The sequence below is a fragment of the Phacochoerus africanus genome, chromosome 15 (assembly GCF_016906955.1).
Source record: "Phacochoerus africanus isolate WHEZ1 chromosome 15, ROS_Pafr_v1, whole genome shotgun sequence".
Taxonomy (NCBI): domain Eukaryota; kingdom Metazoa; phylum Chordata; class Mammalia; order Artiodactyla; family Suidae; genus Phacochoerus; species Phacochoerus africanus.
Window position 1 is genome coordinate 5,725,625 of NC_062558.1, and position 71,822 is coordinate 5,797,446.

The 71,822-nt window shown below is 48.4% G+C and overlaps 2 protein-coding genes across 2 annotated transcripts; both read left to right on the top strand.

Moving 5' to 3' along the window:
• The first annotated feature begins 35,758 nt into the window (after positions 1 to 35,758).
• On the top strand, positions 35,759 to 37,990 carry LOC125116254 (basic salivary proline-rich protein 1-like). Its single transcript, XM_047761294.1, has 4 exons — positions 35,759 to 36,033; positions 36,502 to 36,700; positions 36,950 to 37,364; positions 37,873 to 37,990. Exons 1-4 carry the CDS (start codon positions 35,884 to 35,886, stop codon positions 37,988 to 37,990), a joined length of 882 nt encoding a protein of 293 aa, XP_047617250.1. The 5' UTR covers positions 35,759 to 35,883.
• A 17,743-nt stretch (positions 37,991 to 55,733) lies between these two features.
• LOC125116257 (basic salivary proline-rich protein 1-like) lies at positions 55,734 to 57,965 on the top strand. Its single transcript, XM_047761296.1, has 4 exons — positions 55,734 to 56,008; positions 56,477 to 56,675; positions 56,925 to 57,339; positions 57,848 to 57,965. Exons 1-4 carry the CDS (start codon positions 55,859 to 55,861, stop codon positions 57,963 to 57,965), a joined length of 882 nt encoding a protein of 293 aa, XP_047617252.1. The 5' UTR covers positions 55,734 to 55,858.
• The last annotated feature ends 13,857 nt before the right edge of the window (positions 57,966 to 71,822 follow it).

A 71,822-nucleotide genomic window follows, 5' to 3' on the forward strand; every position in this document is an offset into this window, starting at 1 on the left:
GTGGGGGCTGGGCACCGAGACCTGGGCTCTGGAGGTTAGTCCCCAGGAACGGGCTGGGGTGGGCAGTGCGGAGACTGCCTGCGGGGGGTCTAGGAACCAGTCTGTCATGTTTGATGGGGCAGAAACTGCCTGGGAGACTAGGAAGCAGAGCATTGCGGGGGAGGGAGCAATACACTAAGGGCTGGGAAGTGGAAAGCCACATCAGAGGGGACCTGGGAGAAGAGCTGGATCTGCAGAAGGGACAAGGCGCCAGTGTTGGGGAGGGGCGAGAAGAAGGGGTGGGCCCCCATAGAATACTCCCCATGCCACGGCGAGCCTCTCTGGCCTGCCAGCCATCAGAAAGCTGTGCTTCCCACTGCATCCCCCCTCCCCTCCCCCTCACGCACATGCCGGACCTGGGGCTGCCTGCCATCCCGGAGGGCTGGCCTCAACAATTGCCAGAAGCCTACCACCACAGGGGCTTTCCCTGCCCTGGTCTGCTTGCCCTCTGGAGGGGCTACACCCCCGCGGGGCAACACCAAACACCAACAGCCCCTTGGAAAAGTCCTGCAGCCTAGAAAAGATAGAACAAACTCGGCCGGGCCATGAAAAATCTGCCTACATTCTCAGGCAGTCCTTCCAAGTCGGGCTGCCCTGGGGAAGAGCCTCTTGGGTTCTCAGCGGCCCAGCTGGCCGCTCCAGCCCTCAGGGGGTGCTGCGCTCCCGCGGAAGAGCTGCCCAGCACCGCCAGCCCCCTGCAAGAGCCCCACAGCCCAAAAACACCAGAGCAAGCTCTGCCAGGCCGAGGGAAATCTGCTTCCGTCGCAGTGCGGACCTCCCAGTCCTGTCTGCCCTCGGGAAGTCCTCCGTTGCTTCAGAGAGACCCTGTCAGCACCGCCCAGCCTCTGGAAAAGCCACGCTGCCTCAGAGAAGACTGACCAACCACACCAGCCCTCAGGAAACATTCCACGACAGTGCCAAGGCAAGCACTGCCTGGCCACGGAGAGTACAAATCCACCAGGAAAAAGAAAACAACAAGCAAGATGAAGAAGCTGAGAAACCACCCCCACTTAAACCAACAGGAAAACTCACCTGAAGCAGTCAACAATGAAACAGATCTCTGCAGTCTGACAGACCTGGACTTCAAAAGAGAAACAGTGAAAACCCTGAAGGAATTAAGAGAAGCTATGAACAGGAATGCAGACACCATCAGAAAGGAACTAGAAAATATAAGGAGGAGCCGAGAAAAACTAGAAAATTCATTTGCAGAGATACAGACTGAACTAAGGGCAGTAGAGACCAGAATGAATAATGCAGAAGAACAAATCAGTGATGTGGAAGATAGAATAATGGAAATCACCCAATCCGGTCAGCAGACAGAAAACCAAATGAAAAAACAGGACAGCAATATCAGAGACCTATGGGATACTATAAAGCGGGCCAATCTACACATAATAGGAGTTCCAGAAGGAGTAGAAAAAGATAAGGGCATGGAAACTATATTTGAAGAAATTATCACTGGAACCTTGCCAAATCTAAAGGATATTGAGTGCAAGATACAGGAAGCACAGAGGGCCCCAAACACGTTGAACCCAAATAGACCCACACCGAGACACATTATAATAGAAATGGCAAAAGTTAGTGATAAAGAGAGGATCCTAAAGGCAGCAAGAGAAAAGCAGAATGTTACCTATAAGGGAACCCCCATAAGGTTATCAGCTGATTTCTCTACAGCAACTCTACAGGCCAGGAGGGAATGGCAAGAGATATGTAAAGTGCTAAAAGGAAAAAATATGCAACCTAGAATACTCTATCCAGCAAGAATATCATTTAAAATAGAAGAGGAAATACAAATTTTTTTTCCCAACAAACAAAAGCTAAAAGAATACAGCCATACCAAACCCAGGCTAAAAGAAACATCGAAAGGGCTTCTCTAAACCAAAAAGAAAGGAAGGAAAGAAAGGGAGGAAAAAGAAAAAAAAAGAGGAAGAACTAGGATTGAGGAAACCACAATCAGAGAGCAGTCACTCAAATAAGCCAGCATACAGATTTAATCATGAACATGTTTCAAACAAAATACAATTAAAAGAAAAAAAAAGAGTCATCAAAATCATAAAAAGTGGGCAAGGGAGGTAAGGAAATAAATAGACCCTTTTTTGTTTGTTTGTTTCTCCTCTAATTTTAGTATAGTAATGAAGTGTTTGAACCTACAGGACCATCAGGCTAATACACAATTATAGGAAGGGGTTAGTATACTTAAAGAACAGCGCAACCACAAGCCAAAACCAAACACTGCATTTGCCAAAAATGAAAGAAAAAAAACAAACCACTCAAGCAGAAAATAACCGGAGACTATCCAACCAACAAAAGGGAGGAAGAATGGAGAACCATAGAATCAACTGGAACACGAGGTTTAAAATGGCAATAAATACTCATCTATCAACGATCACCTTAAATGTCAATGGACTGAATGCCCTGATCAAAAGACACAGAGTGGCTGAGCGGCTAAAAAGGCAGAAACCTTCAATATGCTGCCCACAAGCAACTCCCCTTAGGACAAAGGATACATATAGATTGAAAGTGAAGGGGTGGGAAAAATATTTCATGCCAATAGACATGACAGGAAAGGAGGAGTTGCAATACTCATACCAGACAAAATAGACTTTAAAACAAAAGACATAAAGAGAGACAAAGAAGGACACTATTTAATGATTAAGGGATCCATCCAAGGAGAGGATGTTACTATCGTCAGCATATATGCCCCAAATACAGGAGCACCCAGAGACATACAACAAATACTAACAGACATAAAGGGAGAAATTGATGGGGACACAATCATAGGAGGAGACTTTAGCACCCCCACTCACACCAAGGGACAGATCCTCTAGACAGAAAACCAATAAAGCAGCAGAGATCCCAAAGGAAACAATAGAAAAGTTAGACTTAACTGATATCTTCAGGACTCTACATCCAAAAACATCAGCATACACATTCTTCTCAAGCACACATGGAACATTCTCAAGAATCGACCACATATTGGGACACAAAGCTAACCTCAGCAAATTTAGGAGCATAGAAATTATCTCAAGTATCTTCTCTGACCACAATGCCATGAAACTAGAAATCAACCACGGGAAAAGAAATGAGAAAAAAACCTACTCCATGGAGACTAAACAACATGCTGCTAAAAAACCAATGGGCCAATGAGGAAATCAAGAAGGACATTAAAAAAATACCTTGAAACAAACGACAATGAAGACGCAACCTCTCAAAATCTAGGGGATGCTGCGAAAGCAGTGCTCAGAGGGAAATTTATAGCGATACAGGCTTTTCTCAAAGAAGAAGAAAGGTCCCAATTGACAACTTAACCCTCCACCTAAACGAATTAGAAAAAGAAGAACAAAAAAGACCCAAAGTCAGCAGAAGGAAGGAAATTGTAAAGATCAAAGAAGAAATCAACAAAATAGAGACTCAAAAAACAATAGAGAAAATTAATAAAACCAAGAGCTGGTTCTTTGAAAAGGTAAGCAAAATTGACAAACCCCTGGCCAGACTCAATAAGAGGAGGAGAGAAAGAACTCAAATAAACAAAATTATAAATGAAAAAGGAGAAATCGCAACGGATATTGCAGAAATACAAAAAACCATAAGAGAATACCATGAACAACTATATGCCAACAAGTTTGACAATCTGGAAGAAATGGACAGTTCCCTAGAATCTTACAGCCTGCCAAAACTGAATCAAGAAGAAACAGACCAACTGAACAGACCGATCACTGGAAATGAAATTGAAGAGGTCATAAAAACACTCCCTACAAATAAAAGCCCAGGACCAGACGGCTTCACAGGCGAATTCTATCAAACATATAAAGTGGAACTGGTGCCCATCCTCCTCAAACTCTTTCGAAAGGTGGACGGAGGAGGAATACTCCCAAAGACATTCTGTGATGCCACCATCACCCTCATTCCAAAACCAGACAAAGATAACACCAAAAGAGAAAACTATCAGCCAATATCTTTGATGAATATAGAGGCAAAAATTCTCAACAAAAGCTTAGCCAACCGAATCCAACAACACATCAAAAGAATCATACACCATGACCACGTAGGCTTCATCCCAGGTTCACAAGGATGGTTCACATATGCAAATCGGTCAAACGTCATACACCACGTTCACAGAAGAAAAGTCAAAAATCATATGATCGCCTCAATAGATGCAGAAAAAGCATCTGACAAAGTCCAACATCCATTCATGATCAAGACCCTCGCCAAAGTGGGTATAGAGGGAACATTCCTGAACATAATCAAAGCCACTTATGACACAGCCACAGCAAATATAATACTCAATGGAGAAAAACCAAAAGCCCTCTCACTCAAATCTGGAACAAGACAGAGATGCCCACTCTCACCACTGCTCTTCAACATAGTTTTGGAAGTCCTAGCCACAGCAATTGGACAAACAAAAAGAAATCAAAGGCATCCATATAGGAAGAGAAGAGAGAAGACTGTCCTGCATGCAGACGACCTGATACTATACATAGAAAACCCTAAGGACTCCACCCAAAAACTACTTGAACTGATTAATAAATTCAGCAAAGTAGCAGGATGTAAGATTAACATTCAGAAGTCAGTCGCATTTCGGCATACCAGCAATGACATACTAGAAGAGGAATACGAAAATACAATACCTTTTAAAACTGCACCTCCAAAGATCAAATACCTTGGAATACACCTGACCAAGGGGCTAAAGGACTTATATGCTGGAACTATAAAACTTTAATCAAAGAAATCAAAGAAGATGCAATATTGTAAAAGTGGCCATACTACCCAAAGCAAGCTACAGATTCAATGCAATCCCTATCAAATGACCCAGGACATTTTTCACAGAACTAGAACAAACCATCCAAACATTTATATGGAACCACAAAAGGCCCAGAATCGCCAAAGCAATCCTGAGAAACAAAAACCAAGCAGGAGGCATCACTCTCCCAGACTTCAAGAAATACTACAAAGCCACAGTCATCAAAACAGTGTGGTACTGGTATCAAAACAGACAGACAGACCAATGGAACAGAATAGAGAACCCAGAAATAAACCCTGCCACCTATGGTCAATTAATCTTTGACAAGGGAGGCAAGAACATCAAATGGGAAAAAGAAAGTCCATTCAGCAAGCATTGCTGGGAAACCTGGACAGCTGCATGCAAAGCCATGAAGTTAGAACACACCCTCACACCCTGCACCAAAACAAACTCAAAGTGGCTGAAAGACTTCAATAGAAGGCAAGACACCATCAAACTCCTAGAAGAGAACACAGGCAAAACACTCTCTGACATCAACATCATGAATGTTTTCTCAGGTCAGTCTCCCAAAGCAATAGAAATGAGAACAAAAATAAACCCATGGGACCTCATCCAACTGAAAAGCTTTTGCACAGCAAAGGAAACCCAAAAGAAAACAAAAAGACAACTTACAGAATGGGAGAAATCAGTCCCAAACGATGCAACAGACAAGGGCTTAATCTCCAGAATATATAAGCAACTTCTACAACTCAACAGCAAAAAAGCCAATCAACCAATGGAAAAATGGGCAAAAGACTCTTCTCCAAGGAAGATATACAGATGGCCAGCAAACACATGAAAAAAGGCTCAACATCGCTGACTATAAGAGAAATGCAAAGCAAAACTACCACGAGATACCACCTCACACCAGTCAGAGTGGCCATCATTAAGAAGTCCACAAATAACAACTGCTGGAGGGGGCGTGGAGAAAAGGGAACCCTCCTGCACTGCTGGTGGGAATGTAAACTGGTACAGCCGCTACGGAGAACAGTTTGAAGATACCTTAGAAATCTATACATAGAACTTCCACATGACCCCGCTGTCCCACTCTTGGGCATACACCCGGACAAAACTCTACTTAAAAGAGACACATGCACCCGCATGTTCATTGCAGCACTATTCACAATAGCCAGGGCAAGGAAACAACCCAAATGTCCATCAACAGATGATTGGATTCGGAAGATGGTGTATATATATATATATACACAATGGAATACTACTCAGCCATAAAAAAGAATGACATAATGCCACTTGCAGCAACATGGAGGGAACTAGAGACTCTCCTACTGAGGGAAATGTGCCAGAAAGACAAAGACAAATACCATAAGATATCACTTATAACTGGAATCTAATATCCAGCACAGATGAACATCTCCACAGAAGAGAAAATCATGGACTTGGAGAATAGACTTGTGGCTGCCCGATGGGAGAAGGAGGGAGTGGGAGGGAGCAGGAGCTTGGGGTTATCACATACCACTTAGAATAGATTTATAAGGAGATCCTGCTGAGTAGCATTGAGAACTATGTCTAGATACTCATATTGCAACAGAACAAAGGGTGGGAAAAAAAATGCACACATGTAAGAGGAAATTGATCCCCATGCTGTAGAGCGGGGGGAAAAAAAGGCCCACCAAAGCAAACGGTGACATTCCTCAGATCGAGGGGCCCCATCGACGTCCCGGCTCTTTGTGTCAGGGCTGAGAGACTTGCTCTCTCAACCTGTTTCTTCTGCAGCTGTCTTGCACCTGCCCTCATGCGGACAGGAGAGCTTGCTTCAACCATCTCCCCAGTGAGCAAACTGGCAGCAGAAGTTCAAGAATTCTGTGGACTCGAACGCACATACACCTGTGGGCACGGACTTGCTTAGAGTGTTTCACATAACACTTGAAAGGTGGAAACAGGAGTTCCCATCGTGGTGCAGTGGAAACCAACCCCACTAGGACCCATGAGGTTGTGGGCTCGATCCCTGGCCTTGTTCAGTGGGTTAAGGATCTGGCATTGCCGTGAGCTGTGGTGGAGGTTGAAGAGGAGGTTTCGATCCTACATGGCTGTGGCTGGGGCTGGGGCTGGGGCTGTGGCCGGCAGCTGTAGATCCAACTGGACCCCTAGCCTGGGAACCACCATATGCCCCGGGTGCGGCCCTCCAAAGCAAAACAGAAAAAGAAAGAACGAAAGAAAGTAAGAAAAGAAACAAAGCAGTGAGAGAAATAGAACAAAGATCAGGAGAGCCTGTTGGGGCTCGGCAGAAATCAACCCACCTGGTATCTATGAGGATGCCAGTTGCATCCCTGGCCTCCCTCACTGGCTAAATGATTCGAATCGGAGCTGTAGCCACCGGCCTACGCCAGAGCCACAGCAACGCGGGATCTCAGCCATGTCTGCAACCTACACCACAGCTCATGGCAATGCCGGATCATTAACCCACTGAGCAAGGGCAGGGACCAAACCCGCAACCTCATGGTTCCTAGTCGGATTCATTAACCACTGTGCCACGACGGGAACTCCTAGCCTGGGAACTTCTATATGCCTTGCACTGTGGCCCTAAAAAGACAGACAGCAAGACAGAAAGTCACACCAAATGAAGAAGCAAGCAAGCAAGCAAGCAAGCAAGCAAGCAAGCAAGCAAGACAGCCAAAACCAAACGGGAGGAGAGAGAGAGACGGCCCAGATCTCTGCCTCCCCAAACCCTGGGCCTGAAAGCGGGGCCATGCTAGCTGGTTCTGTGTGCCTCCTCCCCTGCAGGGGCTGTGGGATGGTGGCACGGCTGAGGGACAGCAAGGCTTTCCGGACCCTGATACAGGCTCTGTCCTCCAGCCAGGACCCAGGGCTCCCCCTTGCCGGTCCAGCTCATCCACGGCTGACAGGATGGACCCTTCCGGGCCTGTGACACTCACGGCTCCGGGAGGAGGACCTCAGTGGACGAGCGGGTGCTGAGCCGAGTGTGGAGGGTCGGGCAGGGGCAACGAAGGCATGGAGAAGGGCTCGACGAGATCCCGCAGGAGCCAGGGTCCCATGGAGGCCGAGGGGGCCGGGGCAACGTGGCAGGACCGCCCGCGGGGAGCAGCCCTGGAAGAGGCCTGCTGAGGTGGGTGGCGAGGGTGCTGGCAGGGCTGGAAGGGCAGAAGGAGACCCTTGGGGGCGCGTGCTGCCAGGGGTTGGCCAGGCTCCTCTGGCCTGCCCCACATCTGGGTTTGGGCCCCGAAGAGGTCTGCCATCATCCCGAGGACCCGGTGAGCTGGTGCGGGGCACGAATGGGAACCCAAGGCTGGACCTGGCTTCTGTCCCCAGAGTGGCTAGCTCCTGTCATTGAACAAAAGCAAAGAGGGTAAGAGTCTCTCCGAAGGGAAGGATGAATTCGATGTGATTGGACTGGATGCTTGTGTTTTGAGGGCTGCATGCTTGGCACATGGAGGGTCCCCGGCAAGGGGTGGAATCAGAGCTCCTAATGCTCTAAACCTTCCTCTTAGAATGGCTTTTGCTGCATCCCATAGGTTTTGGAGTGTCGTATCTTCGTTGTCATGTGCTTCTAGGTATTTTTTAATTTCCTCTTTGATTTCTTCAGGGAGCCATTGGTTGTTTAGTAGCATGTTGTTTGGTCTCCATGTGCTTCTGTGTTTTGCAGACTTTTTGTTATCGCTGATTTCCCATCTGACAGTGTTGTGGTCAGAAAAGATGCTTGATATGATTTGGATGTTCTTAAAGGTACCGAGGTTGGATTTGTAGCCCAGGATGTGATCAATCTTAGAGAATGTTCCATGTGCCCTTGAGAAGAATGTGTATTCTGTTGCTTTTGGATGGGAAGTTCTACAATTACCTATGAAGTCCATCTGGTTTAATGCTTCATTCAGGGCCTGTGTTTCCTTATGGATTTTCTGTCCGGTGCATCTGTCCATTGCTGCAGGTGGGGTGTTAAAGTCCCTCCCCACGATCGTGTTATTGTTGATTTGTCCTTGTAAGGTCGTTAGCAGTTGCCTTGTGCATCGGGGTGAACCTATGTGGGGTGTGTCGATATTTTAAATTGTTATGTCTTCTTCTTGAATTGATCCTTCGATCATTATGGAATGGCCTTCTTTCTCCCTGAAGCTATTCTTCATTTTAAAGTCCATTTTGTCTGACATGAGTATTGCTACTCCAGCTTTCTTTTGATCCCCGTTTGCGTGAAATATTTTCTTCCATCCTCTCCCTTTCAATTTGTATGTGTCCCTCGAAGTGAGTTGGGCCGCTTGAAGACAGCATATTTATGGGTCTTGTTTTTCCATCCATTCAGCCAGTCTATGTCTTTTGGTTGGCACGTGTAGTCCATGAATATTTAAAGTATTATTGATATGTATGTTCTTATTGCCATTTTATTAATTGTTTGGATTTGTTTCTGTGGCTCTTTCTTCTTCCCTTCTTCTCTTGTTCTCTCCTCTTCTGGTTTGATGACTATCTTGAGTGTTGTATTTGAGTTGGTTTTTCTTGGTTGTGTCTCAGTTGTAGATGTTTGGTTTGCAGGTATTCTCAAGGTTTGATATGAGAGTCTATATGTACATGGGATTGTTTTCAGTTGTTGTTCTCTTCATTGCAAGTTCACCTCCAGCGTCCTGCATTTGCACCCACCTCTTCTCCTGAGTTCTGATTTTGGTGGTATAATTGCGCATGGATGATTTCGTATCTTTGCTGTATACATACCTTGACCGGTGAGCCTTGTCCTTTGTGGTAGGTTTGTTTCCTGTGGCTGCCTTTTCTTTTCAGCCCAGAGAAGTTCCTTTAGTATTTGTTGTGAGGCCGGTTTAGTGTTGCTGAATTCTCTCTGCTTTTGCTTATCTGTGAAGGTTTTGCTTTCTCCTTCAAATCTGAATGAGAGCCTTGCTGGGTAGAGTCATCTTGGTTGGAGGGTTTTCCTTTCCTCACGTTAAGTCTATCATGCCCCTCCCTCTGGCCTGCAGAGTTTCTGCTGAAAAACCTGCCGGTAACCTTATCGGGGTTCCCTTGTGTGTGACTTGGTTCTTTTCCCTAGCTGCTTTCAAGATTTCCTCCTTGTCTTTAATTTTGGTCAGTTTGATCCATATGTGCCTCGGTGTATTCCTCCTTGGGTTTGTTTTATATGGTACTTGTTGTGCTTGCTGGATTTGAGTGAGTGGTTCCTTTCCCATGTGAGGGACGTTTTTGGCTATTATCTCTTGCAATATGTTTTCTGTCCCCTTCTCTCCCTCTTGTCCTTCTGGCACCCCTCTAATATGGATGTGGGTGCGTTTAACGTTGTCCCAGAGTCCTCTGAGACTCTCTTCATTTGTTGTCAATCTTTCTTCTCTTCTGCTCCACATCCGTAATTTCCACTAATCTGTCCTCCACCTCGCTTATTCGTTCTTCTGCCTCCTGTATACTCTGCTGTTGGCTGCCTCCTGTGAATTTTTTACTTCAGTGATTGCATTTTGCATCTCTTCTTGGTTAAGTTTGATATCTTGTATCTCTTTGCTCAGTGTTTCCTGTAAGTTATCCATCTCTGCCTCCAGTTTATTTCCAATGTCTTGCATCATCTTCAGCATCAACAGTCTAGTGTCTTTTTCCTGGAGGCTGAGCATCTCCTCATCACTTGGCTGGATTTCTGGGGTTGTTCCTTTCTTCCTCATCTGAGTTATAGTTCTCGGTCTTTTCAATTTTTATAGGTTGTTGGTGTGGTGACCTTTTTACCGATGACGCGGCTATAGCCTCTCTTACTTCTGGTGTCTGCCCCCCTCGTGGCTGAAGTGGGTATGGGGGCTTGCTGCAGGCTTGCTGATGGGAGGGGCTGATGCCTGCCCACTGGTAGGTGGAGGGGATTCTAATCCCTCTGGTGGGTGGGGCCTAGTCTCTGGAAGGGATGAGAGGCGGCTGTGTGCCTGAGGGGTCTTTAGGGAGCCTGTTTACCGAGGGGCGGGGCTGTGATGCCACCTGGATTGTTCTTTGCCCTGGGGCTTCTCAGGCTGACTGATGGCTGGGGCCAGATACTCCCCAAATGGCCACCTCCAGAGAAAGGCAGCTGCTGAATATTCCTGAGAGCTTTGCCTTCCATGTCCTTCCCTCACAACAAGGCACATTCACCCCTGTTTTCCCAGGATGTCCTCCAAGAACTGCAGTCAGGTTTGACCCAGATGCTTATAGAGACCTCACTCTGCCTTGCGACTCAGTGCACATGAAAGTCCGTGTGTGCCTATTACGAATGGGGTCTCCATTTCCCCCAGTCCTGTGGAGCTCCTGCACACAGGCCCCACTGGCCTTCAATGCCAGATACAACTGGGGCTCTCTCTTCCAGTGCTGGATCCCTGCACGGGAGGGCTTGAGGTGGGGCTCAGATCTCTCACTCCTGTCGGTGAGGCTCTCTCTGTGAACCAGTTATTTCTCAGCCTGTGGAGCTTCCCACCCGGGAGGTATGGGGTTGTTTATATCGTGAAATCGCCCCTCTTAGCTCTTTGTGTGGCCTCCTCTTTTTCTTCTGGAGTAGGGTATCTTTTGAAGGTTTCCGGTCCCTTTGAGTGGAGATTGCGCAGCCTTTAGTTGTGGATGTTGTTGTTTTTAAGAGAGAAGTAGAACTCCAGTCCTATTCTGCCATCTTAATCCAGAATCGGAAAGTTCACTCCTATGAGGAGTTCCCCTTGGGGCTCAGTGGTAAGGAACCTGCCTCGTATCCCTAAGGACACAGGTGTGATGGCTGGCCTCTCTCCGTGGGCGAAGGATCAGGCATTGCCGTGAGCTGTGGTGTAGGTCGCAGACGAGGCTCGGATCCTGCATTGCTGTGGCTGGGGTGGAGGTCAGCAGCTGCAGCTTTGACGACACCCCAGCCTGGGAAGAACTCATATGCCACAGGTGTGGCCCTAAAACAGAAATACAAATAAAGAAAGCTAATGCTTAGGAACTCCATCATGGAGAAACAATGCCTGCGTGTTTCTTTTGCCTTTTGATTTTTCAGGGCCAGCCCCTCGGGATATGGAGAGACCTATGCTAGAAGTCCTAATGTTGGTTGACATAGTTTTGGAAGTCCTAGCTAGCCAGGGCCCTCAGCGAAGAACAACACACAAAAGGAATCCACATTAGAAAGGAAGAAGACAAGCCATCCCTATCTGAAGGTGAGGTGATCCTATAACTAGAGACTCCTTAAGATGCTCCAAGAAAATAGGTAGAGCTCATCGATGAATTTTGTAAGGCCACAGGATACAATAGCATTACACAGAAATAGACGGCATTTCTATACACTAACATTTAAAATCAGAAAGAGAAATTAGGGAAGAATTCCATTTACCATTACATCACAAAGAATAAAATACTGAGGAATACACCTACTAGAGAGACAAGAGACCCATGCTCTGAAAACTCAAAGCTGCTGATGCAAGCAATCAAGGATGACACATATAGATGGAGAGACTCGCCATGCTCTTGGACTGGAAGATTCCACATGATCATAACTGCTATCCCACCCAAGCCCATCCGCAGACTCAAGGCAATCCCTATCCACGGACCAAGGACATTTTTCACAGAACCTGAACAGAATATTGTAAAGTTTGTTCGGTAGCACAAAAGCCCCAGAGGAGCCAAAGACATCCTGAAAAGAGAAAGGGAGCTGCAACAGTCAGGCTCCCTGAACTCAGACTCTACCACAAAGCAGCAATCCTCAAAACCCCACGCTGCTTCCACAAAGACAGACATATACATCAGTGGAACCGGATGGAAAGCCCAGAAGTAAACCCCCCTCGCACCTACAGCCAACTCATCTGTGACAGAGGAGGCCAGACTACGCAATGGACAAAAGACCGCCTGTTCAAGAAGGGGGTGCCGGGAAGACGGGACAGCCACATGGAAAAGAATGAAATGAGAGCACTCCCTAACACCAGACACAAAAACAAGATCCAAATGCATGAAAGACCTAGAGAGATGACCAGATGCTATAAAACGCTTAGAGGAAAACATAGGCCAAACACTCCCCGACGTTAACGACAGCAACCGCTTCTCAGATCCACCTCTTAGAGCACTGACGATAAAAACAACAATACACCAAGGGGACTGAAGGAGCCTCAAAAGTTTCTGCACAGCAACGGAAACCCCAAACAAAACAAAAAGACTTCCCCCGGAATGGGAGAAAATCTTTGCAAATGAATCGACCCACAAGGGATTCACCTCCAAAATTGATCAACACCGCCCACCACTCCGTACCAGAGCAACACGACAACCCCTTCAAAAAATGGGAAGAAGATCTCAACAGCCAGTTTTCCAAAGCAGCATGAGGGGGCAAAAAAAACAAAACAAAACAAAACAAAACAGATGAAAAGATGTTCAACATCACTCACTGTTAGAGAAACGTGAATCAAAACCACCGTGAGGTATCACCTTACACCAGCCAGAATGGCCATCCGCAAACAGTCTACAAACAACGAGTGTTGGAGAGGGTGTGGAGAAAAAGGAACCCTAGGACACTGTTGGGGGGAATGTAAATGGGTGCAACCGCTGCGGAAAACAGGATGCTGATTCCTCAGAAAACGAAACAGAGAACCACCACCCTTTGATCCCACAATCCCACTCCTGGGCCTCTATCCAGAGAAAACCATGACTCGCAAAGACACAGGTACGCCAGTGTTCATCGCAGCACTCTTTGCAATAGCCAAGACATGGAAACCACCGAAGTGTCCATCGACAGAGGAGTGATCAAGGAGACGTGGTACATATACAGCATGGAACATTCCTCAGCCATTAAAAGGAAAGAAATAAGGGCATTGGTAGCAACCTGGATGGACCTGGAAATCATCGTGTTACGTGACGTCATCAGACAATGAGGCCCCAACAGCAAATGCTTTCAGTGACATGTGGACTCTAAAAAAGGGCAGAATGAACTTCTTTGCAGAACAGATCCTGACTCACAGACTTTGCAAAACTTACGGTTTCCAAATGAGAGAGTTTGGGTGCTGCGGGGATGCACTGAGCGTTTGGGATGGATGAGCTCCACAATTGGTTGTGATGATTGTTGGACACCTAGAAATGTAATAAAATTCACTAAGTGTTTGTTTACAAAGACGAAGCAGGCAGCCCCTTTCAACCCCACAGAACCGAGGCCCTGCCTTAGGGGACCCTTGAAGATGATCAGGATTTGGGAGCTGACCAGAGGCACACAATTCCCACTTGTCCCCTGGTGATCTTATTTCAGCCACCCAACACCCCAGTCCATGAAGGTGATGGCTGTTGTTAAGCCTATCTTTTTTCGGTTTCTTCTTAGGGCTGCACCTGTGACATATGGAAGTTCCCAGGCCAGGGGTCCAATCGGAGCTACAGCAGCTGGCCTACACTTCAGCAGCAGAATCACCAGATTCAAGGCAAGCTCTGTGACCTACACCACAGCTCATGGCAATGGCAGATCCTTAACCCACTGAGCGCGGCCAGTGCTCAATCCCCGACCCCCACTGAAACACCACCAGGGCTCAATCGTGCATCCTCACGCACCCTAGTCCCATTTGATTCTGCCCCACCAACAGGGCCCATGACACCAGTCCATATTTAGAGTATCATTCATGTACATACAAAACATATATGTATATATACACACGTACACATGGATATATTTATGTGTGTGTGTGTGTGTGTGTGTGTGTGTGTATTGTGTTCTCAGCTGCATCTGGGGCATAGGGAAGTTCCCGCCAGGGATGGAATCTGAGCTGAACCTGTGACCTACGCCACCATTGCTGAAATGCCAGATCCTGTCCCCACCGCACAGGGCTAGAGAGCCAATGGGTGCCTCCACAGACACGACTGGATCATGACCCCACTGAGCCCCAGTGGGAACTCCAGCCAATGTTTTTGGAAAGAAGCTCTTCCTATTAGGAAGGAGAATATGTGCATATGTCGAGGTGGAAAGTTCATTGCTGTGAGGGGTTCCCGTTGGGGCTCAGTGGTAAGGGACCCTGCCTAGTAGCCATGAGGACACAGGTGTGTGATGGCTGGCCTCACTCCGTGGGTGAAGGAGCCGGCATTGCCGTGAGCTGTGGTGTAGGTCGCAGAGGAGGCTCGGATCCTGCATTGCGATGGCGGGGGGGAGGAAGGGGAGGCCAGCAGCTGCAGCTCCGATGCCATCCAGGCCTGGGTACTTCCCCTATGCCACAGGGGTGGCCTTCACATGCAAACAGAATTAAAGAAAGCTGATGCTTAGGAATCCGTCATGGAGAACAATGCAACTTTGTGTGTGTGCGTGGGTCTTGTGTTGTTTGTCTTTTCAGGGCTTCCCCCTCGGCAGTGCAGAGTCCTGTGCTAGAGGTCCTATTGCTGGCTGACATAGTTTTGCAAGTCCTACCTAGCCAGGGCCCTCAGAGAAGAACAAGACACAAAAGGAATCCACATCGGAAAGGAAGAAGTCAAGCGACCCCCTCAATGCACATGACGTGATCCTATCCCCGCAGACCCCTCAAGACGCTCCCAGAAAACGGGTTAGAGCGCCTCAGTGAATGGGGCCAAGTCGCAGGAGGCACATGAAGGCACAGAAATCGACTTGCCTTTCTCTACCCTGGGAACGAGAGCTCGGAGAGAGACATCGGGGAAACGATCCCATTTGCCGTCACCTCCAAAGAAGAGACGACTGAGGAAGAGACCTCCCTGGAGAGACGCAAGGACGTCCTGGGAACCCTCCAAGACGCTGATGCAAGCAATCCAAGAGGACGCAAACAGATGGCAAGACACACCTTGCCCTTGCATTGCAAGAGCCTATAGTAGCCCAAGGACCATGCTCCCCGAGGCAGTCCACAGAGTCACCGCCATCCCTGTCAAATGCCCAAGACCGTTGTTCACAGCACGAGACCATGGGGTTGGTGGGGGGAGGGGAGCTGGAGCAGCCCAGAGGGACCCTGGGGGAGACATGGGGAAGGAGGAAGGCCAGTTGGGGGGACCCCAGGAAGTGACCTCACTTCCCTGGCGACAGAGGCCAACGGAACTTGGAACCTGGGGAGCCGGGCACCTACGGAGTAGGCGAGGAGGAGGAGGGATGGAGGAGGGACGGGATCCCGGAGGCCGAGGCCGAGGCCGCAGGCGTCGTCGCGGCAGAGATGGCCTCTGCCAAGCCTGCAGAACCTGGATGAGAACGCGAGGCGGCCTATGGGCCGTTGCCCGCAGGGACCCAGAGGGTAACACCGGGAGAGGGAGCTCCAGCCAAGGGCAGGGACCTCTCGGATCCCACACGGGAGCCCCAAGTCCCCTCCTGGATGACTTTGTGCAGAGGCGCGTGGTGAGGGGTGGGCCCGCCTCAAGCAAGAGCCGGCTGGAGGGCGGGAGGCCTGCTGGGCAGGGCCTGTCACACCCCAGGACACAGCTGGCTGGGGAGAAGCAGGGGGCTGAGGGGGGTAGGTGTGGAGTCAGGGAGAGCCCTGCGTGCCAGCGGTACCCCAGCCCTCCAGGGGGCTCTCGTTCCTCCGGGTCAGGGGGGAGCCACTGGTGTGTGGGGGGTTGTGGTGTCTGAGCAGGCAAGGCCTCCCCTGATCTGGGAGCCGAAGGGCAAGGGGGCAGCAGAAGCAGCGAGAAGCTAACAGCCCCACAGGGCTCTGACGCCTCGGGGCCGGGCCCTCTGATGCTCACTGTCATTGCAGAGTCCCCCACTGAGACCCGCCAGGAACGGGGTGAGGAAGGCAGAAGGCCACCCGAGGAACCTCCACACAGACTGCTCCCCGGGGTCCTCTGCCGGGCTGGTGGGGAGCGCAGGAGCGCCAGCTGTGGCCATGAAGACACCGTCCACCCGAGCCTGACAACCCTGGAAGGCCTGGCCCCCCCTGAGGCCCAGCCTGAAGGTGAGAAGAGGGGGCCGGGGCTCTGGGCGCGGTGGGGGGAGCTGAGGTGGGGGCCGCACAGCGGGGAGTCCCCAGAGGATGCTGTTGGGCCAGGAGCCAAGACAAAGGCACACGCCCCGCCTGGAGGACAGCAGAGCCAGAAGGGGCTGGCCGGGACCGGTCGGGAAGGCTCTGGGAGGACTGCTCTCCTTGGAAGAGCACATGGCAAGGCGGGCAGGCACCAAACTCTTCCTCTCTCACACCTCCAGCAGGAGACCCGGAGCCAGAGGCCAAGACGCCAGCCGAGCGGAAAGACCCTGGAGCAGCCCCCAGAGGAGGCCAAGACCACAGGAGGACTCAGCACCCGGGCAGGGAGGACCTGTAGCTCTTTCAGAGGGACACTCACGTCCTCGTGGGGACTCGCCCCCCGGGGAGGATGAACCCTCTGCTCCTCTCCCAAGAGGCCCAGCTCCTCTTGAGGAGTCCCCACCCGGGCAGGGTGGAACCAAGGCGCCTCCTGCAGCAGGACCAGGCCCCCAGGAAGACTCAACTCATGGGCAGGATCAACCTGCTGCTCCTCCTGAAGGAAGACCAGAGCCTCATGAGGTCTCACCTCCCGGGCCGGATGAAAATCCTGCTCCTCCTCCAGGAGGACGAGGCCCTCAGGAGGACGCACTAGGTGGGTGGGATGAAATGCTGCTCCTCCTCCTGGAGGACAAGGCTCTCAGGTGGACTCACCAGCCAGGCAGAATGAAAATCCTGCTCCTCCTCCCGGAGGACGAGCCTCTCATGAGCACTCACTAGCTGGGCGGGATGCAAATCCTGCTCCTCCTCCTGGAGGACAAGGCTCTCAGGTGGACTCACCAGCCAGGCAGAATGAAAATCCTGTTCCTCCTCCTGGAGGACGAGGCTCTCAGAAGGACTCATCAGCCGGGAAGGATGAAAATCTGGTTAATCCTCCTGGAGGACAAGGCTCTCATGATGTCTCACCAGCCAGGCAGGATGAACATTCTGCTCCTCCTGCAGGAGGACAAGGCTCTCATGAGGACTCAGGAGCCGGGCAGGATGAAAATCCAGCTCCTCCTACAGGAGGACGAGGCTCTCATGAGGACTCACCAGACGGACCCGATGAAAATCCTGCTCCTCCTCCTGGAGGACAAGGATCTCAGGTGGACCCACCCGTCCGGCAGGATGAAAATCCTGCTTCCTCCTCCTGGATTACGAGGCTCTCATGACGACTCAGGAGCCGTGCAGGATGAAAAACCTGCTCCTCCTCCTGGAGGACAAGGCTCTCAGGAAGACTCACTAGCTGAGCCGGATGAAAAACCTGCTCCTCCTCCTGGAGGACCAGGTTCTCAGGAGGACTTACGAGCCGGGAAGGATGAAAATCCTGTTCCTCCTCCTGGAGGACGAGGCTCTCAGGATGTCTCACCAGCCGGGCAGGTTGAACATCCTGCTCCTCCTACAGGAGGACGAGGCTCTCAGGAGAACTCTCCAGCCGGGCAGGAGGAAAATCCGGCTTCCTCCAACAGGAGGACGACGCTCTCCTGCAGACACACCAGCCCCAGCAGGATGAATATCCTGCTCCTCCTCCAGGAGGACGAGGCTCTCATGAGGACTCCCCAGCCAGGCAGGATGAAAATCCTGGTGCTCCTACTGGAGGACGAGGCTCTCATGAGGACTCCCCAGCCGGGCAGGATGAAAATCCTGCTCCTCCTCCTGGAGGACGAGGCTCTCAGATGGACTCATCAGCTGGGAGAAATGAAAATCTGGATAATCCTCCTGGAGGACGAGGCTCTCTGGAGGACTCACTAGCTGGGCAGGATGAACATCCTGGTCCTCCTCCTGGAGGACAAGGCTCTCCTGAGGACTCAGCAGCCGTGCAGGATGCAAATCCTGCTCCTCCTCCCGGAGGACGAGGCTCTCAGGAGGACTCACGTGGCGGGCAGGTTGAAAATCCTGCTCCTCCTCCAGGAGGACGAGGCCCTCAGGAGGAACTCACGAGCTGGGCAGGATGAAAATCCTGCTGGTCCTCCAGAAGTCTCCCGTCCACTCGAACACTCACCAGCCCTGCAGGGGGCACTGGCGCTGCTCTGGCCGAATTCCCGGACACTGATGTGCCTTTCCCTGTGCTAGATGGCAACGTTTGCCCCGGCCTCTGCTGGGGACAAAGGGCCCGAGGCGCATTCAGCAGCCCTTCTGGGAGTGCCTGCCCTGACTGCGTCCCGCACCCCCTCCACCAGGTCCTGGCCTGGCTCTTTCAAGAACCCTCGGCCCATTTCCAAAACCACCTTCCCCAAGGTCCCCTCCGCCCCTGCCAGTGCCCTTCCCCATCAGCTTCCCCCAAACCCCTTCCCTTGCTCCCCCTCCTGAACATGCACTCTTCCTTCCCCTCTCCTGATTGCTCTTGGAGATGTGGTCCAATTTCTCTTTCTGATTCATGTCATGTATGGTATAGTTCACTTTGTGTTTTGAGCCTAGAGTTTTTAGGAACGTTGAAACAAATAAAAATTTAAAAAAAGGAAGTAGTTATTGATAGGGAAGTAATAAAAAAGCACAAATTAATAATAAAGCTAATTATTCTCAATCAATCATTGAGAAGACAGAAGTGATTTTTGTGTGTGTGTGTCTTTTGTCCTTTGTCTTCTGTCTTTTTGAGGGCTTCCCCCATCGCATATGGAGGTTCCCAGGCGTAGGGGGGTGGATCGGGGCCAGAGCTGCCGGCCCTCTAGCACAGCCAGAGCAACAGGGGATCCAAGCCGTGTCTGGGACCCACACCCACAGATCACGGCCACGCCGGATCCTTTCCCCTCGGAGTGAGGCCAGGGGATCGAACCCGCTTCCTCAGGGATACACGTCAGGTGCGAGAACCGCTGAGCCACGACGGGAACTCCGCGAGCCAGGAACCGTTGGAGGGACCGTCCAAAGTCAGCTGAATTGACGGCTCGGGTGGGGAGGTTGTGCACTTGTGGGCAGTAGCTGCCCTTGCACCAAGCGCAGGGGTCGCATTCATTCTTGGATGTGGTTGCACCCTGTCCAGAACATCCTGATTCACAGAGCTGAGGAATCACCAACGATTGCGATGGCTTGAAAATGCTCACCAGAGGACGGTGGCAAGAGGGCGGAGGACTAGTGCGACACGCTCGCCCTCTCCCACAAACCCAACCAAAAAACCACTTCTACAAGTTAAACGACTCGCACAGAACAGCAATCCATCGCTCACAGAAGAACCTTAACTCCAATAACGGCAAGAATCTCGTGACATAACTGGGTTTGAACAAGAGAAAAGAGGAGAGTGAGAGAAGGGGAATCCCAAACTGGGCCGGGCACTCCTGAAAGGGAACTGTGGAAGAGAAAGGGATCCCACACCCTAGAAAGTCACCTACTCAGTGGAAAGATCAACCGAATCGGAGGACTCTCCAGATGCAGAGAAGAGTGCAGCAGTAAGTCAGAGTTCTGAAAAGCAGAGCGAGAACTGAACACATCATCTGAACTACTGGACAGACACCCAAAACTGAGATGCTTGGGTGGGGGCTGGGCACCGAGACCTGGGCTCTGGAGGTTAGTCCCCAGGAACGGGCTGGGGTGGGCAGTGCGGAGACTGCCTGGGGGGGGTCTAGGAACCAGTCTGTCATGTTTGATGGGGCAGAAACTGCCTGGGAGACTAGGAAGCAGAGCATTGCGGGGGAGGGAGCAATACACTAAGGGCTGGGAAGTGGAAAGCCACATCAGAGGGGACCTGGGAGAAGAGCTGGATCTGCAGAAGGGACAAGGCGCCAGTGTTGGGGAGGGGCGAGAAGAAGGGGTGGGCCCCCATAGAATACTCCCCATGCCACGGCGACCTCTCTGGCCTGCCAGCCATCAGAAAGCTGTGCTTCCCACTGCATCCCCCCTCCCCTCCCCCTCACGCACATGCCGGACCTGGGGCTGCCTGCCATCCCGGAGGGCTGGCCTCAACAATTGCCAGAAGCCTACCACCACAGGGGCTTTCCCTGCCCTGGTCTGCTTGCCCTCTGGAGGGGCTACACCCCCGCGGGGCAACACCAAACACCAACAGCCCCTTGGAAAAGTCCTGCAGCCTAGAAAAGATAGAACAAACTCGGCCGGGCCATGAAAAATCTGCCTACATTCTCAGGCAGTCCTTCCAAGTCGGGCTGCCCTGGGGAAGAGCCTCTTGGGTTCTCAGCGGCCCAGCTGGCCGCTCCAGCCCTCAGGGGGTGCTGCGCTCCCGCGGAAGAGCTGCCCAGCACCGCCAGCCCCCTGCAAGAGCCCCACAGCCCAAAAACACCAGAGCAAGCTCTGCCAGGCCGAGGGAAATCTGCTTCCGTCGCAGTGCGGACCTCCCAGTCCTGTCTGCCCTCGGGAAGTCCTCCGTTGCTTCAGAGAGACCCTGTCAGCACCGCCCAGCCTCTGGAAAAGCCACGCTGCCTCAGAGAAGACTGACCAACCACACCAGCCCTCAGGAAACATTCCACGACAGTGCCAAGGCAAGCACTGCCTGGCCACGGAGAGTACAAATCCACCAGGAAAAAGAAAACAACAAGCAAGATGAAGAAGCTGAGAAACCACCCCCACTTAAACCAACAGGAAAACTCACCTGAAGCAGTCAACAATGAAACAGATCTCTGCAGTCTGACAGACCTGGACTTCAAAAGAGAAACAGTGAAAACCCTGAAGGAATTAAGAGAAGCTATGAACAGGAATGCAGACACCATCAGAAAGGAACTAGAAAATATAAGGAGGAGCCGAGAAAAACTAGAAAATTCATTTGCAGAGATACAGACTGAACTAAGGGCAGTAGAGACCAGAATGAATAATGCAGAAGAACAAATCAGTGATGTGGAAGATAGAATAATGGAAATCACCCAATCCGGTCAGCAGACAGAAAACCAAATGAAAAAACAGGACAGCAATATCAGAGACCTATGGGATACTATAAAGCGGGCCAATCTACACATAATAGGAGTTCCAGAAGGAGTAGAAAAAGATAAGGGCATGGAAACTATATTTGAAGAAATTATCACTGGAACCTTGCCAAATCTAAAGGATATTGAGTGCAAGATACAGGAAGCACAGAGGGCCCCAAACACGTTGAACCCAAATAGACCCACACCGAGACACATTATAATAGAAATGGCAAAAGTTAGTGATAAAGAGAGGATCCTAAAGGCAGCAAGAGAAAAGCAGAATGTTACCTATAAGGGAACCCCCATAAGGTTATCAGCTGATTTCTCTACAGCAACTCTACAGGCCAGGAGGGAATGGCAAGAGATATGTAAAGTGCTAAAAGGAAAAAATATGCAACCTAGAATACTCTATCCAGCAAGAATATCATTTAAAATAGAAGAGGAAATACAAATTTTTTTTTCCCAACAAACAAAAGCTAAAAGAATACAGCCATACCAAACCCAGGCTAAAAGAAACATCGAAAGGGCTTCTCTAAACCAAAAAGAAAGGAAGGAAAGAAAGGGAGGAAAAAGAAAAAAAAAGAGGAAGAACTAGGATTGAGGAAACCACAATCAGAGAGCAGTCACTCAAATAAGCCAGCATACAGATTTAATCATGAACATGTTTCAAACAAAATACAATTAAAAAGAAAAAAAAAGAGTCATCAAAATCATAAAAAGTGGGCAAGGGAGGTAAGGAAATAAATAGACCCTTTTTGTTTGTTTGTTTCTCCTCTAATTTTAGTATAGTAATGAAGTGTTTGAACCTACAGGACCATCAGGCTAATACACAATTATAGGAAGGGGTTAGTATACTTAAAGAACAGCGCAACCACAAGCCAAAACCAAACACTGCATTTGCCAAAAATGAAAGAAAAAAAACAAACCACTCAAGCAGAAAATAACCGGAGACTATCCAACCAACAAAAGGGAGGAAGAATGGAGAACCATAGAATCAACTGGAACACGAGGTTTAAAATGGCAATAAATACTCATCTATCAACGATCACCTTAAATGTCAATGGACTGAATGCCCTGATCAAAAGACACAGAGTGGCTGAGCGGCTAAAAAGGCAGAAACCTTCAATATGCTGCCCACAAGCAACTCCCCTTAGGACAAAGGATACATATAGATTGAAAGTGAAGGGGTGGGAAAAATATTTCATGCCAATAGACATGACAGGAAAGGAGGAGTTGCAATACTCATACCAGACAAAATAGACTTTAAAACAAAAGACATAAAGAGAGACAAAGAAGGACACTATTTAATGATTAAGGGATCCATCCAAGGAGAGGATGTTACTATCGTCAGCATATATGCCCCAAATACAGGAGCACCCAGAGACATACAACAAATACTAACAGACATAAAGGGAGAAATTGATGGGGACACAATCATAGGAGGAGACTTTAGCACCCCCACTCACACCAAGGGACAGATCCTCTAGACAGAAAACCAATAAAGCAGCAGAGATCCCAAAGGAAACAATAGAAAAGTTAGACTTAACTGATATCTTCAGGACTCTACATCCAAAAACATCAGCATACACATTCTTCTCAAGCACACATGGAACATTCTCAAGAATCGACCACATATTGGGACACAAAGCTAACCTCAGCAAATTTAGGAGCATAGAAATTATCTCAAGTATCTTCTCTGACCACAATGCCATGAAACTAGAAATCAACCACGGGAAAAGAAATGAGAAAAAAACCTACTCCATGGAGACTAAACAACATGCTGCTAAAAAACCAATGGGCCAATGAGGAAATCAAGAAGGACATTAAAAAAATACCTTGAAACAAACGACAATGAAGACGCAACCTCTCAAAATCTAGGGGATGCTGCGAAAGCAGTGCTCAGAGGGAAATTTATAGCGATACAGGCTTTTCTCAAAGAAGAAGAAAGGTCCCAATTGACAACTTAACCCTCCACCTAAACGAATTAGAAAAAGAAGAACAAAAAAGACCCAAAGTCAGCAGAAGGAAGGAAATTGTAAAGATCAAAGAAGAAATCAACAAAATAGAGACTCAAAAAACAATAGAGAAAATTAATAAAACCAAGAGCTGGTTCTTTGAAAAGGTAAGCAAAATTGACAAACCCCTGGCCAGACTCAATAAGAGGAGGAGAGAAAGAACTCAAATAAACAAAATTATAAATGAAAAAGGAGAAATCGCAACGGATATTGCAGAAATACAAAAAACCATAAGAGAATACCATGAACAACTATATGCCAACAAGTTTGACAATCTGGAAGAAATGGACAGTTCCCTAGAATCTTACAGCCTGCCAAAACTGAATCAAGAAGAAACAGACCAACTGAACAGACCGATCACTGGAAATGAAATTGAAGAGGTCATAAAAACACTCCCTACAAATAAAAGCCCAGGACCAGACGGCTTCACAGGCGAATTCTATCAAACATATAAAGTGGAACTGGTGCCCATCCTCCTCAAACTCTTTCGAAAGGTGGACGGAGGAGGAATACTCCCAAAGACATTCTGTGATGCCACCATCACCCTCATTCCAAAACCAGACAAAGATAACACCAAAAGAGAAAACTATCAGCCAATATCTTTGATGAATATAGAGGCAAAAATTCTCAACAAAAGCTTAGCCAACCGAATCCAACAACACATCAAAAGAATCATACACCATGACCACGTAGGCTTCATCCCAGGTTCACAAGGATGGTTCACATATGCAAATCGGTCAAACGTCATACACCACGTTCACAGAAGAAAAGTCAAAAATCATATGATCGCCTCAATAGATGCAGAAAAAGCATCTGACAAAGTCCAACATCCATTCATGATCAAGACCCTCGCCAAAGTGGGTATAGAGGGAACATTCCTGAACATAATCAAAGCCACTTATGACACAGCCACAGCAAATATAATACTCAATGGAGAAAAACCAAAAGCCCTCTCACTCAAATCTGGAACAAGACAGAGATGCCCACTCTCACCACTGCTCTTCAACATAGTTTTGGAAGTCCTAGCCACAGCAATTGGACAAACAAAAAGAAATCAAAGGCATCCATATAGGAAGAGAAGAGAGAAGACTGTCCTGCATGCAGACGACCTGATACTATACATAGAAAACCCTAAGGACTCCACCCAAAAACTACTTGAACTGATTAATAAATTCAGCAAAGTAGCAGGATGTAAGATTAACATTCAGAAGTCAGTCGCATTTCGGCATACCAGCAATGACATACTAGAAGAGGAATACGAAAATACAATACCTTTTAAAACTGCACCTCCAAAGATCAAATACCTTGGAATACACCTGACCAAGGGGCTAAAGGACTTATATGCTGGAACTATAAACTTTAATCAAAGAAATCAAAGAAGATGCAATATTGTAAAAGTGGCCATACTACCCAAAGCAAGCTACAGATTCAATGCAATCCCTATCAATGACCCAGGACATTTTTCACAGAACTAGAACAAACCATCCAAACATTTATATGGAACCACAAAAGGCCCAGAATCGCCAAAGCAATCCTGAGAAACAAAAACCAAGCAGGAGGCATCACTCTCCCAGACTTCAAGAAATACTACAAAGCCACAGTCATCAAAACAGTGTGGTACTGGTATCAAAACAGACAGACAGACCAATGGAACAGAATAGAGAACCCAGAAATAAACCCTGCCACCTATGGTCAATTAATCTTTGACACGGGAGGCAAGAACATCAAATGGGAAAAAGAAAGTCCATTCAGCAAGCATTGCTGGGAAACCTGGACAGCTGCATGCAAAGCCATGAAGTTAGAACACACCCTCACACCCTGCACCAAAACAAACTCAAAGTGGCTGAAAGACTTCAATAGAAGGCAAGACACCATCAAACTCCTAGAAGAGAACACAGGCAAAACACTCTCTGACATCAACATCATGAATGTTTTCTCAGGTCAGTCTCCCAAAGCAATAGAAATGAGAACAAAAATAAACCCATGGGACCTCATCCAACTGAAAAGCTTTTGCACAGCAAAGGAAACCCAAAAGAAAACAAAAAGACAACTTACAGAATGGGAGAAATCAGTCCCAAACGATGCAACAGACAAGGGCTTAATCTCCAGAATATATAAGCAACTTCTACAACTCAACAGCAAAAAAGCCAATCAACCAATGGAAAAATGGGCAAAAGACTCTTCTCCAAGGAAGATATACAGATGGCCAGCAAACACATGAAAAAAGGCTCAACATCGCTGACTATAAGAGAAATGCAAAGCAAAACTACCACGAGATACCACCTCACACCAGTCAGAGTGGCCATCATTAAGAAGTCCACAAATAACAAGTGCTGGAGGGGGCGTGGAGAAAAGGGAACCCTCCTGCACTGCTGGTGGGAATGTAAACTGGTACAGCCGCTACGGAGAACAGTTTGAAGATACCTTAGAAATCTATACATAGAACTTCCACATGACCCCGCTGTCCCACTCTTGGGCATACACCCGGACAAAACTCTACTTAAAAGAGACACATGCACCCGCATGTTCATTGCAGCACTATTCACAATAGCCAGGGCAAGGAAACAACCCAAATGTCCATCAACAGATGATTGGATTCGGAAGATGGTGTGTATATATATATACACAATGGAATACTACTCAGCCATAAAAAAGAATGACATAATGCCACTTGCAGCAACATGGAGGGAACTAGAGACTCTCCTACTGAGGGAAATGTGCCAGAAAGACAAAGACAAATACCATAAGATATCACTTATAACTGGAATCTAATATCCAGCACAGATGAACATCTCCACAGAAGAGAAAATCATGGACTTGGAGAATAGACTTGTGGCTGCCCGATGGGAGAAGGAGGGAGTGGGAGGGAGCAGGAGCTTGGGGTTATCACATACCACTTAGAATAGATTTATAAGGAGATCCTGCTGAGTAGCATTGAGAACTATGTCTAGATACTCATATTGCAACAGAACAAAGGGTGGGAAAAAAAATGCACACATGTAAGAGGAAATTGATCCCCATGCTGTAAAGCGGGGGGAAAAAAAGGCCCACCAAAGCAAACGGTGACATTCCTCAGATCGAGGGGCCCCATCGACGTCCCGGCTCTTTGTGTCGGGGCTGAGAGACTTGCTCTCTCAACCTGTTTCTTCTGCAGCTGTCTTGTACCTGCCCTCATGCGGACAGGAGAGCTTGCTTCAACCATCTCCCCAGTGAGCAAACTGGCAGCAGAAGTTCAAGAATTCTGTGGACTCGAACGCACATACACCTGTGGGCACGGACTTGCTTAGAGTGTTTCACATAACACTTGAAAGGTGGAAACAGGAGTTCCCATCGTGGTGCAGTGGAAACCAACCCCACTAGGACCCATGAGGTTGTGGGCTCGATCCCTGGCCTTGTTCAGTGGGTTAAGGATCTGGCATTGCCGTGAGCTGTGGTGGAGGTTGAAGAGGAGGTTTCGATCCTACATGGCTGTGGCTGGGGCTGGGGCTGGGGCTGTGGCCGGCAGCTGTAGATCCAACTGGACCCCTAGCCTGGGAACCACCATATGCCCCGGGTGCGGCCCTCCAAAGCAAAACAGAAAAAGAAAGAACGAAAGAAAGTAAGAAAAGAAACAAAGCAGTGAGAGAAATAGAACAAAGATCAGGAGAGCCTGTTGGGGCTCGGCAGAAATCAACCCACCTGGTATCTATGAGGATGCCAGTTGCATCCCTGGCCTCCCTCACTGGCTAAATGATTCGAATCGGAGCTGTAGCCACCGGCCTACGCCAGAGCCACAGCAACGCGGGATCTCAGCCATGTCTGCAACCTACACCACAGCTCATGGCAATGCCGGATCATTAACCCACTGAGCAAGGGCAGGGACCAAACCCGCAACCTCATGGTTCCTAGTCGGATTCATTAACCACTGTGCCACGACGGGAACTCCTAGCCTGGGAACTTCTATATGCCTTGCACTGTGGCCCTAAAAAGACAGACAGCAAGACAGAAAGTCACACCAAATGAAGAAGCAAGCAAGCAAGCAAGCAAGCAAGCAAGCAAGCAAGACAGCCAAAACCAAACGGGAGGAGAGAGAGAGACGGCCCAGATCTCTGCCTCCCCAAACCCTGGGCCTGAAAGCGGGGCCATGCTAGCTGGTTCTGTGTGCCTCCTCCCCTGCAGGGGCTGTGGGATGGTGGCACGGCTGAGGGACAGCAAGGCTTTCCGGACCCTGATACAGGCTCTGTCCTCCAGCCAGGACCCAGGGCTCCCCCTTGCCGGTCCAGCTCATCCACGGCTGACAGGATGGACCCTTCCGGGCCTGTGACACTCACGGCTCCGGGAGGAGGACCTCAGTGGACGAGCGGGTGCTGAGCCGAGTGTGGAGGGTCGGGCAGGGGCAACGAAGGCATGGAGAAGGGCTCGACGAGATCCCGCAGGAGCCAGGGTCCCATGGAGGCCGAGGGGGCCGGGGCAACGTGGCAGGACCGCCCGCGGGGAGCAGCCCTGGAAGAGGCCTGCTGAGGCGGGTGGCGAGGGGGCCGGCAGGGCTGGAAGGGCAGAAGGAGACCTTTGGGGGTGCGTGCTGCCGGGGGTGGGCCGGGCTCCTCTGGCCTGCCCCACATCTGGGTTTGGGCCCCCGAAGAGGGCTGCCGTCATCCCGAGGACCCGGTGAGCTGGTGCAGGGCACGAATGGGAACCCAAGGCTGGACCTGGCTTCTGTCCCCAGAGTGGCTAGCTCCTGTCATTGAACAAAAGCAAAGAGGGTAAGAGTCTCTCCGAAGGGAAGGATGAATTCGATGTGATTGGACTGGATGCTTGTGTTTTGAGGGCTGCATGCTTGGCACATGGAGGGTCCCCGGCAAGGGGTGGAATCAGAGCTCCTAATGCTCTAAACCTTCCTCTTAGAATGGCTTTTGCTGCATCCCATAGGTTTTGGAGTGTCGTATCTTCGTTGTCATGTGCTTCTAGGTATTTTTTAATTTCCTCTTTGATTTCTTCAGGGAGCCATTGGTTGTTTAGTAGCATGTTGTTTGGTCTCCATGTGCTTCTGTGTTTTGCAGACTTTTTGTTATCGCTGATTTCCCATCTGACAGTGTTGTGGTCAGAAAAGATGCTTGATATGATTTGGATGTTCTTAAAGGTACCGAGGTTGGATTTGTAGCCCAGGATGTGATCAATCTTAGAGAATGTTCCATGTGCCCTTGAGAAGAATGTGTATTCTGTTGCTTTTGGATGGGAAGTTCTACAATTACCTATGAAGTCCATCTGGTTTAATGCTTCATTCAGGGCCTGTGTTTCCTTATGGATTTTCTGTCCGGTGCATCTGTCCATTGCTGCAGGTGGGGTGTTAAAGTCCCTCCCCACGATCGTGTTATTGTTGATTTGTCCTTGTAAGGTCGTTAGCAGTTGCCTTGTGCATCGGGGTGAACCTATGTGGGGTGTGTCGATATTTTAAATTGTTATGTCTTCTTCTTGAATTGATCCTTCGATCATTATGGAATGGCCTTCTTTCTCCCTGAAGCTATTCTTCATTTTAAAGTCCATTTTGTCTGACATGAGTATTGCTACTCCAGCTTTCTTTTGATCCCCGTTTGCGTGAAATATTTTCTTCCATCCTCTCCCTTTCAATTTGTATGTGTCCCTCGAAGTGAGTTGGGCCGCTTGAAGACAGCATATTTATGGGTCTTGTTTTTCCATCCATTCAGCCAGTCTATGTCTTTTGGTTGGCACGTGTAGTCCATGAATATTTAAAGTATTATTGATATGTATGTTCTTATTGCCATTTTATTAATTGTTTGGATTTGTTTCTGTGGCTCTTTCTTCTTCCCTTCTTCTCTTGTTCTCTCCTCTTCTGGTTTGATGACTATCTTGAGTGTTGTATTTGAGTTGGTTTTTCTTGGTTGTGTCTCAGTTGTAGATGTTTGGTTTGCAGGTATTCTCAAGGTTTGATATGAGAGTCTATATGTACATGGGATTGTTTTCAGTTGTTGTTCTCTTCATTGCAAGTTCACCTCCAGCGTCCTGCATTTGCACCCACCTCTTCTCCTGAGTTCTGATTTTGGTGGTATAATTGCGCATGGATGATTTCGTATCTTTGCTGTATACATACCTTGACCGGTGAGCCTTGTCCTTTGTGGTAGGTTTGTTTCCTGTGGCTGCCTTTTCTTTTCAGCCCAGAGAAGTTCCTTTAGTATTTGTTGTGAGGCCGGTTTAGTGTTGCTGAATTCTCTCTGCTTTTGCTTATCTGTGAAGGTTTTGCTTTCTCCTTCAAATCTGAATGAGAGCCTTGCTGGGTAGAGTCATCTTGGTTGGAGGGTTTTCCTTTCCTCACGTTAAGTCTATCATGCCCCTCCCTCTGGCCTGCAGAGTTTCTGCTGAAAAACCTGCCGGTAACCTTATCGGGGTTCCCTTGTGTGTGACTTGGTTCTTTTCCCTAGCTGCTTTCAAGATTTCCTCCTTGTCTTTAATTTTGGTCAGTTTGATCCATATGTGCCTCGGTGTATTCCTCCTTGGGTTTGTTTTATATGGTACTTGTTGTGCTTGCTGGATTTGAGTGAGTGGTTCCTTTCCCATGTGAGGGACGTTTTTGGCTATTATCTCTTGCAATATGTTTTCTGTCCCCTTCTCTCCCTCTTGTCCTTCTGGCACCCCTCTAATATGGATGTGGGTGCGTTTAACGTTGTCCCAGAGTCCTCTGAGACTCTCTTCATTTGTTGTCAATCTTTCTTCTCTTCTGCTCCACATCCGTAATTTCCACTAATCTGTCCTCCACCTCGCTTATTCGTTCTTCTGCCTCCTGTATACTCTGCTGTTGGCTGCCTCCTGTGAATTTTTTACTTCAGTGATTGCATTTTGCATCTCTTCTTGGTTAAGTTTGATATCTTGTATCTCTTTGCTCAGTGTTTCCTGTAAGTTATCCATCTCTGCCTCCAGTTTATTTCCAATGTCTTGCATCATCTTCAGCATCAACAGTCTAGTGTCTTTTTCCTGGAGGCTGAGCATCTCCTCATCACTTGGCTGGATTTCTGGGGTTGTTCCTTTCTTCCTCATCTGAGTTATAGTTCTCGGTCTTTTCAATTTTTATAGGTTGTTGGTGTGGTGACCTTTTTACCGATGACGCGGCTATAGCCTCTCTTACTTCTGGTGTCTGCCCCCCTCGTGGCTGAAGTGGGTATGGGGGCTTGCTGCAGGCTTGCTGATGGGAGGGGCTGATGCCTGCCCACTGGTAGGTGGAGGGGATTCTAATCCCTCTGGTGGGTGGGGCCTAGTCTCTGGAAGGGATGAGAGGCGGCTGTGTGCCTGAGGGGTCTTTAGGGAGCCTGTTTACCGAGGGGCGGGGCTGTGATGCCACCTGGATTGTTCTTTGCCCTGGGGCTTCTCAGGCTGACTGATGGCTGGGGCCAGATACTCCCCAAATGGCCACCTCCAGAGAAAGGCAGCTGCTGAATATTCCTGAGAGCTTTGCCTTCCATGTCCTTCCCTCACAACAAGGCACATTCACCCCTGTTTTCCCAGGATGTCCTCCAAGAACTGCAGTCAGGTTTGACCCAGATGCTTATAGAGACCTCACTCTGCCTTGCGACTCAGTGCACATGAAAGTCCGTGTGTGCCTATTACGAATGGGGTCTCCATTTCCCCCAGTCCTGTGGAGCTCCTGCACACAGGCCCCACTGGCCTTCAATGCCAGATACAACTGGGGCTCTCTCTTCCAGTGCTGGATCCCTGCACGGGAGGGCTTGAGGTGGGGCTCAGATCTCTCACTCCTGTCGGTGAGGCTCTCTCTGTGAACCAGTTATTTCTCAGCCTGTGGAGCTTCCCACCCGGGAGGTATGGGGTTGTTTATATCGTGAAATCGCCCCTCTTAGCTCTTTGTGTGGCCTCCTCTTTTTCTTCTGGAGTAGGGTATCTTTTTGAAGGTTTCCGGTCCCTTTGAGTGGAGATTGCGCAGCCTTTAGTTGTGGATGTTGTTGTTTTTAAGAGAGAAGTAGAACTCCAGTCCTATTCTGCCATCTTAATCCAGAATCGGAAAGTTCACTCCTATGAGGAGTTCCCCTTGGGGCTCAGTGGTAAGGAACCTGCCTCGTATCCCTAAGGACACAGGTGTGATGGCTGGCCTCTCTCCGTGGGCGAAGGATCAGGCATTGCCGTGAGCTGTGGTGTAGGTCGCAGACGAGGCTCGGATCCTGCATTGCTGTGGCTGGGGTGGAGGTCAGCAGCTGCAGCTTTGACGACACCCCAGCCTGGGAAGAACTCATATGCCACAGGTGTGGCCCTAAAACAGAAATACAAATAAAGAAAGCTAATGCTTAGGAACTCCATCATGGAGAAACAATGCCTGCGTGTTTCTTTTGCCTTTTGATTTTTCAGGGCCAGCCCCTCGGGATATGGAGAGACCTATGCTAGAAGTCCTAATGTTGGTTGACATAGTTTTGGAAGTCCTAGCTAGCCAGGGCCCTCAGCGAAGAACAACACACAAAAGGAATCCACATTAGAAAGGAAGAAGACAAGCCATCCCTATCTGAAGGTGAGGTGATCCTATAACTAGAGACTCCTTAAGATGCTCCAAGAAAATAGGTAGAGCTCATCGATGAATTTTGTAAGGCCACAGGATACAATAGCATTACACAGAAATAGACGGCATTTCTATACACTAACATTTAAAATCAGAAAGAGAAATTAGGGAAGAATTCCATTTACCATTACATCACAAAGAATAAAATACTGAGGAATACACCTACTAGAGAGACAAGAGACCCATGCTCTGAAAACTCAAAGCTGCTGATGCAAGCAATCAAGGATGACACATATAGATGGAGAGACTCGCCATGCTCTTGGACTGGAAGATTCCACATGATCATAACTGCTATCCCACCCAAGCCCATCCGCAGACTCAAGGCAATCCCTATCCACGGACCAAGGACATTTTTCACAGAACCTGAACAGAATATTGTAAAGTTTGTTCGGTAGCACAAAAGCCCCAGAGGAGCCAAAGACATCCTGAAAAAGAGAAAGGGAGCTGCAACAGTCAGGCTCCCTGAACTCAGACTCTACCACAAAGCAGCAATCCTCAAAACCCCACGCTGCTTCCACAAAGACAGACATATACATCAGTGGAACCGGATGGAAAGCCCAGAAGTAAACCCCCCTCGCACCTACAGCCAACTCATCTGTGACAGAGGAGGCCAGACTACGCAATGGACAAAAGACCGCCTGTTCAAGAAGGGGTGCCGGGAAGACGGGACAGCCACATGGAAAAGAATGAAATGAGAGCACTCCCTAACACCAGACACAAAAACAAGATCCAAATGCATGAAAGACCTAGAGAGATGACCAGATGCTATAAAACGCTTAGAGGAAAACATAGGCCAAACACTCCCCGACGTTAACGACAGCAACCGCTTCTCAGATCCACCTCTTAGAGCACTGACGATAAAAACAACAATACACCAAGGGGACTGAAGGAGCCTCAAAAGTTTCTGCACAGCAACGGAAACCCCAAACAAAACAAAAAGACTTCCCCCGGAATGGGAGAAAATCTTTGCAAATGAATCGACCCACAAGGGATTCACCTCCAAAATTGATCAACACCGCCCACCACTCCGTACCAGAGCAACACGACAACCCCTTCAAAAAATGGGAAGAAGATCTCAACAGCCAGTTTTCCAAAGCAGCATGAGGGGGCAAAAAAAAACAAAACAAAACAAAACAAAACAGATGAAAAGATGTTCAACATCACTCACTGTTAGAGAAACGTGAATCAAAACCACCGTGAGGTATCACCTTACACCAGCCAGAATGGCCATCCGCAAACAGTCTACAAACAACGAGTGTTGGAGAGGGTGTGGAGAAAAAGGAACCCTAGGACACTGTTGGGGGGAATGTAAATGGGTGCAACCGCTGCGGAAAACAGGATGCTGATTCCTCAGAAAACGAAACAGAGAACCACCACCCTTTGATCCCACAATCCCACTCCTGGGCCTCTATCCAGAGAAAACCATGACTCGCAAAGACACAGGTACGCCAGTGTTCATCGCAGCACTCTTTGCAATAGCCAAGACATGGAAACCACCGAAGTGTCCATCGACAGAGGAGTGGATCAAGGAGACGTGGTACATATACAGCATGGAACATTCCTCAGCCATTAAAAGGAAAGAAATAAGGGCATTGGTAGCAACCTGGATGGACCTGGAAATCATCGTGTTACGTGACGTCATCAGACAATGAGGCCCCAACAGCAAATGCTTTCAGTGACATGTGGACTCTAAAAAAGGGCAGAATGAACTTCTTTGCAGAACAGATCCTGACTCACAGACTTTGCAAAACTTACGGTTTCCAAATGAGAGAGTTTGGGTGCTGCGGGGATGCACTGAGCGTTTGGGATGGATGAGCTCCACAATTTGGTTGTGATGATTGTTGGACACCTAGAAATGTAATAAAATTCACTAAGTGTTTGTTTACAAAGAAGAAGCAGCAGCCCCTTTCAACCCCACAGAACCGAGGCCCTGCCTTAGGGGACCCTTGAAGATGATCAGGATTTGGGAGCTGACCAGAGGCACACAATTCCCACTTGTCCCCTGGTGATCTTATTTCAGCCACCCAACACCCCAGTCCATGAAGGTGATGGCTGTTGTTAAGCCTATCTTTTTTCGGTTTCTTCTTAGGGCTGCACCTGTGACATATGGAAGTTCCCAGGCCAGGGGTCCAATCGGAGCTACAGCAGCTGGCCTACACTTCAGCAGCAGAATCACCAGATTCAAGGCAGCTCTGTGACCTACACCACAGCTCATGGCAATGGCAGATCCTTAACCCACTGAGCGCGGCCAGTGCTCAATCCCCGACCCCCACTGAAACACCACCAGGGCTCAATCGTGCATCCTCACGCACCCTAGTCCCATTTGATTCTGCCCCACCAACAGGGCCATGACACCAGTCCATATTTAGAGTATCATTCATGTACATACAAACATATATGTATATATACACACGTACACATGGATATATTTATGTGTGTGTGTGTGTGTGTGTGTGTGTGTGTATTGTGTTCTCAGCTGCATCTGGGGCATAGGGAAGTTCCCGCCCAGGGATGGAATCTGAGCTGAACCTGTGACCTACGCCACCATTGCTGAAATGCCAGATCCTGTCCCCACCGCACAGGGCTAGAGAGCCAATGGGTGCCTCCACAGACACGACTGGATCATGACCCCACTGAGCCCCAGTGGGAACTCCAGCCAATGTTTTTGGAAAGAAGCTCTTCCTATTAGGAAGGAGAATATGTGCATATGTCGAGGTGGAAAGTTCATTGCTGTGAGGGGTTCCCGTTGGGGCTCAGTGGTAAGGACCCTGCCTAGTAGCCATGAGGACACAGGTGTGATGGCTGGCCTCACTCCGTGGGTGAAGGAGCCGGCATTGCCGTGAGCTGTGGTGTAGGTCGCAGAGGAGGCTCGGATCCTGCATTGCGATGGCGGGGGGGAGGAAGGGGAGGCCAGCAGCTGCAGCTCCGATGCCATCCAGGCCTGGGTACTTCCCCTATGCCACAGGGGTGGCCTTCACATGCAAACAGAATTAAAGAAAGCTGATGCTTAGGAAATCCGTCATGGAGAACAATGCAACTTTGTGTGTGTGCGTGGGTCTTGTGTTGTTTGTCTTTTCAGGGCTTCCCCCTCGGCATGTGCAGAGTCCTGTGCTAGAGGTCCTATTGCTGGCTGACATAGTTTTGCAAGTCCTACCTAGCCAGGGCCCTCAGAGAAGAACAAGACACAAAAGGAATCCACATCGGAAAGGAAGAAGTCAAGCGACCCCTCAATGCACATGACGTGATCCTATCCCCGCAGACCCCTCAAGACGCTCCCAGAAAACGGGTAGAGCGCCTCAGTGAATGGGGCCAAGTCGCAGGAGGCACCATGAAGGCACAGAAATCGACTGCCTTTCTCTACCCTGGGAACGAGAGCTCGGAGAGAGACATCGGGGAAACGATCCCATTTGCCGTCACCTCCCAAAGAAGAGACGACTGAGGAAGAGACCTCCCTGGAGAGACGCAAGGACGTCCTGGGAACCCTCCAAGACGCTGATGCAAGCAATCCAAGAGGACGCAAACAGATGGCAAGACACACCTTGCCCTTGCATTGCAAGAGCCTATAGTAGCCCAAGGACCATGCTCCCCGAGGCAGTCCACAGAGTCACCGCCATCCCTGTCAAATGCCCAAGACCGTTGTTCACAGCACGAGACCATGGGGTTGGTGGGGGGAGGGGAGCTGGAGCAGCCCAGAGGGACCCTGGGGGAGACATGGGGAAGGAGGAAGGCCAGTTGGGGGGACCCCAGGAAGTGACCTCACTTCCCTGGCGACAGAGGCCAACGGAACTTGGAACCTGGGGAGCCGGGCACCTACTGGTCCAGTCCAGGAGAGGACGGAGGAGGGATGGACTGGCTCTGCTGCATCCCGCTCTCCCGAGGCCGAGGCCGAGGCCGCAGGCGTCGTCGCGGCAGAGATGGCCTCTGCCAAGCCTGCAGAACCTGGATGAGAACGCGAGGCGGACGCCTATGGGCCGTTGCCCGCAGGGACCCAGAGGTAACACCGGGAGAGGGAGCTCCAGCCAAGGGCAGGGACCTCTCGGATCCCACACGGGAGCCCCAAGTCCCCTCCCTGGATGACTTTGTGCAGAGGCGCGTGGTGAGGGGTGGGCCCGCCTCAAGCAAGAGCCGGCTGACGCGGGCTTGGAGGCCTGCTGGGCAGGGCCTGTCCACACCCCAGGACACAGCTGGCTGGGGAGAAGCAGGGGGCTGAGGGGGGTAGGTGTGGAGTCAGGGCCGAGCCCTGCGTGCCAGCGGTACCCCCAGCCCTCCAGGGGGCTCTCGTTCCTCCCGGGTCAGGGGGGAGCCACTGGTGTGTGGCGGGGCTGTGGTGTCTGAGCAGGCAAGGCCTCCCCTGTTCTGGGAGCTGAAGGGCAAGGGGGCAGAAGAAGCAGCGAGAAGCTAACAGCCCCACAGGGCTCTGACGCCTCGGGGCCGGGCCCTCTGATGCTCACTGTCATTGCAGAGTCCCCCACCTGAGACCCGCCAGGAACGGGGTGAGGAAGGCAGAAGGCCACCCGAGGAACCTCCACACAGACTGCTCCCCGGGGTCCTCTGCCGGGCTGGTGGGGAGCGCAGGAGCGCCAGCTGTGGCCATGAAGACACCGTCCACACGAGCCTGACAACCCTGGAAGGCCTGGCCCCCCCTGAGGCCCAGCCTGAAGGTGAGAAGAGGGGGCCGGGGCTCTGGGCGCGGTGGGGGGAGCTGAGGTGGGGGCCGCACAGCGGGGAGTCCCCAGAGGATGCTGTTGGGCCAGGAGCCAAGACAAAGGCACGCGCCCCGCCTGGAGGACAGCAGAGCCAGAAGGGGCTGGCCGGGACCGGTCGGGAAGGCTCTGGGAGGACTGCTCTCCTTGGAAGAGCACATGGCAAGGCGGGCAGGCACCAAACCTCTTCCTCTCTCACACCTCCAGCAGGAGACCCGGAGCCAGAGGCCAAGACGCCAGCCGAGCGGAAAGACCCTGGAGCAGCCCCCAGAGGAGGTCCAAGACCACAGGAGGACTCAGCACCCGGGCAGGGAGGACCTGTAGCTCTTTCAGAGGGACACTCACGTCCTCGTGGGGACTCGCCCCCCGGGGAGGATGAACCCTCTGCTCCTCTCCCAAGAGGCCCAGCTCCTCTTGAGGAGTCCCCACCCGGGCAGGGTGGAACCAAGGCGCCTCCTGCAGCAGGACCAGGCCCCCAGGAAGACTCAACTCATGGGCAGGATCAACCTGCTGCTCCTCCTGAAGGAAGACCAGAGCCTCATGAGGTCTCACCTCCCGGGCCGGATGAAAATCCTGCTCCTCCTCCAGGAGGACGAGGCCCTCAGGAGGACGCACTAGGTGGGTGGGATGAAAATGCTGCTCCTCCTCCTGGAGGACAAGGCTCTCAGGTGGACTCACCAGCCAGGCAGAATGAAAATCCTGCTCCTCCTCCCGGAGGACGAGCCTCTCATGAGCACTCACTAGCTGGGCGGGATGCAAATCCTGCTCCTCCTCCTGGAGGACAAGGCTCTCAGGTGGACTCACCAGCCAGGCAGAATGAAAATCCTGTTCCTCCTCCTGGAGGACGAGGCTCTCAGAAGGACTCATCAGCCGGGAAGGATGAAAATCTGGTTAATCCTCCTGGAGGACAAGGCTCTCATGATGTCTCACCAGCCAGGCAGGATGAACATTCTGCTCCTCCTGCAGGAGGACAAGGCTCTCATGAGGACTCAGGAGCCGGGCAGGATGAAAATCCAGCTCCTCCTACAGGAGGACGAGGCTCTCATGAGGACTCACCAGACGGACCCGATGAAAATCCTGCTCCTCCTCCTGGAGGACAAGGATCTCAGGTGGACCCACCCGTCCGGCAGGATGAAAATCCTGCTCCTCCTCCTGGATTACGAGGCTCTCATGACGACTCAGGAGCCGTGCAGGATGAAAAACCTGCTCCTCCTCCTGGAGGACAAGGCTCTCAGGAAGACTCACTAGCTGAGCCGGATGAAAAACCTGCTCCTCCTCCTGGAGGACCAGGTTCTCAGGAGGACTTACGAGCCGGGAAGGATGAACATCCTGTTCCTCCTCCTGGAGGACGAGGCTCTCAGGATGTCTCACCAGCCGGGCAGGTTGAACATCCTGCTCCTCCTACAGGAGGACGAGGCTCTCAGGAGAACTCTCCAGCCGGGCAGGAGGAAAATCCGGCTCCTCCAACAGGAGGACGACGCTCTCCTGCAGACACACCAGCCCAGCAGGATGAATATCCTGCTCCTCCTCCAGGAGGACGAGGCTCTCATGAGGACTCCCCAGCCAGGCAGGATGAACATCCTGGTGCTCCTACTGGAGGACGAGGCTCTCATGAGGACTCCCCAGCCGGGCAGGATGAACATCCTGCTCCGCCTCCTGGAGGACAAGGCTCTCCTGAGGACTCAGCAGCCGTGCAGGATGCAAATCCTGCTCCTCCTCCCGGAGGACGAGGCTCTCAGGAGGACTCACGTGGCGGGCAGGTTGAAAATCCTGCTCCTCCTCCAGGAGGACGAGGCTCTCACGAGGACTCACGAGCTGGGCAGGATGAAAATCCTGCTGGTCCTCCAGAAGTCTCCCGTCCACTCGAACACTCACCAGCCCTGCAGGGGGCACTTGGCGCTGCTCTGGCCGAATTCCCGGACACTGATGTGCCTTTCCCTGTGCTAGATGGCAACGTTGCCCCGGCCTCTGCTGGGGACAAAGGGCCCGAGGCGCATTCAGCAGCCCTTCTGGGAGTGCCTGCCCTGACTGCTCCCGCACCCCCTCCACCAGGTCCTGGCCTGGCTCTTTCAAGAACCCTCGGCCCATTTCCAAAACCACCTTCCCCAAGGTCCCCTCCGCCCCTGCCAGTGCCCTCCCCATCAGCTTCCCCCAAACCCCATCCCCTTGCTCCCCCTCCTGACATGCACTCTCCTTCCCCTCTCCTGATTGCTCTTTGGAGATGTGTCCAATTTCTCTTTCTGATTCATGTCATGTATGGTATAGTTCACTTTGTGTTTTGAGCCTAGAGTTTTTAGAACGTTGAAACAAAATAAAAATTTAAAAAAAGGAAGTAGTTATTGATAGGGAAGTAATAAAAAGCACAAATTAATAAATAAAGCTAATTATTCTCAATCAATCATTGAGAAGACAGAAGTGATTTTTGTGTGTGTGTGTCTTTTGTCCTTTGTCTTCTGTCTTTTGAGGGCTTCCCCCATCGCATATGGAGGTTCCCAGGCTAGGGGGTGGATCGGGGCCAGAGCTGCCGGCCTCCAGCACAGCCAGAGCAACAGGGGATCCAAGCCGTGTCTGGGACCCACACCACAGATCACGGCCACGCCGGATCCTTTCCCCTCGGAGTGAGGCCAGGGATCGAACCCGCTTCCTCAGGGATACACGTCAGGTGCGAGAACCGCTGAGCCACGACGGGAACTCCGCGAGCCAGGAAACCGTTGGAGGACCGTCCAAAGTCAGCTGAATTGACGGCTCGGGTGGGGAGGTTGTGCACTTGTGGGCAGTAGCTGCCCTTGCACCAAGCGCAGGGTCGCATTCATTCTTGGATGTGGTTGCACCCTGTCCAGAACATCCTGATTCACAGAGCTGAGGAATCACACGATTGCGATGGCTTGAAAATGCTCACCAGAGGACGGTGGCAAGAGGGCGGAGGACTAGTGCGACACGCTCGCCCTCTCCCACAAACCCAACCAAAAAACCACTTCTACAAGTTAAACGACTCGCACAGAACAGCAATCCATCGCTCACAGAAGAACCTTAACTCCAATAACGGCAAGAATCTCGTGACATAACTGGGTTGAACAAGAGAAAAGAGGAGAGTGAGAGAAGGGGAATCCAAACTGGCCGGGCACTCCTGAAAGGGAACTGTGGAAGAGAAAGGGATCCCACACCCTAGAAAGTCACCTACTCAGTGGACAGATCAACCGAATCGGAGGACTCTCCAGATGCAGAGAAGAGTGCAGCAGTAAGTCAGAGTTCTGAAAAGCAGAGCGAGAACTGAACACATCATCTGAACTACTGGACAGACACCCAAAACTGAGATGCTTGGGTGGGGGCTGGGCACCGAGACCTGGGCTCTGGAGGTTAGTCCCCAGGAACGGGCTGGGGTGGGCAGTGCGGAGACTGCCTGCGGGGGGTCTAGGAACCAGTCTGTCATGTTTGATGGGGCAGAAACTGCCTGGGAGACTAGGAAGCAGAGCATTGCGGGGGAGGGAGCAATACACTAAGGGCTGGGAAGTGGAAAGCCACATCAGAGGGGACCTGGGAGAAGAGCTGGATCTGCAGAAGGGACAAGGCGCCAGTGTTGGGGAGGGGCGAGAAGAAGGGGTGGGCCCCCATAGAATACTCCCCATGCCACGGCGAGCTCTCTGGCCTGCCAGCCATCAGAAAGCTGTGCTTCCCACTGCATCCCCCCTCCCCTCCCCCTCACGCACATGCCGGACCTGGGGCTGCCTGCCATCCCGGAGGGCTGGCCTCAACAATTGCCAGAAGCCTACCACCACAGGGGCTTTCCCTGCCCTGGTCTGCTTGCCCTCTGGAGGGGCTACACCCCCGCGGGGCAACACCAAACACCAACAGCCCCTTGGAAAAGTCCTGCAGCCTAGAAAAGATAGAACAAACTCGGCCGGGCCATGAAAAATCTGCCTACATTCTCAGGCAGTCCTTCCAAGTCGGGCTGCCCTGGGGAAGAGCCTCTTGGGTTCTCAGCGGCCCAGCTGGCCGCTCCAGCCCTCAGGGGGTGCTGCGCTCCCGCGGAAGAGCTGCCCAGCACCGCCAGCCCCCTGCAAGAGCCCCACAGCCCAAAAACACCAGAGCAAGCTCTGCCAGGCCGAGGGAAATCTGCTTCCGTCGCAGTGCGGACCTCCCAGTCCTGTCTGCCCTCGGGAAGTCCTCCGTTGCTTCAGAGAGACCCTGTCAGCACCGCCCAGCCTCTGGAAAAGCCACGCTGCCTCAGAGAAGACTGACCAACCACACCAGCCCTCAGGAAACATTCCACGACAGTGCCAAGGCAAGCACTGCCTGGCCACGGAGAGTACAAATCCACCAGGAAAAAGAAAACAACAAGCAAGATGAAGAAGCTGAGAAACCACCCCCACTTAAACCAACAGGAAAAACTCACCTGAAGCAGTCAACAATGAAACAGATCTCTGCAGTCTGACAGACCTGGACTTCAAAAGAGAAACAGTGAAAACCCTGAAGGAATTAAGAGAAGCTATGAACAGGAATGCAGACACCATCAGAAAGGAACTAGAAAATATAAGGAGGAGCCGAGAAAAACTAGAAAATTCATTTGCAGAGATACAGACTGAACTAAGGGCAGTAGAGACCAGAATGAATAATGCAGAAGAACAAATCAGTGATGTGGAAGATAGAATAATGGAAATCACCCAATCCGGTCAGCAGACAGAAAACCAAATGAAAAAACAGGACAGCAATATCAGAGACCTATGGGATACTATAAAGCGGGCCAATCTACACATAATAGGAGTTCCAGAAGGAGTAGAAAAAGATAAGGGCATGGAAACTATATTTGAAGAAATTATCACTGGAACCTTGCCAAATCTAAAGGATATTGAGTGCAAGATACAGGAAGCACAGAGGGCCCCAAACACGTTGAACCCAAATAGACCCACACCGAGACACATTATAATAGAAATGGCAAAAGTTAGTGATAAAGAGAGGATCCTAAAGGCAGCAAGAGAAAAGCAGAATGTTACCTATAAGGGAACCCCCATAAGGTTATCAGCTGATTTCTCTACAGCAACTCTACAGGCCAGGAGGGAATGGCAAGAGATATGTAAAGTGCTAAAAGGAAAAAATATGCAACCTAGAATACTCTATCCAGCAAGAATATCATTTAAAATAGAAGAGGAAATACAAATTTTTTTTCCCAACAAACAAAAGCTAAAAGAATACAGCCATACCAAACCCAGGCTAAAAGAAACATCGAAAGGGCTTCTCTAAACCAAAAAGAAAGGAAGGAAAGAAAGGGAGGAAAAAGAAAAAAAAAGAGGAAGAACTAGGATTGAGGAAACCACAATCAGAGAGCAGTCACTCAAATAAGCCAGCATACAGATTTAATCATGAACATGTTTCAAACAAAATACAATTAAAAAGAAAAAAAAAGAGTCATCAAAATCATAAAAAGTGGGCAAGGGAGGTAAGGAAATAAATAGACCCTTTTTTGTTTGTTTGTTTCTCCTCTAATTTTAGTATAGTAATGAAGTGTTTGAACCTACAGGACCATCAGGCTAATACACAATTATAGGAAGGGGTTAGTATACTTAAAGAACAGCGCAACCACAAGCCAAAACCAAACACTGCATTTGCCAAAAATGAAAGAAAAAAAACAAACCACTCAAGCAGAAAATAACCGGAGACTATCCAACCAACAAAAGGGAGGAAGAATGGAGAACCATAGAATCAACTGGAACACGAGGTTTAAAATGGCAATAAATACTCATCTATCAACGATCACCTTAAATGTCAATGGACTGAATGCCCTGATCAAAAGACACAGAGTGGCTGAGCGGCTAAAAAGGCAGAAACCTTCAATATGCTGCCCACAAGCAACTCCCCTTAGGACAAAGGATACATATAGATTGAAAGTGAAGGGGTGGGAAAAATATTTCATGCCAATAGACATGACAGGAAAGGAGGAGTTGCAATACTCATACCAGACAAAATAGACTTTAAAACAAAAGACATAAAGAGAGACAAAGAAGGACACTATTTAATGATTAAGGGATCCATCCAAGGAGAGGATGTTACTATTGTCAGCATATATGCCCCAAATACAGGAGCACCCAGAGACATACAACAAATACTAACAGACATAAAGGGAGAAATTGATGGGGACACAATCATAGGAGGAGACTTTAGCACCCCCACTCACACCAAGGGACAGATCCTCTAGACAGAAAACCAATAAAGCAGCAGAGATCCCAAAGGAAACAATAGAAAAGTTAGACTTAACTGATATCTTCAGGACTCTACATCCAAAAACATCAGCATACACATTCTTCTCAAGCACACATGGAACATTCTCAAGAATCGACCACATATTGGGACACAAAGCTAACCTCAGCAAATTTAGGAGCATAGAAATTATCTCAAGTATCTTCTCTGACCACAATGCCATGAAACTAGAAATCAACCACGGGAAAAGAAATGAGAAAAAAACCTACTCCATGGAGACTAAACAACATGCTGCTAAAAAACCAATGGGCCAATGAGGAAATCAAGAAGGACATTAAAAAAATACCTTGAAACAAACGACAATGAAGACGCAACCTCTCAAAATCTAGGGGATGCTGCGAAAGCAGTGCTCAGAGGGAAATTTATAGCGATACAGGCTTTTCTCAAAGAAGAAGAAAGGTCCCAATTGACAACTTAACCCTCCACCTAAACGAATTAGAAAAAGAAGAACAAAAAAGACCCAAAGTCAGCAGAAGGAAGGAAATTGTAAAGATCAAAGAAGAAATCAACAAAATAGAGACTCAAAAAACAATAGAGAAAATTAATAAAACCAAGAGCTGGTTCTTTGAAAAGGTAAGCAAAATTGACAAACCCCTGGCCAGACTCAATAAGAGGAGGAGAGAAAGAACTCAAATAAACAAAATTATAAATGAAAAAGGAGAAATCGCAACGGATATTGCAGAAATACAAAAAACCATAAGAGAATACCATGAACAACTATATGCCAACAAGTTTGACAATCTGGAAGAAATGGACAGTTCCCTAGAATCTTACAGCCTGCCAAAACTGAATCAAGAAGAAACAGACCAACTGAACAGACCGATCACTGGAAATGAAATTGAAGAGGTCATAAAAACACTCCCTACAAATAAAAGCCCAGGACCAGACGGCTTCACAGGCGAATTCTATCAAACATATAAAGTGGAACTGGTGCCCATCCTCCTCAAACTCTTTCGAAAGGTGGACGGAGGAGGAATACTCCCAAAGACATTCTGTGATGCCACCATCACCCTCATTCCAAAACCAGACAAAGATAACACCAAAAGAGAAAACTATCAGCCAATATCTTTGATGAATATAGAGGCAAAAATTCTCAACAAAAGCTTAGCCAACCGAATCCAACAACACATCAAAAGAATCATACACCATGACCACGTAGGCTTCATCCCAGGTTCACAAGGATGGTTCACATATGCAAATCGGTCAAACGTCATACACCACGTTCACAGAAGAAAAGTCAAAAATCATATGATCGCCTCAATAGATGCAGAAAAAGCATCTGACAAAGTCCAACATCCATTCATGATCAAGACCCTCGCCAAAGTGGGTATAGAGGGAACATTCCTGAACATAATCAAAGCCACTTATGACACAGCCACAGCAAATATAATACTCAATGGAGAAAAACCAAAAGCCCTCTCACTCAAATCTGGAACAAGACAGAGATGCCCACTCTCACCACTGCTCTTCAACATAGTTTTGGAAGTCCTAGCCACAGCAATTGGACAAACAAAAGAAATCAAAGGCATCCATATAGGAAGAGAAGAGAGAAGACTGTCCTGCATGCAGACGACCTGATACTATACATAGAAAACCCTAAGGACTCCACCCAAAAACTACTTGAACTGATTAATAAATTCAGCAAAGTAGCAGGATGTAAGATTAACATTCAGAAGTCAGTCGCATTTCGGCATACCAGCAATGACATACTAGAAGAGGAATACGAAAATACAATACCTTTTAAAACTGCACCTCCAAAGATCAAATACCTTGGAATACACCTGACCAAGGGGCTAAAGGACTTATATGCTGGAACTATAAAACTTTAATCAAAGAAATCAAAGAAGATGCAATATTGTAAAAGTGGCCATACTACCCAAAGCAAGCTACAGATTCAATGCAATCCCTATCAAATGACCCAGGACATTTTTCACAGAACTAGAACAAACCATCCAAACATTTATATGGAACCACAAAAGGCCCAGAATCGCCAAAGCAATCCTGAGAAACAAAAACCAAGCAGGAGGCATCACTCTCCCAGACTTCAAGAAATACTACAAAGCCACAGTCATCAAAACAGTGTGGTACTGGTATCAAAACAGACAGACAGACCAATGGAACAGAATAGAGAACCCAGAAATAAACCCTGCCACCTATGGTCAATTAATCTTTGACACGGGAGGCAAGAACATCAAATGGGAAAAAGAAAGTCCATTCAGCAAGCATTGCTGGGAAACCTGGACAGCTGCATGCAAAGCCATGAAGTTAGAACACACCCTCACACCCTGCACCAAAACAAACTCAAAGTGGCTGAAAGACTTCAATAGAAGGCAAGACACCATCAAACTCCTAGAAGAGAACACAGGCAAAACACTCTCTGACATCAACATCATGAATGTTTTCTCAGGTCAGTCTCCCAAAGCAATAGAAATGAGAACAAAAATAAACCCATGGGACCTCATCCAACTGAAAAGCTTTTGCACAGCAAAGGAAACCCAAAAGAAAACAAAAAGACAACTTACAGAATGGGAGAAATCAGTCCCAAACGATGCAACAGACAAGGGCTTAATCTCCAGAATATATAAGCAACTTCTACAACTCAACAGCAAAAAAGCCAATCAACCAATGGAAAAATGGGCAAAAGACTCTTCTCCAAGGAAGATATACAGATGGCCAGCAAACACATGAAAAAAGGCTCAACATCGCTGACTATAAGAGAAATGCAAAGCAAAACTACCACGAGATACCACCTCACACCAGTCAGAGTGGCCATCATTAAGAAGTCCACAAATAACAAGTGCTGGAGGGGGCGTGGAGAAAAGGGAACCCTCCTGCACTGCTGGTGGGAATGTAAACTGGTACAGCCGCTACGGAGAACAGTTTGAAGATACCTTAGAAATCTATACATAGAACTTCCACATGACCCCGCTGTCCCACTCTTGGGCATACACCCGGACAAAACTCTACTTAAAAGAGACACATGCACCCGCATGTTCATTGCAGCACTATTCACAATAGCCAGGGCAAGGAAACAACCCAAATGTCCATCAACAGATGATTGGATTCGGAAGATGGTGTGTATATATATATACACAATGGAATACTACTCAGCCATAAAAAAGAATGACATAATGCCACTTGCAGCAACATGGAGGGAACTAGAGACTCTCCTACTGAGGGAAATGTGCCAGAAAGACAAAGACAAATACCATAAGATATCACTTATAACTGGAATCTAATATCCAGCACAGATGAACATCTCCACAGAAGAGAAAATCATGGACTTGGAGAATAGACTTGTGGCTGCCCGATGGGAGAAGGAGGGAGTGGGAGGGAGCAGGAGCTTGGGGTTATCACATACCACTTAGAATAGATTTATAAGGAGATCCTGCTGAGTAGCATTGAGAACTATGTCTAGATACTCATATTGCAACAGAACAAAGGGTGGGAAAAAAAATGCACACATGTAAGAGGAAATTGATCCCCATGCTGTAAAGCGGGGGGAAAAAAAAGGCCCACCAAAGCAAACGGTGACATTCCTCAGATCGAGGGGCCCCATCGACGTCCCGGCTCTTTGTGTCGGGGCTGAGAGACTTGCTCTCTCAACCTGTTTCTTCTGCAGCTGTCTTGTACCTGCCCTCATGCGGACAGGAGAGCTTGCTTCAACCATCTCCCCAGTGAGCAAACTGGCAGCAGAAGTTCAAGAATTCTGTGGACTCGAACGCACATACACCTGTGGGCACGGACTTGCTTAGAGTGTTTCACATAACACTTGAAAGGTGGAAACAGGAGTTCCCATCGTGGTGCAGTGGAAACCAACCCCACTAGGACCCATGAGGTTGTGGGCTCGATCCCTGGCCTTGTTCAGTGGGTTAAGGATCTGGCATTGCCGTGAGCTGTGGTGGAGGTTGAAGAGGAGGTTTCGATCCTACATGGCTGTGGCTGGGGCTGGGGCTGGGGCTGTGGCCGGCAGCTGTAGATCCAACTGGACCCCTAGCCTGGGAACCACCATATGCCCCGGGTGCGGCCCTCCAAAGCAAAACAGAAAAAGAAAGAACGAAAGAAAGTAAGAAAAGAAACAAAGCAGTGAGAGAAATAGAACAAAGATCAGGAGAGCCTGTTGGGGCTCGGCAGAAATCAACCCACCTGGTATCTATGAGGATGCCAGTTGCATCCCTGGCCTCCCTCACTGGCTAAATGATTCGAATCGGAGCTGTAGCCACCGGCCTACGCCAGAGCCACAGCAACGCGGGATCTCAGCCATGTCTGCAACCTACACCACAGCTCATGGCAATGCCGGATCATTAACCCACTGAGCAAGGGCAGGGACCAAACCCGCAACCTCATGGTTCCTAGTCGGATTCATTAACCACTGTGCCACGACGGGAACTCCTAGCCTGGGAACTTCTATATGCCTTGCACTGTGGCCCTAAAAAGACAGACAGCAAGACAGAAAGTCACACCAAATGAAGAAGCAAGCAAGCAAGCAAGCAAGCAAGCAAGCAAGCAAGACAGCCAAAACCAAACGGGAGGAGAGAGAGAGACGGCCCAGATCTCTGCCTCCCCAAACCCTGGGCCTGAAAGCGGGGCCATGCTAGCTGGTTCTGTGTGCCTCCTCCCCTGCAGGGGCTGTGGGATGGTGGCACGGCTGAGGGACAGCAAGGCTTTCCGGACCCTGATACAGGCTCTGTCCTCCAGCCAGGACCCAGGGCTCCCCCTTGCCGGTCCAGCTCATCCACGGCTGACAGGATGGACCCTTCCGGGCCTGTGACACTCACGGCTCCGGGAGGAGGACCTCAGTGGACGAGCGGGTGCTGAGCCGAGTGTGGAGGGTCGGGCAGGGGCAACGAAGGCATGGAGAAGGGCTCGACGAGATCCCGCAGGAGCCAGGGTCCCATGGAGGCCGAGGGGGCCGGGGCAACGTGGCAGGACCGCCCGCGGGGAGCAGCCCTGGAAGAGGCCTGCTGAGGTGGGTGGCGAGGGGGCCTGGCAGGGCTGGAAGGGCAGAAGGAGACCCTTTGGGGGTGCGTGCTGCCGGGGGTGGGCCGGGCTCCTCTGGCCTGCCCCACATCTGGGTTTGGGCCCCCGAAGAGGGCTGCCGTCATCCCGAGGACCCGGTGAGCTGGTGCAGGGGCACGAATGGGAACCCAAGGCTGGACCTGGCTTCTGTCCCCAGAGTGGCTAGCTCCTGTCATTGAACAAAAGCAAAGAGGGTAAGAGTCTCTCCGAAGGGAAGGATGAATTCGATGTGATTGGACTGGATGCTTGTGTTTTGAGGGCTGCATGCTTGGCACATGGAGGGTCCCCGGCAAGGGGTGGAATCAGAGCTCCTAATGCTCTAAACCTTCCTCTTAGAATGGCTTTTGCTGCATCCCATAGGTTTTGGAGTGTCGTATCTTCGTTGTCATGTGCTTCTAGGTATTTTTTAATTTCCTCTTTGATTTCTTCAGGGAGCCATTGGTTGTTTAGTAGCATGTTGTTTGGTCTCCATGTGCTTCTGTGTTTTGCAGACTTTTTGTTATCGCTGATTTCCCATCTGACAGTGTTGTGGTCAGAAAAGATGCTTGATATGATTTGGATGTTCTTAAAGGTACCGAGGTTGGATTTGTAGCCCAGGATGTGATCAATCTTAGAGAATGTTCCATGTGCCCTTGAGAAGAATGTGTATTCTGTTGCTTTTGGATGGGAAGTTCTACAATTACCTATGAAGTCCATCTGGTTTAATGCTTCATTCAGGGCCTGTGTTTCCTTATGGATTTTCTGTCCGGTGCATCTGTCCATTGCTGCAGGTGGGGTGTTAAAGTCCCTCCCCACGATCGTGTTATTGTTGATTTGTCCTTGTAAGGTCGTTAGCAGTTGCCTTGTGCATCGGGGTGAACCTATGTGGGGTGTGTCGATATTTTAAATTGTTATGTCTTCTTCTTGAATTGATCCTTCGATCATTATGGAATGGCCTTCTTTCTCCCTGAAGCTATTCTTCATTTTAAAGTCCATTTTGTCTGACATGAGTATTGCTACTCCAGCTTTCTTTTGATCCCCGTTTGCGTGAAATATTTTCTTCCATCCTCTCCCTTTCAATTTGTATGTGTCCCTCGAAGTGAGTTGGGCCGCTTGAAGACAGCATATTTATGGGTCTTGTTTTTCCATCCATTCAGCCAGTCTATGTCTTTTGGTTGGCACGTGTAGTCCATGAATATTTAAAGTATTATTGATATGTATGTTCTTATTGCCATTTTATTAATTGTTTGGATTTGTTTCTGTGGCTCTTTCTTCTTCCCTTCTTCTCTTGTTCTCTCCTCTTCTGGTTTGATGACTATCTTGAGTGTTGTATTTGAGTTGGTTTTTCTTGGTTGTGTCTCAGTTGTAGATGTTTGGTTTGCAGGTATTCTCAAGGTTTGATATGAGAGTCTATATGTACATGGGATTGTTTTCAGTTGTTGTTCTCTTCATTGCAAGTTCACCTCCAGCGTCCTGCATTTGCACCCACCTCTTCTCCTGAGTTCTGATTTTGGTGGTATAATTGCGCATGGATGATTTCGTATCTTTGCTGTATACATACCTTGACCGGTGAGCCTTGTCCTTTGTGGTAGGTTTGTTTCCTGTGGCTGCCTTTCTTTTCAGCCCAGAGAAGTTCCTTTAGTATTTGTTGTGAGGCCGGTTTAGTGTTGCTGAATTCTCTCTGCTTTTGCTTATCTGTGAAGGTTTTGCTTTCTCCTTCAAATCTGAATGAGAGCCTTGCTGGGTAGAGTCATCTTGGTTGGAGGGTTTTCCTTTCCTCACGTTAAGTCTATCATGCCCCTCCCTCTGGCCTGCAGAGTTTCTGCTGAAAAACCTGCCGGTAACCTTATCGGGGTTCCCTTGTGTGTGACTTGGTTCTTTTCCCTAGCTGCTTTCAAGATTTCCTCCTTGTCTTTAATTTTGGTCAGTTTGATCCATATGTGCCTCGGTGTATTCCTCCTTGGGTTTGTTTTATATGGTACTTGTTGTGCTTGCTGGATTTGAGTGAGTGGTTCCTTTCCCATGTGAGGGACGTTTTTGGCTATTATCTCTTGCAATATGTTTTCTGTCCCCTTCTCTCCCTCTTGTCCTTCTGGCACCCCTCTAATATGGATGTGGGTGCGTTTAACGTTGTCCCAGAGTCCTCTGAGACTCTCTTCATTTGTTGTCAATCTTTCTTCTCTTCTGCTCCACATCCGTAATTTCCACTAATCTGTCCTCCACCTCGCTTATTCGTTCTTCTGCCTCCTGTATACTCTGCTGTTGGCTGCCTCCTGTGAATTTTTTACTTCAGTGATTGCATTTTGCATCTCTTCTTGGTTAAGTTTGATATCTTGTATCTCTTTGCTCAGTGTTTCCTGTAAGTTATCCATCTCTGCCTCCAGTTTATTTCCAATGTCTTGCATCATCTTCAGCATCAACAGTCTAGTGTCTTTTTCCTGGAGGCTGAGCATCTCCTCATCACTTGGCTGGATTTCTGGGGTTGTTCCTTTCTTCCTCATCTGAGTTATAGTTCTCGGTCTTTTCAATTTTTATAGGTTGTTGGTGTGGTGACCTTTTTACCGATGACGCGGCTATAGCCTCTCTTACTTCTGGTGTCTGCCCCCCTCGTGGCTGAAGTGGGTATGGGGGCTTGCTGCAGGCTTGCTGATGGGAGGGGCTGATGCCTGCCCACTGGTAGGTGGAGGGGATTCTAATCCCTCTGGTGGGTGGGGCCTAGTCTCTGGAAGGGATGAGAGGCGGCTGTGTGCCTGAGGGGTCTTTAGGGAGCCTGTTTACCGAGGGGCGGGGCTGTGATGCCACCTGGATTGTTCTTTGCCCTGGGGCTTCTCAGGCTGACTGATGGCTGGGGCCAGATACTCCCCAAATGGCCACCTCCAGAGAAAGGCAGCTGCTGAATATTCCTGAGAGCTTTGCCTTCCATGTCCTTCCCTCACAACAAGGCACATTCACCCCTGTTTTCCCAGGATGTCCTCCAAGAACTGCAGTCAGGTTTGACCCAGATGCTTATAGAGACCTCACTCTGCCTTGCGACTCAGTGCACATGAAAGTCCGTGTGTGCCTATTACGAATGGGGTCTCCATTTCCCCCAGTCCTGTGGAGCTCCTGCACACAGGCCCCACTGGCCTTCAATGCCAGATACAACTGGGGCTCTCTCTTCCAGTGCTGGATCCCTGCACGGGAGGGCTTGAGGTGGGGCTCAGATCTCTCACTCCTGTCGGTGAGGCTCTCTCTGTGAACCAGTTATTTCTCAGCCTGTGGAGCTTCCCACCCGGGAGGTATGGGGTTGTTTATATCGTGAAATCGCCCCTCTTAGCTCTTTGTGTGGCCTCCTCTTTTTCTTCTGGAGTAGGGTATCTTTTTGAAGGTTTCCGGTCCCTTTGAGTGGAGATTGCGCAGCCTTTAGTTGTGGATGTTGTTGTTTTTAAGAGAGAAGTAGAACTCCAGTCCTATTCTGCCATCTTAATCCAGAATCGGAAAGTTCACTCCTATGAGGAGTTCCCCTTGGGGCTCAGTGGTAAGGAACCTGCCTCGTATCCCTAAGGACACAGGTGTGATGGCTGGCCTCTCTCCGTGGGCGAAGGATCAGGCATTGCCGTGAGCTGTGGTGTAGGTCGCAGACGAGGCTCGGATCCTGCATTGCTGTGGCTGGGGTGGAGGTCAGCAGCTGCAGCTTTGACGACACCCCAGCCTGGGAAGAACTCATATGCCACAGGTGTGGCCCTAAAACAGAAATACAAATAAAGAAAGCTAATGCTTAGGAACTCCATCATGGAGAAACAATGCCTGCGTGTTTCTTTTGCCTTTTGATTTTTCAGGGCCAGCCCCTCGGGATATGGAGAGACCTATGCTAGAAGTCCTAATGTTGGTTGACATAGTTTTGGAAGTCCTAGCTAGCCAGGGCCCTCAGCGAAGAACAACACACAAAAGGAATCCACATTAGAAAGGAAGAAGACAAGCCATCCCTATCTGAAGGTGAGGTGATCCTATAACTAGAGACTCCTTAAGATGCTCCAAGAAAATAGGTAGAGCTCATCGATGAATTTTGTAAGGCCACAGGATACAATAGCATTACACAGAAATAGACGGCATTTCTATACACTAACATTTAAAATCAGAAAGAGAAATTAGGGAAGAATTCCATTTACCATTACATCACAAAGAATAAAATACTGAGGAATACACCTACTAGAGAGACAAGAGACCCATGCTCTGAAAACTCAAAGCTGCTGATGCAAGCAATCAAGGATGACACATATAGATGGAGAGACTCGCCATGCTCTTGGACTGGAAGATTCCACATGATCATAACTGCTATCCCACCCAAGCCCATCCGCAGACTCAAGGCAATCCCTATCCACGGACCAAGGACATTTTTCACAGAACCTGAACAGAATATTGTAAAGTTTGTTCGGTAGCACAAAAGCCCCAGAGGAGCCAAAGACATCCTGAAAAAGAGAAAGGGAGCTGCAACAGTCAGGCTCCCTGAACTCAGACTCTACCACAAAGCAGCAATCCTCAAAACCCCACGCTGCTTCCACAAAGACAGACATATACATCAGTGGAACCGGATGGAAAGCCCAGAAGTAAACCCCCCTCGCACCTACAGCCAACTCATCTGTGACAGAGGAGGCCAGACTACGCAATGGACAAAAGACCGCCTGTTCAAGAAGGGGTGCCGGGAAGACGGGACAGCCACATGGAAAAGAATGAAATGAGAGCACTCCCTAACACCAGACACAAAACAAGATCCAAATGCATGAAAGACCTAGAGAGATGACCAGATGCTATAAAACGCTTAGAGGAAAACATAGGCCAAACACTCCCCGACGTTAACGACAGCAACCGCTTCTCAGATCCACCTCTTAGAGCACTGACGATAAAAACAACAATACACCAAGGGGACTGAAGGAGCCTCAAAAGTTTCTGCACAGCAACGGAAACCCCAAACAAAACAAAAAGACTTCCCCCGGAATGGGAGAAAATCTTTGCAAATGAATCGACCCACAAGGGATTCACCTCCAAAATTGATCAACACCGCCCACCACTCCGTACCAGAGCAACACGACAACCCCTTCAAAAAATGGGAAGAAGATCTCAACAGCCAGTTTTCCAAAGCAGCATGAGGGGGCAAAAAAAAACAAAACAAAACAAAACAAAACAGATGAAAAGATGTTCAACATCACTCACTGTTAGAGAAACGTGAATCAAAACCACCGTGAGGTATCACCTTACACCAGCCAGAATGGCCATCCGCAAACAGTCTACAAACAACGAGTGTTGGAGAGGGTGTGGAGAAAAAGGAACCCTAGGACACTGTTGGGGGGAATGTAAATGGGTGCAACCGCTGCGGAAAACAGGATGCTGATTCCTCAGAAAACGAAACAGAGAACCACCACCCTTTGATCCCACAATCCCACTCCTGGGCCTCTATCCAGAGAAAACCATGACTCGCAAAGACACAGGTACGCCAGTGTTCATCGCAGCACTCTTTGCAATAGCCAAGACATGGAAACCACCGAAGTGTCCATCGACAGAGGAGTGGATCAAGGAGACGTGGTACATATACAGCATGGAACATTCCTCAGCCATTAAAAGGAAAGAAATAAGGGCATTGGTAGCAACCTGGATGGACCTGGAAATCATCGTGTTACGTGACGTCATCAGACAATGAGGCCCCAACAGCAAATGCTTTCAGTGACATGTGGACTCTAAAAAAGGGCAGAATGAACTTCTTTGCAGAACAGATCCTGACTCACAGACTTTGCAAAACTTACGGTTTCCAAATGAGAGAGTTTGGGTGCTGCGGGGATGCACTGAGCGTTTGGGATGGATGAGCTCCACAATTTGGTTGTGATGATTGTTGGACACCTAGAAATGTAATAAAATTCACTAAGTGTTTGTTTACAAAGAAGAAGCAGCAGCCCCTTTCAACCCCACAGAACCGAGGCCCTGCCTTAGGGGACCCTTGAAGATGATCAGGATTTGGGAGCTGACCAGAGGCACACAATTCCCACTTGTCCCCTGGTGATCTTATTTCAGCCACCCAACACCCCAGTCCATGAAGGTGATGGCTGTTGTTAAGCCTATCTTTTTTCGGTTTCTTCTTAGGGCTGCACCTGTGACATATGGAAGTTCCCAGGCCAGGGGTCCAATCGGAGCTACAGCAGCTGGCCTACACTTCAGCAGCAGAATCACCAGATTCAAGGCAGCTCTGTGACCTACACCACAGCTCATGGCAATGGCAGATCCTTAACCCACTGAGCGCGGCCAGTGCTCAATCCCCGACCCCCACTGAAACACCACCAGGGCTCAATCGTGCATCCTCACGCACCCTAGTCCCATTTGATTCTGCCCCACCAACAGGGCCATGACACCAGTCCATATTTAGAGTATCATTCATGTACATACAAACATATATGTATATATACACACGTACACATGGATATATTTATGTGTGTGTGTGTGTGTGTGTGTGTGTGTGTATTGTGTTCTCAGCTGCATCTGGGGCATAGGGAAGTTCCCGCCCAGGGATGGAATCTGAGCTGAACCTGTGACCTACGCCACCATTGCTGAAATGCCAGATCCTGTCCCCACCGCACAGGGCTAGAGAGCCAATGGGTGCCTCCACAGACACGACTGGATCATGACCCCACTGAGCCCCAGTGGGAACTCCAGCCAATGTTTTTGGAAAGAAGCTCTTCCTATTAGGAAGGAGAATATGTGCATATGTCGAGGTGGAAAGTTCATTGCTGTGAGGGGTTCCCGTTGGGGCTCAGTGGTAAGGACCCTGCCTAGTAGCCATGAGGACACAGGTGTGATGGCTGGCCTCACTCCGTGGGTGAAGGAGCCGGCATTGCCGTGAGCTGTGGTGTAGGTCGCAGAGGAGGCTCGGATCCTGCATTGCGATGGCGGGGGGGAGGAAGGGGAGGCCAGCAGCTGCAGCTCCGATGCCATCCAGGCCTGGGTACTTCCCCTATGCCACAGGGGTGGCCTTCACATGCAAACAGAATTAAAGAAAGCTGATGCTTAGGAAATCCGTCATGGAGAACAATGCAACTTTGTGTGTGTGCGTGGGTCTTGTGTTGTTTGTCTTTTCAGGGCTTCCCCCTCGGCATGTGCAGAGTCCTGTGCTAGAGGTCCTATTGCTGGCTGACATAGTTTTGCAAGTCCTACCTAGCCAGGGCCCTCAGAGAAGAACAAGACACAAAAGGAATCCACATCGGAAAGGAAGAAGTCAAGCGACCCCTCAATGCACATGACGTGATCCTATCCCCGCAGACCCCTCAAGACGCTCCCAGAAAACGGGTAGAGCGCCTCAGTGAATGGGGCCAAGTCGCAGGAGGCACCATGAAGGCACAGAAATCGACTGCCTTTCTCTACCCTGGGAACGAGAGCTCGGAGAGAGACATCGGGGAAACGATCCCATTTGCCGTCACCTCCCAAAGAAGAGACGACTGAGGAAGAGACCTCCCTGGAGAGACGCAAGGACGTCCTGGGAACCCTCCAAGACGCTGATGCAAGCAATCCAAGAGGACGCAAACAGATGGCAAGACACACCTTGCCCTTGCATTGCAAGAGCCTATAGTAGCCCAAGGACCATGCTCCCCGAGGCAGTCCACAGAGTCACCGCCATCCCTGTCAAATGCCCAAGACCGTTGTTCACAGCACGAGACCATGGGGTTGGTGGGGGGAGGGGAGCTGGAGCAGCCCAGAGGGACCCTGGGGGAGACATGGGGAAGGAGGAAGGCCAGTTGGGGGGACCCCAGGAAGTGACCTCACTTCCCTGGCGACAGAGGCCAACGGAACTTGGAACCTGGGGAGCCGGGCACCTACTGGTCCAGTCCAGGAGAGGACGGAGGAGGGATGGACTGGCTCTGCTGCATCCCGCTCTCCCGAGGCCGAGGCCGAGGCCGCAGGCGTCGTCGCGGCAGAGATGGCCTCTGCCAAGCCTGCAGAACCTGGATGAGAACGCGAGGCGGACGCCTATGGGCCGTTGCCCGCAGGGACCCAGAGGTAACACCGGGAGAGGGAGCTCCAGCCAAGGGCAGGGACCTCTCGGATCCCACACGGGAGCCCCAAGTCCCCTCCCTGGATGACTTTGTGCAGAGGCGCGTGGTGAGGGGTGGGCCCGCCTCAAGCAAGAGCCGGCTGACGCGGGCTTGGAGGCCTGCTGGGCAGGGCCTGTCCACACCCCAGGACACAGCTGGCTGGGGAGAAGCAGGGGGCTGAGGGGGGTAGGTGTGGAGTCAGGGCCGAGCCCTGCGTGCCAGCGGTACCCCCAGCCCTCCAGGGGGCTCTCGTTCCTCCCGGGTCAGGGGGGAGCCACTGGTGTGTGGCGGGGCTGTGGTGTCTGAGCAGGCAAGGCCTCCCCTGTTCTGGGAGCTGAAGGGCAAGGGGGCAGAAGAAGCAGCGAGAAGCTAACAGCCCCACAGGGCTCTGACGCCTCGGGGCCGGGCCCTCTGATGCTCACTGTCATTGCAGAGTCCCCCACCTGAGACCCGCCAGGAACGGGGTGAGGAAGGCAGAAGGCCACCCGAGGAACCTCCACACAGACTGCTCCCCGGGGTCCTCTGCCGGGCTGGTGGGGAGCGCAGGAGCGCCAGCTGTGGCCATGAAGACACCGTCCACACGAGCCTGACAACCCTGGAAGGCCTGGCCCCCCCTGAGGCCCAGCCTGAAGGTGAGAAGAGGGGGCCGGGGCTCTGGGCGCGGTGGGGGGAGCTGAGGTGGGGGCCGCACAGCGGGGAGTCCCCAGAGGATGCTGTTGGGCCAGGAGCCAAGACAAAGGCACGCGCCCCGCCTGGAGGACAGCAGAGCCAGAAGGGGCTGGCCGGGACCGGTCGGGAAGGCTCTGGGAGGACTGCTCTCCTTGGAAGAGCACATGGCAAGGCGGGCAGGCACCAAACCTCTTCCTCTCTCACACCTCCAGCAGGAGACCCGGAGCCAGAGGCCAAGACGCCAGCCGAGCGGAAAGACCCTGGAGCAGCCCCCAGAGGAGGTCCAAGACCACAGGAGGACTCAGCACCCGGGCAGGGAGGACCTGTAGCTCTTTCAGAGGGACACTCACGTCCTCGTGGGGACTCGCCCCCCGGGGAGGATGAACCCTCTGCTCCTCTCCCAAGAGGCCCAGCTCCTCTTGAGGAGTCCCCACCCGGGCAGGGTGGAACCAAGGCGCCTCCTGCAGCAGGACCAGGCCCCCAGGAAGACTCAACTCATGGGCAGGATCAACCTGCTGCTCCTCCTGAAGGAAGACCAGAGCCTCATGAGGTCTCACCTCCCGGGCCGGATGAAAATCCTGCTCCTCCTCCAGGAGGACGAGGCCCTCAGGAGGACGCACTAGGTGGGTGGGATGAAAATGCTGCTCCTCCTCCTGGAGGACAAGGCTCTCAGGTGGACTCACCAGCCAGGCAGAATGAAAATCCTGCTCCTCCTCCCGGAGGACGAGCCTCTCATGAGCACTCACTAGCTGGGCGGGATGCAAATCCTGCTCCTCCTCCTGGAGGACAAGGCTCTCAGGTGGACTCACCAGCCAGGCAGAATGAAAATCCTGTTCCTCCTCCTGGAGGACGAGGCTCTCAGAAGGACTCATCAGCCGGGAAGGATGAAAATCTGGTTAATCCTCCTGGAGGACAAGGCTCTCATGATGTCTCACCAGCCAGGCAGGATGAACATTCTGCTCCTCCTGCAGGAGGACAAGGCTCTCATGAGGACTCAGGAGCCGGGCAGGATGAAAATCCAGCTCCTCCTACAGGAGGACGAGGCTCTCATGAGGACTCACCAGACGGACCCGATGAAAATCCTGCTCCTCCTCCTGGAGGACAAGGATCTCAGGTGGACCCACCCGTCCGGCAGGATGAAAATCCTGCTCCTCCTCCTGGATTACGAGGCTCTCATGACGACTCAGGAGCCGTGCAGGATGAAAAACCTGCTCCTCCTCCTGGAGGACAAGGCTCTCAGGAAGACTCACTAGCTGAGCCGGATGAAAAACCTGCTCCTCCTCCTGGAGGACCAGGTTCTCAGGAGGACTTACGAGCCGGGAAGGATGAAAATCCTGTTCCTCCTCCTGGAGGACGAGGCTCTCAGGATGTCTCACCAGCCGGGCAGGTTGAACATCCTGCTCCTCCTACAGGAGGACGAGGCTCTCAGGAGAACTCTCCAGCCGGGCAGGAGGAAAATCCGGCTCCTCCAACAGGAGGACGACGCTCTCCTGCAGACACACCAGCCCAGCAGGATGAATATCCTGCTCCTCCTCCAGGAGGACGAGGCTCTCATGAGGACTCCCCAGCCAGGCAGGATGAACATCCTGGTGCTCCTACTGGAGGACGAGGCTCTCATGAGGACTCCCCAGCCGGGCAGGATGAACATCCTGCTCCGCCTCCTGGAGGACAAGGCTCTCCTGAGGACTCAGCAGCCGTGCAGGATGCAAATCCTGCTCCTCCTCCCGGAGGACGAGGCTCTCAGGAGGACTCACGTGGCGGGCAGGTTGAAAATCCTGCTCCTCCTCCAGGAGGACGAGGCTCTCACGAGGACTCACGAGCTGGGCAGGATGAAAATCCTGCTGGTCCTCCAGAAGTCTCCCGTCCACTCGAACACTCACCAGCCCTGCAGGGGGCACTTGGCGCTGCTCTGGCCGAATTCCCGGACACTGATGTGCCTTTCCCTGTGCTAGATGGCAACGTTGCCCCGGCCTCTGCTGGGGACAAAGGGCCCGAGGCGCATTCAGCAGCCCTTCTGGGAGTGCCTGCCCTGACTGCTCCCGCACCCCCTCCACCAGGTCCTGGCCTGGCTCTTTCAAGAACCCTCGGCCCATTTCCAAAACCACCTTCCCCAAGGTCCCCTCCGCCCCTGCCAGTGCCCTCCCCATCAGCTTCCCCCAAACCCCATCCCCTTGCTCCCCCTCCTGACATGCACTCTCCTTCCCCTCTCCTGATTGCTCTTTGGAGATGTGTCCAATTTCTCTTTCTGATTCATGTCATGTATGGTATAGTTCACTTTGTGTTTTGAGCCTAGAGTTTTTAGAACGTTGAAACAAAATAAAAATTTAAAAAAAGGAAGTAGTTATTGATAGGGAAGTAATAAAAAGCACAAATTAATAAATAAAGCTAATTATTCTCAATCAATCATTGAGAAGACAGAAGTGATTTTTGTGTGTGTGTGTCTTTTGTCCTTTGTCTTCTGTCTTTTGAGGGCTTCCCCCATCGCATATGGAGGTTCCCAGGCTAGGGGGTGGATCGGGGCCAGAGCTGCCGGCCTCCAGCACAGCCAGAGCAACAGGGGATCCAAGCCGTGTCTGGGACCCACACCACAGATCACGGCCACGCCGGATCCTTTCCCCTCGGAGTGAGGCCAGGGATCGAACCCGCTTCCTCAGGGATACACGTCAGGTGCGAGAACCGCTGAGCCACGACGGGAACTCCGCGAGCCAGGAAACCGTTGGAGGACCGTCCAAAGTCAGCTGAATTGACGGCTCGGGTGGGGAGGTTGTGCACTTGTGGGCAGTAGCTGCCCTTGCACCAAGCGCAGGGTCGCATTCATTCTTGGATGTGGTTGCACCCTGTCCAGAACATCCTGATTCACAGAGCTGAGGAATCACACGATTGCGATGGCTTGAAAATGCTCACCAGAGGACGGTGGCAAGAGGGCGGAGGACTAGTGCGACACGCTCGCCCTCTCCCACAAACCCAACCAAAAAACCACTTCTACAAGTTAAACGACTCGCACAGAACAGCAATCCATCGCTCACAGAAGAACCTTAACTCCAATAACGGCAAGAATCTCGTGACATAACTGGGTTGAACAAGAGAAAAGAGGAGAGTGAGAGAAGGGGAATCCAAACTGGCCGGGCACTCCTGAAAGGGAACTGTGGAAGAGAAAGGGATCCCACACCCTAGAAAGTCACCTACTCAGTGGACAGATCAACCGAATCGGAGGACTCTCCAGATGCAGAGAAGAGTGCAGCAGTAAGTCAGAGTTCTGAAAAGCAGAGCGAGAACTGAACACATCATCTGAACTACTGGACAGACACCCAAAACTGAGATGCTTGGGTGGGGGCTGGGCACCGAGACCTGGGCTCTGGAGGTTAGTCCCCAGGAACGGGCTGGGGTGGGCAGTGCGGAGACTGCCTGCGGGGGGTCTAGGAACCAGTCTGTCATGTTTGATGGGGCAGAAACTGCCTGGGAGACTAGGAAGCAGAGCATTGCGGGGGAGGGAGCAATACACTAAGGGCTGGGAAGTGGAAAGCCACATCAGAGGGGACCTGGGAGAAGAGCTGGATCTGCAGAAGGGACAAGGCGCCAGTGTTGGGGAGGGGCGAGAAGAAGGGGTGGGCCCCCATAGAATACTCCCCATGCCACGGCGAGCTCTCTGGCCTGCCAGCCATCAGAAAGCTGTGCTTCCCACTGCATCCCCCCTCCCCTCCCCCTCACGCACATGCCGGACCTGGGGCTGCCTGCCATCCCGGAGGGCTGGCCTCAACAATTGCCAGAAGCCTACCACCACAGGGGCTTTCCCTGCCCTGGTCTGCTTGCCCTCTGGAGGGGCTACACCCCCGCGGGGCAACACCAAACACCAACAGCCCCTTGGAAAAGTCCTGCAGCCTAGAAAAGATAGAACAAACTCGGCCGGGCCATGAAAAATCTGCCTACATTCTCAGGCAGTCCTTCCAAGTCGGGCTGCCCTGGGGAAGAGCCTCTTGGGTTCTCAGCGGCCCAGCTGGCCGCTCCAGCCCTCAGGGGGTGCTGCGCTCCCGCGGAAGAGCTGCCCAGCACCGCCAGCCCCCTGCAAGAGCCCCACAGCCCAAAAACACCAGAGCAAGCTCTGCCAGGCCGAGGGAAATCTGCTTCCGTCGCAGTGCGGACCTCCCAGTCCTGTCTGCCCTCGGGAAGTCCTCCGTTGCTTCAGAGAGACCCTGTCAGCACCGCCCAGCCTCTGGAAAAGCCACGCTGCCTCAGAGAAGACTGACCAACCACACCAGCCCTCAGGAAACATTCCACGACAGTGCCAAGGCAAGCACTGCCTGGCCACGGAGAGTACAAATCCACCAGGAAAAAGAAAACAACAAGCAAGATGAAGAAGCTGAGAAACCACCCCCACTTAAACCAACAGGAAAACTCACCTGAAGCAGTCAACAATGAAACAGATCTCTGCAGTCTGACAGACCTGGACTTCAAAAGAGAAACAGTGAAAACCCTGAAGGAATTAAGAGAAGCTATGAACAGGAATGCAGACACCATCAGAAAGGAACTAGAAAATATAAGGAGGAGCCGAGAAAAACTAGAAAATTCATTTGCAGAGATACAGACTGAACTAAGGGCAGTAGAGACCAGAATGAATAATGCAGAAGAACAAATCAGTGATGTGGAAGATAGAATAATGGAAATCACCCAATCCGGTCAGCAGACAGAAAACCAAATGAAAAAACAGGACAGCAATATCAGAGACCTATGGGATACTATAAAGCGGGCCAATCTACACATAATAGGAGTTCCAGAAGGAGTAGAAAAAGATAAGGGCATGGAAACTATATTTGAAGAAATTATCACTGGAACCTTGCCAAATCTAAAGGATATTGAGTGCAAGATACAGGAAGCACAGAGGGCCCCAAACACGTTGAACCCAAATAGACCCACACCGAGACACATTATAATAGAAATGGCAAAAGTTAGTGATAAAGAGAGGATCCTAAAGGCAGCAAGAGAAAAGCAGAATGTTACCTATAAGGGAACCCCCATAAGGTTATCAGCTGATTTCTCTACAGCAACTCTACAGGCCAGGAGGGAATGGCAAGAGATATGTAAAGTGCTAAAAGGAAAAAATATGCAACCTAGAATACTCTATCCAGCAAGAATATCATTTAAAATAGAAGAGGAAATACAAATTTTTTTTCCCAACAAACAAAAGCTAAAAGAATACAGCCATACCAAACCCAGGCTAAAAGAAACATCGAAAGGGCTTCTCTAAACCAAAAAGAAAGGAAGGAAAGAAAGGGAGGAAAAAGAAAAAAAAAGAGGAAGAACTAGGATTGAGGAAACCACAATCAGAGAGCAGTCACTCAAATAAGCCAGCATACAGATTTAATCATGAACATGTTTCAAACAAAATACAATTAAAAAGAAAAAAAAGAGTCATCAAAATCATAAAAAGTGGGCAAGGGAGGTAAGGAAATAAATAGACCCTTTTTTGTTTGTTTGTTTCTCCTCTAATTTTAGTATAGTAATGAAGTGTTTGAACCTACAGGACCATCAGGCTAATACACAATTATAGGAAGGGGTTAGTATACTTAAAGAACAGCGCAACCACAAGCCAAAACCAAACACTGCATTTGCCAAAAATGAAAGAAAAAAAAACAAACCACTCAAGCAGAAAATAACCGGAGACTATCCAACCAACAAAAGGGAGGAAGAATGGAGAACCATAGAATCAACTGGAACACGAGGTTTAAAATGGCAATAAATACTCATCTATCAACGATCACCTTAAATGTCAATGGACTGAATGCCCTGATCAAAAGACACAGAGTGGCTGAGCGGCTAAAAAGGCAGAAACCTTCAATATGCTGCCCACAAGCAACTCCCCTTAGGACAAAGGATACATATAGATTGAAAGTGAAGGGGTGGGAAAAATATTTCATGCCAATAGACATGACAGGAAAGGAGGAGTTGCAATACTCATACCAGACAAAATAGACTTTAAAACAAAAGACATAAAGAGAGACAAAGAAGGACACTATTTAATGATTAAGGGATCCATCCAAGGAGAGGATGTTACTATCGTCAGCATATATGCCCCAAATACAGGAGCACCCAGAGACATACAACAAATACTAACAGACATAAAGGGAGAAATTGATGGGGACACAATCATAGGAGGAGACTTTAGCACCCCCACTCACACCAAGGGACAGATCCTCTAGACAGAAAACCAATAAAGCAGCAGAGATCCCAAAGGAAACAATAGAAAAGTTAGACTTAACTGATATCTTCAGGACTCTACATCCAAAAACATCAGCATACACATTCTTCTCAAGCACACATGGAACATTCTCAAGAATCGACCACATATTGGGACACAAAGCTAACCTCAGCAAATTTAGGAGCATAGAAATTATCTCAAGTATCTTCTCTGACCACAATGCCATGAAACTAGAAATCAACCACGGGAAAAGAAATGAGAAAAAAACCTACTCCATGGAGACTAAACAACATGCTGCTAAAAAACCAATGGGCCAATGAGGAAATCAAGAAGGACATTAAAAAAATACCTTGAAACAAACGACAATGAAGACGCAACCTCTCAAAATCTAGGGGATGCTGCGAAAGCAGTGCTCAGAGGGAAATTTATAGCGATACAGGCTTTTCTCAAAGAAGAAGAAAGGTCCCAATTGACAACTTAACCCTCCACCTAAACGAATTAGAAAAAGAAGAACAAAAAAGACCCAAAGTCAGCAGAAGGAAGGAAATTGTAAAGATCAAAGAAGAAATCAACAAAATAGAGACTCAAAAAACAATAGAGAAAATTAATAAAACCAAGAGCTGGTTCTTTGAAAAGGTAAGCAAAATTGACAAACCCCTGGCCAGACTCAATAAGAAGAGGAGAGAAAGAACTCAAATAAACAAAATTATAAATGAAAAAGGAGAAATCGCAACGGATATTGCAGAAATACAAAAAACCATAAGAGAATACCATGAACAACTATATGCCAACAAGTTTGACAATCTGGAAGAAATGGACAGTTCCCTAGAATCTTACAGCCTGCCAAAACTGAATCAAGAAGAAACAGACCAACTGAACAGACCGATCACTGGAAATGAAATTGAAGAGGTCATAAAAACACTCCCTACAAATAAAAGCCCAGGACCAGACGGCTTCACAGGCGAATTCTATCAAACATATAAAGTGGAACTGGTGCCCATCCTCCTCAAACTCTTTCGAAAGGTCGACGGAGGAGGAATACTCCCAAAGACATTCTGTGATGCCACCATCACCCTCATTCCAAAACCAGACAAAGATAACACCAAAAGAGAAAACTATCAGCCAATATCTTTGATGAATATAGAGGCAAAAATTCTCAACAAAAGCTTAGCCAACCGAATCCAACAACACATCAAAAGAATCATACACCATGACCACGTAGACTTCATCCCAGGTTCACAAGGATGGTTCACATATGCAAATCGGTCAAACGTCATACACCACGTTCACAGAAGAAAAGTCAAAAATCATATGATCGCCTCAATAGATGCAGAAAAAGCATCTGACAAAGTCCAACATCCATTCATGATCAAGACCCTCGCCAAAGTGGGTATAGAGGGAACATTCCTGAACATAATCAAAGCCACTTATGACACAGCCACAGCAAATATAATACTCAATGGAGAAAAACCAAAAGCCTTCTCACTCAAATCTGGAACAAGACAGAGATGCCCACTCTCACCACTGCTCTTCAACATAGTTTTGGAAGTCCTAGCCACAGCAATTAGACAAACAAAAAGAAATCAAAGGCATCCATATAGGAAGAGAAGAGAGAAGACTGTCCTGCATGCAGACGACCTGATACTATACATAGAAAACCCTAAGGACTCCACCCAAAAACTACTTGAACTGATTAATAAATTCAGCAAAGTAGCAGGATGTAAGATTAACATTCAGAAGTCAGTCGCATTTCGGCATACCAGCAATGACATATTAGAAGAGGAATACGAAAATACAATACCTTTTAAAACTGCACCTCCAAAGATCAAATACCTTGGAATACACCTGACCAAGGGGCTAAAGGACTTATATGCTGGAACTATAAAACTTTAATCAAAGAAATCAAAGAAGATGTAATATTGTAAAAGTGGCCATACTACCCAAAGCAAGCTACAGATTCAATGCAATCCCTATCAAATGACCCAGGACATTTTTCACAGAACTAGAACAAACCATCCAAACATTTATATGGAACCACAAAAGGCCCAGAATCGCCAAAGCAATCCTGAGAAACAAAAACCAAGCAGGAGGCATCACTCTCCCAGACTTCAAGAAATACTACAAAGCCACAGTCATCAAAACAGTGTGGTACTGGTATCAAAACAGACAGACAGACCAATGGAACAGAATAGAGAACCCAGAAATAAACCCTGCCACCTATGGTCAATTAATCTTTGACACGGGAGGCAAGAACATCAAATGGGAAAAAGAAAGTCCATTCAGCAAGCATTGCTGGGAAACCTGGACAGCTGCATGCAAAGCCATGAAGTTAGAACACACCCTCACACCCTGCACCAAAACAAACTCAAAGTGGCTGAAAGACTTCAATAGAAGGCAAGACACCATCAAACTCCTAGAAGAGAACACAGGCAAAACACTCTCTGACATCAACATCATGAATGTTTTCTCAGGTCAGTCTCCCAAAGCAATAGAAATGAGAACAAAAATAAACCCATGGGACCTCATCCAACTGAAAAGCTTTTGCACAGCAAAGGAAACCCAAAAGAAAACAAAAAGACAACTTACAGAATGGGAGAAATCAGTCCCAAACGATGCAACAGACAAGGGCTTAATCTCCAGAATATATAAGCAACTTCTACAACTCAACAGCAAAAAAGCCAATCAACCAATGGAAAAATGGGCAAAAGACTCTTCTCCAAGGAAGATATACAGATGGCCAGCAAACACATGAAAAAAGGCTCAACATCGCTGACTATAAGAGAAATGCAAAGCAAAACTACCACGAGATACCACCTCACACCAGTCAGAGTGGCCATCATTAAGAAGTCCACAAATAACAAGTGCTGGAGGGGGCGTGGAGAAAAGGGAACCCTCCTGCACTGCTGGTGGGAATGTAAACTGGTACAGCCGCTACGGAGAACAGTTTGAAGATACCTTAGAAATCTATACATAGAACTTCCACATGACCCCGCTGTCCCACTCTTGGGCATACACCCGGACAAAACTCTACTTAAAAGAGACACATGCACCCGCATGTTCATTGCAGCACTATTCACAATAGCCAGGGCAAGGAAACAACCCAAATGTCCATTGACAGATGATTGGATTCGGAAGATGTGGTATATATATATATATATATATATATATATATATATATATATATACACACAATGGAATACTACTCAGCCATAAAAAAGAATGACATAATGCCATTTGCAGCAACATGGAGGGAACTAGAGACTCTCCTACTGAGTGAAATGAGCCAGAAAGACAAAGACAAATACCATATGATATCACATAACTGGAATCTAATATCCAGCACAAATGAACATCTCCTTAGAAAAGAAAATCATGGACTTGGAGAATAGACTTGTGGCTGCCTGATGGGAGGGGGAGGAAGTGGGAGGGATCCGGAGCTTGGGCTTATCAGACACAACTTAGAATAGATTTACAAGGAGATCCTGCTGAATAGCATTGAGAACTTTGTCTAGATACTCATGTTGCAACAGAAGAAAGGCTGGGGGAAAAATGTAATTGTAATGTATACATGTAAGCATAACCTGACCCCCTTGCTGTACAGTGGGAAAATTTAAAAAGAAAGAGAGAATAAGATGCTTTAAAAAAAAAAAAAGTATGGTTTGGTGAAAGAATAGACAAATAGATCAATGCAAAAAAAAAAAAAGAGAGAGAGAGAGAGACCAAAAATAGACCCAAACAAATACAGTCAACCGATTTTGACAAAGGAGCAAAGGCAACATGATAGAGAAACAACAGAGATGTTGCTAGAATTAACTAGTTGCCCATGAAAAAAAAAATCTAGATACAGAGCTTACATTGTTCACAAAAATTAACTCAAAAATAGATCATAGCCTTAAATGTAAAATGCAAAACTATAAAACTCTTAGAAGACAACATGGGAGAAAAATGAGAAGACCTTGGATATGGCAATGCCCTTTTAGATACAACACCAAAGGCATGATCCATGAAAGTAAGAACTTGATTAAAATGAACAACTTCTGCTTTGCAAAATAAATAAATAAATAACAACAAAAACAACAACAAAATTACCAATACCAAGAGAATGAGCAGACAAGCCACAAACTGGGAGAAAATACTTGCAAAAAGCACAAGCATATCTGTTTAAAGACTGTTATCTAAACTGTACAAAGAATCCTTAAAATGCAACAATAAGAAAATAAACAACTTTAATGGGAAAAAAAAGTAAATCACACTGCACAATACTACTTTACAAAGCCATTAAAATACTGTGTTTTTTTTAAGATACCCACTTGTGGTAAATGATTTCTCAAAAAATAAAGGAATAACAAATACAAGTTAATGATGGAGGTTACCTACAGGGGTGAGGCAAGCAGAGGGATGCTTTTAACGCAATGGTAAATATTCCAGTTCTTAAACTTGATGAGTGGGTCAGTTGTGAGTTCTCGTTTTACTGCCATAATTCCTAACTTAAGTAACTTATACAGAGAGAGAGACATTTATACCCTACATAAAATTGTGAAACAGAAAAGAAATTGCAAGAAATTTTCAAATACAGTATCAGAATTAAGCAAAGACAGAAAGCAATAAAGAACAGTCCTGATTCTGCTAAAACAAGAACAGTGCTATGAAATCTGCATCTCAGAAGGCTTTTCCAATAAATGGAAAAATCCAAAGGAACAAATACAAAGAAAGAACACATTATGGATACAGAAGACATGAATGGAAATAAACATGATGGGTGTTTCTGAAGGGAATCAGAAAATAAATTTAAAAAGCAATAAGCAAAGACACCATTGAAGAAAATGTTCCTCATGTGAAAAACAACTGAATTTGCCAGACTAAAAGAAGTCACTTACAATGAAGTAAAAAAAAAAATTTTAAAGAGAGAAACACTTTAGTAAAAAAATGTTTAATTTCAAGAAAAAACATTTAGACATATAAAAAAATCTAGTCAATAAAAATAAAATAGTTCTCCTAAAAAAAGACAGCAAACTGACCTCAGAATTTATCTCTTAAATTTAAATGTCAAAGGCAATGGAATAATAGTGACAGAGTTTTGAGAGAAAAGAGTTATGCCTGAGAATTCTATGCTAGTTAAATTGTTACTCAGACATGATGGCAACAGAAAATATTCTTAAATATACAAGAATACAAAAATTATACCACTCAAAAATCTTTTTGAAGGAAATTAAAACCATATAAAGACAAAACAGCTGATAAAAAAATGAAAAAAAATTAAAGAACTTTGAGTTCCCCTTGTGGCTCAGTGGTAATGAACACGAGTAGTATCCCTGAGGACACCAGTTCAATCCCTGGCCCTGCTCAGTGGGTTAAGGATCCTGCATTGCCATGAGCTGTGGTGTAGGTCACAGACACAGCTCAGATCTGGCACTGCTGTGGCTGTGGCATAGGCTGGCAGCTGCAGCTCCATTTTGACCCCTAACCCAGTAACTTCCATATGTTGTGGGTGTGGCTGTAAAAAAAATAAAGAAAAAAGAAAGAACTCAACAATGAAGAAGGCATACTATAAAAGGAGTGGAAAATATTGATATCATTAACACTAAGATTCAAATGAAAATACCTGCTTTCAACATAGCTATAAAACAAAAGGAAATGTCAAAAATAATTATCAAAAGATACATAGTATAGGATGATGCAATAATTCATCCAAACATTACAGAATAAATTGATACGAACTCCAGGTAAGAGAATGATTGATGGTAGCAAGTAAAACATGTTAATTTCAAAGCAGCATATAAGAAGGTATTAGCTAATATTAGGCAATATTGATAATATTATATATTTAGATATATTAAGTAACTGATACTTGATTGACATTGATAATTAAAGAATGTTAGGAGAAAATTACGTTCTTTTAATTGAAAGTATTCACCAGAAAAGAAAAGGAGGGCTATATCAATGAACAAAGGATTATATTTAAGTGTAAAATTGGCCAATAAAAACAAAATGACAAAAGTAGAACTTATCCGTGACAATATTAAATAACAATAGGATAAACTCACCAATTGAAATCAAACCGACACTCAGATTGTACTTTTAAAAGAATCCAATTATAAATTATCTCCAAAACATACATTTAAAATGACACAAAAAGGTTAAAAATAAAAAGAAGAACAAAGACATATCATGTGAATGCAAATAAAAGCAAGCAGAGGTCATAAGATTAATACTAAAGCAGAACTCTAAGCAATATGCAATAAACAAGATAAAGAGGATCATATTTATTTATAAAGGGCAAAATCCACAATGCAGATAAAATAATATAAAATGTCTCTGTTTTGAATAACATAGCATCAAAATTCATGAAATAAAAACTATTCGAGGGACAAGGAGAAGCTGGCAGAAATACAGTAGTAGCATGACATTTCTTCATACCTATTTCTGGGCCTTGCCTTTCAGCTCTGTTAAGAAAGACGAGGCCAACGTTTCGTCAGGCTGTAAATTTTTCCCACTAATAAAGCCAGCATCTTCTAAGTACTCTCCCCAACACTCAATGAATTGAGTACAGTGCTTTTTTACCATGTTACCAAGACTGAACTTGGCCCTGGGTGAGCTCCGATATTTGCTCACTTTGCTCTTTGGGGTTATTATATCTCCACCTTTAATAATTTCCTCATCACATGCGCTCATCAGGATTCAGCTAAAGGCTCATACGTGACCTACTAAAGACCTTCAGAGCTAGCTCGCTCTCGCCCTCCCTCCCTCACCCTCTCCCTCTCTTCCTCTCTGCTGCTGCTGCTCTCTTTCCTCCAGCAAGTTTCCCTGGCTTAGTTTCCTTAACTTCCTCCAACTCCTCGTTCACATTCTCAATCAAGGAGACCCCGAGCTCCTCGTGATTTCCCCTCTCCTGTGCTGATGCCTGACAGCTCTCTCCAGGGAGGAAGCTGGGGAAATCCCTAGAAATCACAGTACTCTTAGTTCGCATCTCTCGGGCTTCACTGTCCTTTGTTGCCTGAAATCAAAAGACTTGAAACTGTGGTTTCATATACACACATTACGTACGTTTGTATATATACATACACACACACACACACACACACACACACACGTGTATGTGTACGTGTTATTTCATTTGTTTCACAAAAGAGGGTAAGTCAGAGCCCTGACTCTCTATCTTGCCAGAAGACGAGATCCCAATTGATACCATTTATTTTATTCTTCAAGAGACACAAGCCCTTCAGAAGCCAGCTCTAAGGAAATTTTTGCCCAATCAATTTCACATCACCTCTAAGAGATATAAACACAGAAAGAGAGATATTCTGAGTGAAAAAGTATGTTTCCTAGTATATCGATTAGGACAACTTAAGACAAAAGAACAAATCAAATGTAAAAATTAACAAAGTCTGTGTAGTAAAGGATATCATTTAAAAAAAAACTGAGTCAAGTGAAGTAAGTCTGACAAAGACAAATACTATGTGATCTCACTTATATGTGGAACCTTACAAATCGAACTCATAGATACAAAGAACAGACTGGTGGTTGCCAGGAGGCGTGAGACGATGACAGGGGAAAGGGGTTTGAAAGGTACAGACTTCCGGCTATAATATTAAAAAGTTCTGGGAGTTCCCATGTGGCTCAGTGGGTTAAGAACCTGACTAGTATCCATGAGGATGCGGGCCGGATCCCTGGTCTCACTCAGTGGGTTAAGGATCTGATGTTGCCAATAGCTGTGATATAGGTTACAGACTTGGCTCACATCTAGCATTGCTGTGGCTGTGGTGTAGACCAGCAGGTGCAGCTCTGATTCAACCCCTAGCCTGGGAACTTCCATATGCTGCATGTGTGGCCCTAAAAAAACAAACAAACAAAAAAAAGCTACATGATGTTAATTAAAGATAAAGAAAAGAAGGAAAGAAGGAAGGAAGAGAGGGAAAAAAGGGATGGGAGGAATGGAGAGAGAGAAAGAGAGAAAAAAAGGAAGGGAGAAAAAAAGAATACCAAAAGTTTGAATTAAAGGTATGGAAAAAACATACACCAAAAAATAATAAATGAAGCTGATGTAACTGTATTTTTAAGTATCAAACATTTAATGAGGCAAAGAGAGACATGATTCGATATTTATAAAAGGAGCAATTTCCAAGAAGATCATAAAAAAAATAGCCTGGAATAGATAAAGGAAACAGAATTATAAGGATAACTTGACAAATTCATGATTAGGATGAGAGATTTTTATGTCTCCTCTGCTCAGAAATTGATAGGATAATCAGATAAACTTACTAAGATATAGACATGTAAAACATACTTATGGAGAATCTTACACCCAACAGAATAACTATTTTTTCAAGTACATATAGAGATTTACCACAAAATGACCATATATTAGGCCAAAAAAAGTATCTTATCCAAAAAAAAGTTAATAGCCAGATATCAAAATGGGAGAAAATATTTGCTACACATAAAACTAAAAAGATAGTCTTAGAGCGATGGTTTCACTGTCTAAGAATTAAATGATAAATAAACGAATGAATTCATTGGTTTATTTTTATTCTTTTAATGTGGCTACTGGAAGATTGTGTGGCTCACAGTATATTTAGATTAAACAATGCTGATCTAGAATATCCAAAGAGCTCATGAAAATCAGCAAGGAAGAAATAGCTATGGTAACCTCAGCAGAAAATGGGCAAAGGACAGAAACAGGCCATGGATAGAGGAGAGATCCAAAATGATCCAAAAGAAACATATGAAGATCTGCCCAAAATAATTAAGAATAAAACAAACGCAAACTAAAAGCACAATGGAAAATACTTTACATATAGACTAAAACGTAAACGTGAATAATGTGAAGAGTTGTTAAGACTTTGGAGAAGTAGTAACCCTTTGCAAGGCTGGTGGCAATGTGGACGGATGTGACTCTTCGAGGGAACACTCCACCAAT

Coding starts and splice junctions, on each gene's coding strand:
- LOC125116254 (XM_047761294.1), top strand. CDS start 35,884: ATGGACTGGCTCTGCTGCATCCCGCTCTCCCGAGGCCGAGGCCGAGGC. Junction 36,701..36,949: donor CCCTGAGGCCCAGCCTGAAG/GTGAGAAGAGGG, acceptor TCACACCTCCAG/CAGGAGACCCGGAGCCAGAG. Junction 37,365..37,872: donor CAGGAGGACGCACTAGGTGG/GTGGGATGAAAA, acceptor CCCGTCCGGCAG/GATGAAAATCCTGCTCCTCC.
- LOC125116257 (XM_047761296.1), top strand. CDS start 55,859: ATGGACTGGCTCTGCTGCATCCCGCTCTCCCGAGGCCGAGGCCGAGGC. Junction 56,009..56,476: donor TTGCCCGCAGGGACCCAGAG/GTAACACCGGGA, acceptor CTGTCATTGCAG/AGTCCCCCACCTGAGACCCG. Junction 56,676..56,924: donor CCCTGAGGCCCAGCCTGAAG/GTGAGAAGAGGG, acceptor TCACACCTCCAG/CAGGAGACCCGGAGCCAGAG.